This window comes from Chelonia mydas, chromosome 2 (genome assembly GCF_015237465.2).
Source record: "Chelonia mydas isolate rCheMyd1 chromosome 2, rCheMyd1.pri.v2, whole genome shotgun sequence".
Classification (NCBI taxonomy): domain Eukaryota; kingdom Metazoa; phylum Chordata; order Testudines; family Cheloniidae; genus Chelonia; species Chelonia mydas.
This window is the reverse complement of record NC_057850.1, coordinates 66042777-66103724: the sequence shown is the minus strand read 5'-3', so window position 1 is coordinate 66103724 and position 60948 is coordinate 66042777. Positions and strand designations below refer to the sequence as shown.

The window sequence follows — 60948 nt, the reverse complement described above, 5'->3', positions numbered from 1 at the left end:
CTGAAAAGGGTTCAGTTGTCTGGAAAGGTTGAGAGCCACTGCCCTATGATACTTCCTCTCTTTTCATAAGTATTTTGACAAGCAGTGAGATAGTTAGTAACATTGACATTTAAAGCATTATTAGCGACATCTGAGTTAGCACCCATTGAAATGCATGGAGCAGTTCACACTTCAGTGCTATCATTTCAAGGTCTCTGCAAGCTTGGACAGACATCTTTCCTTTGGTTGCACTCCAGATTTTAACAGTTTTCTTTGCAGTACAATAGCTAGAGACTTCATTTCGTTTTAAATGAAAGCACAGACTCTGAAGAACGTTTGAAAGGTCTGTATGAACCCCTCAAAACTAGTGCTTTATTGTCCTCCTTGGACATGTCCCTCACTTTGGGGAAACACTGCCTTAGGTACACAGATACAACATGTCAAATTACTGCCTATGCATGGAAGTGAAATATTCTGCAGAACTAATAAGTAAATGCAGTGGCAATGCAACTTTTTCTGTTCAGCCCCGATTATTGTCCTGGAGGAACTACCTTTCACAAGATGAGATTAGGTCAATCTCTCCATGTCCATTAAATCTCACAATCTCTTAGCCATGAGAGCCCATAAAGGTAACAGCTATGATAATTTGTGACCTCGGTACTGAGACAGATCACTACATTAACTTTTATTTGCTTTAATGAATTACGTACATATGTTGAGTGGAGAATATGCCTGTACTGATGGAAAGAAGAGAGAACAGTTGAGGATAAAAAATACTGATTAACAGACAGCTATCAGAACAAGTATGACATCTTTAAACACCTAAAGTATCATATAGAAGAGAATTGATCTAAGGAAGAAATAAACCTGAAGAAATAACCCATTATGTCCATTAACTGTTACACATGAATTTTGATTAGCTGGTATCTGACATCTTCAGAGCAGTGTAGTTTTGGTCCCTTCTCTTCCGGTCTCTGACACCGTCCAGATTGTTGAAAATACCAGCATACTCTACAGCAAGGAGTAGCACTTTCTTAGGTACAAAGCTGAGGAGACAAACAGCATTTCTAGTTAGTCTTGATGGTATTTTTTAACTATCCACCCACTAATTCTAACTAACAAGGAAATAATAAATTAATACTACATATAAACATAAAATCAAATATCTGTCAGGGATGGTCTAGGTATACTTGATCCTGCCTCAGCATGGGTGGATGGTATAGGTGACCTCTTGAGGTCCCTTCCAGCCCTATGTTTCCAGGATATAATACTTTACATCTCCAACATTAGTCTTCACACCACATTTAACAATCCAAGTTTACAGATGAGGAAACAGAAGAGAGAGATTAAGCCATTTGACCAAGAGCACAGAGCTAGTCAGAAGCAATTTTAGAACTTGGGCGTTCCGGACTTATGGCCCTCAAGTGCCTTCTTGCAGATCACACTGTCTTATAACTTGTGAAAATCCTTGAAATAACTTTTACTTGTGTATACATTTATCTGAGAAGCGTGTTGGAGGCAGTAGTTTAAACCACCCTTTCTTCATAGTTCTGTAGGTAACTAGTCTGAAAATTGATAGCCCAGCATCATATCTTATTGCACATTTTTACTAGCTTTGCATTCTGTTTAGATACCAGGTATTTGGTGGTGGGGGGAGGGGAAAGAAGTCCCATTCTTACTTTTTCAAAGAAGAAAGGCAATTGGTCAGAGGCATGAACACATAAAACTTCTCCTCTCGAATTGCATCCACGATCTTCCTGCCTGCATACTCTACATCCAAAATAGGAAGTAAAAGTGGCCTCCTGGTAAAATAGAACATGTAGTTATTACAAAACTGTAAAACTTTACTCCTGGAATCACTTACTTCAAAACTGATAATTTCCCTTCTTCCTCCCACTTCAAATGGAAAGTTTTGCTTCTTGCAAAAAAGTAAAGATCCTCCATTCTTAGGCCAGGTTTTCACTTAACATTTTTGACCTAGTTACATCACTCAGGAGTGCGAAAGATTCACACCCCTGAGCAACATAGGTAAGCTGGCCTAACCCCCAGTGTAGATGATGCTATACGGACCTTCCACAGGTCTTGCATTGACCTAGTTACTGCTTCTCAGAGAGGTGGATTAACTAGTGATGGAAAACCCCTTTCCATTGCTGTAGGAAGCACCTACACTAAGGAGCTAACGCCGCACGCCTGCAGCACCATAGCTGTGCTGCTGTAGCACCTGTAGTGCAGATGTAGCTTTAGAGTCCCCCTGTAAGTAAAATAATTAGTAAAAACTGTTGATAACTGTGAAATTTTACCTAATAAATAGCATTCATACAGGGCCCGTGCTGGAGCCCACTGAAGTCAATGGGAGTCTTGCCCATCGTTTACATGTTCAATGTTTACCAAATAATGCTCTTTTGTGGCTAAGTTGTCAGATCTCTGTATGTGCAAATGCACCCATAAACTCTGGGCAACTGTGTGGGCAATTTATGCACTCACATGCACACAAAGAGGTGACAGAATTTGGCCCCTGCATCAGACTGGTTGCCTTTTATGATCTGATTTTCATTTGGTCTTATCTAAGTACTATCTGTAGCATAACTTCCTCAGCACCTCATCTGCCAACAATGCTTCTTGCCTGCCTGAGTGAGGGCAGTTTGTAATGCCAGCAGGTGTCCACTACAGGCTGATTCAAGAGGAAAATTATATTTCAAGTAGGCCACTGAGTTGATGTGGGTCACTTTGAGATGGAATCTGAAATAGTGACCTGTAAGGCAAGGCTCCCTATCTTGCTACCAAATCCAAGCTAGTCATCCGTGTCTGAGTGCACACAGTGCATGGAGTCCACACACAGGATTACAGGGTTTGTGAATTGTACCTACCCCATAGTGTCTGGTATTATTAGACTATGTCTACATTATGGATCGTATGCCAGCATAGCTATGTTGGCATAGCCCTCTAGCATAGACACAGCCAACACCGAGAGAAGGAGTTTTTCAGTCAGTGTAGGAACACCACCTCCGAAAACAACAGTAGCTACATTGACAGAAGCACTCTGCTGTTGACATAGCTGCATCTACTCTGGTGGTTTTGTTGGCCTAGCTGTGTCAGTCCAGAGTGTATTTTTTCCCCCCACAGCTGTGACTGATGTAGCTACGCTGATATAGTTTAAGTGTAGACCAAGCCTTAGGCACATACATAATTATATCTATCTATTGCATATACCATACATTCGGACCTGTACATTTTTCATTTGTTCCAGTGGATGATTTCAAGTTATCTGCTTCATCAGAGGCAGGGACTAAACCCTGCTGAGCCGTCACTCTTGCAAATATGATGGGGAAGCTCCCCAGCTAGGCTCTTGCTGGAATGTTTGTGTGTCTGACATGGCAGGGCTTTCCCCTAGTTTCCAAGCATACACTGCCATGCCCGGTCTCCTTGAAGTAGGTATATTGTCCAAACGTAAGCAAGTAAAACAAACAAAAACAAGTCAATCCGCTCACCTTATGCTCTACAGTTTCATGGGCTCCCCTCCCAGGGTCTTTGGTAATCCTCCTCCTTGCAGCTTCCCAGTCCCAGCCAGCTCCCTTCTCAGCCACTCCTTGTTCACTAGCTTTGCTCTCAGCCAGCTCTTCTATTCTTCTGGAACAGCAGCTCAGCTCCAGGGCATCCTTTCTGGGCAGCTGGCCGCTACCACAGGAGTTAGCTTCACTCCACTGTGGTTCCTCTCTCCTAGTTACTCCCCCTCCTCCTGTCCTCTGACAGGCCTTTAGATGCCCAGGTGTAGCCGCACCCTTTTTTTTTGGCTTTACTGGCCACAGTTGCTCTGACACAGGGAAGCTGGACCAACTTAGCCTGAAGGGGTCAGTTACCCTGTGACAGCATCCTTCTTTACTCTGGGGGCTGGGGAGAGTGCCCTGGAGGGGAAACTGGGCAGAGCCCCAGACCTGCCAAGTACTACTTCAGCTGCTTAGGTCTGCATGCAGACAGCACACTGAACTGTCAGAATGGTTACTGACTGATGAGCAGAGCCATTGTGGTAGTGCACAGAAAAACCAAGAACAATTGCATTGCTTGAAGCTGCTAGACCAGTGCTTTTGTCTACATTGGCACTGCAATGGTGCAGTGCCATTAGGGTGGATGACATAGTTGTCAGTCTTGCTCAGAGGAAGAACAATCACAATGATAGTGTGAGCACCTGTGCACCATTGGTAGCGATTGTATGTGGCCATATGATGTGTTACAGGTGGCTGGGGGGCTGGAAAAGTGATTGCAAGGCCAATATTCTCTAGTGTAGGAACATCATAAACCAGTACATGTTTAGACTTCAGTGACCATTACAGATGTTTTAAGGGGTGAGTCAAATAAATTTGACTAAGTTCTGTGTTTCGCCGTCCAGAGAAGCAGCACTAAGGCATAGCTCAGGAGGACGGGAGGCAAAGCTGGCTTTAAACCACCTGTGTATTTCTCACATTTTGAGCTGCTCTGAGGGCTGGAATGGCCTCTGATGTAAATTAGAACAGCTCCAGGGCTGCTCTGACTTATGGCAGTCTTCCCAGAGCCATCTATGGGTTACTCCATATCCTAGAACAGACTCAGCTTCCCCTTCTATATGCAACATTCCCCTTCGTCTTCCTGCATACTCCTATATAAGTTTGGGCATGAGTTCAGGCACTAAGGCTTTGTTTATGCTAAAGAGCCTATGCCAGCATAACCCCCTAGTGTAGACACAACGTACATTGACAGGAATTTTTCTACCAGCATTGGAAAACTTCCTCCCTGAACGTCATTAGCTTTGTCAACAGAAGCACTCTTCTGTTGGCATAGCTGTGTTTACACTGTGGGTTTTATTGGCAGAGCTACGTTGCCAGTGTGAAAAAGACACCTCTCACTAACATGGCTAGGCCAGTACCAGTTTTAAGTGTAGACCGAGGTTTAGTGTTCTGCATTTCTCAGGCAGATGCAAAAGTGAAATAAGCTGAAATGAACTCAGGCCACTTTACTTCTTAATTAGAGCATCCACATAGGGCTATAATTCACTTTAACTAATGCACTTTAAATTCAGCTTAACTTCTTGTGTAGACAAGCCTTCGGTTATCAACACACTACCATGCCTAATTTTCACCTGCCTGAAAGAAGTGTCCAGTTCAGGCATTATCCAAAGCCAGTTTAAGTCACTGGGCTTTGGTTCAGGCACTTAGTGCTGCACCTCAATGCACCTTACAGGTAAGTCAGCTGGACCACATACATGCTGAAGAAATGCATTTCTGAGTAAGAGTCCACAGCCAGTAAGACTTTTGTGCCGTCTGTGCTCGTGTCAGTTACTGGTCATGTGTGCTTAAGTGGATTCATTAATCATGGCTTTGTGCACTTTTAAGCCATACAAATGGTATTAAAAAACAAAGCCAACTTTAAAATGGCTGGAGACTGAAAAAATGATTTCTACTGTTTACTAATTATATTTTCATGCACGCTGTGACAGACTGACAATTTCCTGCAATGTCCTGAATGAATTTCATTGAATTAAGTTAAATCATATTGAATTACGTTAATACCTTTGGGGTCCATTATATTAAAAATGCAATTGTGTATGTGTTATTGTAGCATTGTATGTATTTCCATAGGAAGAGTAAATAGGAGAACAGCATGGGCTGATAAAGCAAATGCACTCAGGCTATAACATTTTCAGAGAAGCCACTCCCCTTGAGAGGCTCACATATACTAGTTCAAAATGGATTATCCAGGGACCAACAGACAAAGAAAAGGTTTTTGGATAAATAACTTGGTTTTCAACTGGCTCGGGGCCTTCTTCCTGAGCCAACAAATTGACAGAACCTCTGGTCCACGAAGGCCCCCAATATTTAGGGTGGGGTTGGAAGGACTGGGCAAACTGAGGCCCCATAAAACTGTGCTTGTTCTGAACTCAAGCTGTGATGAACTTGTGATCACAAAGGAAACCTCTGGATGTGGTGTTGAAGGACTGCTGCTGCCAGAGCCCATGTTGGGATTGGGGAGCAGGGGGAATTATTTGGTAAGCTTATTAGCATGCGTCTAGGTTCTCTATTGATTTTAATGTGTTTTCTCTGTAATGTTTTTACCTTAAGAATAAAGTAGGCGTGCACAGGAAGTGTTGTGTGGTACCTTATTACTGCAGCAATTATACCTGTTAACTGTCTCTGAAGAGAAAGCAAACAGGTGTCCTCGGGCGACTTGTCTGTGCTGGGAATAACAGAGTGAAGGCAGAGAACTGTGCTGCTTGGAAATACCTTGGTCAGAAGAGAGAGCTATGTGGATCTCCACACAAGAAATACAACAGCTGGGGAGCTGGAAGCATGAGAGTGGGTGCCCTTGGCTGGACCACTGAGGGAGAATTAGACCACTGAGAGGGCAGTTGCCCTGAATGGTGACAAATGCTAGATCTAAAGCCAACCATTTTTAGTATTCCACATGCAATTGCTTAATATGCAAAATAGAAGAAGTTTTACTTACGAGACACGAATACCCGTGGATAATTCTGTATTTACAAAAGAAGGACAGACGATGGTGGTTTTAATGCCTTTCTTTCCTGCAGCCTGCAACTCAAAAGCTAGTGACTCCAGAAAGCCAATTATTGCAAATTTACTTGCACTATAATCTGTAAAGAGAAGAAAAAAGGAATATTCAAAACACATCATTAGCATCATAGCAAGTGTTACTGCCTGAATTTAAATTTTTAGAATAAAATACTTAAACTTTGATAATAATGAGTTATGTTACACTACTTTCTATTTTGTCAAAGGGCCCAATTGTGCAACCCTTACTCATGTTGGTGAGCATTTATTGATGTGAGTTCAATGGAACTATTCATACAAGAAAGAGCTCACTAGCATGAGCAAGGTTTTCACAACTGGATCATTAGTTTTTCACAGCATAAGATTTATAATCTGACAACATACTCTGACAAGAGTCGCTGAGATGTTGAAACATTTCAGTTTGTTACTGGAGCTCAGGTACAGCACTGGTATGCATGGTAAGAGCATCCTGGATATTTACATGCAAATAACAGACCAAACATCCTATTAGTTTCAGAACACTTGGATCCAGTACTACCCCAAGAAGCTTACACTGGAACAGAAACTCTTTCCTTTGCTAAACTCTAAAGGCACTACCTTCTCAATGCTGCCTTTAAAAAAGAGGATTCCCTTCAGACTCTTCATCCAAAAAACCACACTTTTTCTCTTCCAAGTTCTCATTATTGTATTCTTCCCCTAGCTCACCCATTACTCCCTCAGAATCTCCTTTGGTGTCTCTTCATCCTCAATTCTTTCATGTCCAATTCCTTCTCTTCCCTGGATATATCCTCAGCAAACTCATCTGCTCCCAAGACTCCCCTTATCATTAACCTCTGGTAGCAAGAACTCTCAAATCTAACTAACTCTTGTCCAGTCTTGTGGCTCTAGTTGTCTTAGACATCTTCTCTTGGATGTCCTTCTGCATGTCAAACTTGATCTTTCCAAAACTGAAATTCTCATCTTTCCTACTAATCCCTCCCCATGTCATCTTCCTCCATTACCAATGGCAGCTCCATCATCCTTCTATTGCCCAGGCTTGCAATGTGGATGTCATTAAGGTTCCACAAACATCCTTAATACAGGCTTTTCCTAACTTTTGGTGTTTGTCTTTTCAACTTTAACAACATTCTTTTAACAAGTTTTTTTTAATGAATAAAAAGGAGAAATATTATATTATACACAAGTGTAATATTCCTTTCCCTTCACTTGTGCTAGAAGACTAACTTTAATAAATGACAGCGGGTGTAGTCTTATTCTTTGAAACAGTGTGTTACATGTGCAGGAGTAGCCCCATTTTATAGACAGAAAGATTCTGCCAAATCTAACTACTCAGATATGCTGACAGGAAGTGTAATTAAGTGGCTGAGAGTTAGGACTGTCATGTTAAAGACATGATTACATTCTCAGATTCTCAATGGAGTATGTGGTCTTGCCTAATAGAAGTTGGGAAGAATACAGAATTATTAACACCAATCAATAGAAGAAGCAAGACATGCTCCTAATATCCTGGCTGCTAGCACAATGGTATTTTGAGAGGAAATATGAGAAGCTGGATGATCCATTTTGTCTGTGTGGAATGCAGAAGTGAGAGGTTGGGAAGCATACAACATGTGGATGGTGTGTTCAGAAATTTTAATAGCAAGCTCTACTGAGAAAAACACAAAAGGAAAATGGAGAATTTTAACAGCTTATAACTCATTGAATCAGAATGGATTTTCATGGGGATCATAAAAGGCACCTGTATGACACCAGGACCATCCCCCTACTAAAGTTCTAGTTGCAAACCATGGAGGCAACAGAGCTCTTTGCAAAATGTCAGAAAAAATGATAGTGGGAAATATTAGGCAATGTTCCTGAAGGGATCACTGCTGTGTCCCCTGTGATAATTGAATTATCTGTTTGCTATGGTGCATATTGCTCTTTCTAGTCCGTGACACCTGCAGGGGGCTTGTCTATGCTAAACAGGTATAATCATCATAGTTCTCTCCTTCAGTCTGCTCATAATTTTTACAAATACTTGCAGGTTTTTCATGAGTTTATACTATCTTTGCATAATAGATTAAGACAACGTTCCTTTAAAAAGCTGGATGAGATTTCAGAAGTAAAATGGTTAACTCTGAGTATACATTTACATTAATTCAGAATAGCTCTACAGCACACTAACCTGTCAGTTTATTGGCACCAATAAGTCCAGTTCCACTTGAGATACTAACCAAGTGTCCACGGTTACAGGCAATCATAGCTGGAAGGAAGGCTTTGCAAGTCTATGGAACACATAAGAAACCACACAATTAGGTATCAGTTAAAATTAGTTCATTCTATAATTAGGTTTTACAACTTCAATTACTTTTCAAAGCTTCATTTTTGAAACTAGGAGATATAAGATAAGGACTTTTCAAGGAGTAAGCTTTCCCCTAAAATCATGGAGATTTGTCAGCGCAGAGATTATTCTTATTTCATCCGCTTAGTGTTTCCTTCTGGTTTGACTTTGCAAGACTCACTGAGTGTTTTAAATTAGGTTTCTCCAGTCATAGTGATCCACTAGGGGGAGCTAGAAGCCAACTTGTCAGGCAGACGGAGGCAAAAGAATGGTAATTGCAGGCAGAGAAGGCCTGTTAGCCATGCGGCAATTCTCAAAAAGGGCCATATTTTTGGAGTTTAATGTATCTACCCTAAACAGCCCCACATTACACATCATTTGAAAACTTATTTTATGTACTATGGCAAGACACCTTTCACTTCAGCTGGCTTGGTGTTTCTCCCTCTGGCTGTGGGGGCCTGCTGTAAATCAGTGCCACTCTGGCAGGTTTTTAATTCCTCACTTTGTTTTTTTTTTCAGTATTTACAAGGTGGACTTCAGGGTAGGCCAGAGGAGCTCTCCTGAGCAAAACAAAAAACCAAATTCACAATGCAAAAAGAAATACCTTTCCCTGCTCCCTCTACGTGGCATTGCCTTACTACGCTGACTTCTCGTTGATAGCTCTTCCCCAAACAGAAGTTAACTCTTTCACCTATGGGGAGGGGACCAGTCTTCCACCCAGGAGAAGCCTTGCCTACCTGCTGCAACTAGTCCTCCTGCAGCTTGCTTCTCATCCCTCCCTCACATTAGAAGAGGTTTTTTTTAAGGATCACCAGAGGCCCTTAATTGGTTCAGGCATCTCTAGCTAAGCTAAGAACTTCTTTTCAGATCAGAGGGAAAAGGGCCTTCACCATTCTAGGGCTGATATATCTGCCTTCCATCCTCTCTCATGCAGGCGAGCCATGCTCGCCTTATTGCCGAAAAAGCGGGACCTCCGTGACTTATGGAATTGGTGTCCTGTCTCGCTCCTCAGCACGGACTACAAAGGCAGCCATCTCCCTGCGGCTGGGGTCCGTGCTGGCGGACGTGATCCACCCAGACCAGACCTACACTGACCCGGGCTGTACCATCTTTGATAACCTCTATCTGGTCCGGGATCTTCTGGAGCTTGGGTGTAGGGATGGTCTGTTGTTCGCCCTCCTGTCCTTAGAACAGGAGAATGCGTTTGACAGGGTGGATCATGGATATCTCCTGGGCACTCTGTGAGCGTTAGGCTTTGGACCCTGGTTTGTGGGCTTTCTCCAGGTGCTGTATGCCTCCATGGAGTGTCTGGTCAGGCTCAACTGGACCCTGACCGAGCCGGTCAGCTTTGGGCACGGAGTACGGCAGGGGTGCCCCCTCTCTGGCCAGCTGTATGCTCTGGTGATCAACCCCTTCCTTGGTCTCCTCCGTCGGAGACTGACGGGGTTGGTGCTGTGAGAGCCGGAGCTGCGGCTGGTTCTGTCAGCGTACGCCGACGACGTGCTCCTCATGGTCCAAGACCCGGGCAACTTGGTGTGGGTGGAGACTTGCCAGGGCGTCTACTCAGCAGCTTCCTCCGCCTGGGTCAAGTGGGTCAAGAGCTCTGGCCTGGTGGTTGGGGACGGGTGGCAGGCGAGCTCCTTCCCACCCGTGCTTCAGGCCATCTGGTGGAGCGCGGGTCCTCTGCTCTATCTTGGCACTTTCCTTTCTGCCACGCATCCGGCCAGCCGCTGGAGAACTGGCATGGTTTACAAGGCAGGGTGACAGAGCGGCTCTGGAAATGGACAGGACTACTCCGGTGCCTCTCCCTTCAAGGGAGGGCACTGGTGCTCAATCAGTTGGTCCTGTCCATGCTCTGGCACTGGCTCAACACCCTGGCCCCGGCCCCACATTTCCTGGCCAACCACTGGACGGCGATTCTGGAGTTCTTTTGGCCAGGAGTGCACTGGGTCTCTGTAGAGGTCCTCCACCTGCCCCTGGAGGAGGGAGGGCAGGGCCTGAAGTGCCTACGCACTCAGGTCCATGTCTTCTGCCTCCAGGCCCTGCAGAGGCTCCTTTATGGTGCAGGCAGTCCGGTGTGGAGTGTGCTGGTGCACGCCTTCCTGCGCTGCTTCTGAGGGCTCTGATACGACTGACAGCTCCTTTATCTCCATCCTCTCTTGGCTGCTGTTCTTCTACCAGGACCTGCTCCGGACCTGGAAACTGTTCTCGGTGACCAGGTCCATGGCGGCCACCGAGGGGGCAGATCTCCTGGCGGAGCCCCTGCTACACAACTCCCAGCTCCCTGTGCAGGTGGTGGAGTCCCCCTCGGTGCGCCAGAGGTTGGTCTGGCAGAAGTCGCCAGAGTCGGAGACCTCCTGGACCACAACCGGGGAGACTGGCTGGATCCCCTGATGCTTGCTCAGCACATGGGGCTCTCCAGACCTCATACTCCAGGGTGCATACTTCAGGAGGTGAGGGCTGCTTTACCGCCTGCTGCTCGGGTTTACCTCAACTGGGTTCTGCGAGAGGGCACGCACCACCCACCCTCCACCCCGGGCCCTCTGGACCTTTTCATCGGGCCCCTGCCCCATGGACCCAACTGGCCCCTCTGTACCTTCAACGTGAGCTGGCTGCATGATTTGAGGCAGGTTCTTTTCCAGACCACACCAAGGAAACATCTATACATGCTCGCACTCCACACCCTTCACTTCGTCACCCTTGCATCCCACCCTGACACAAAGTGGCGGGACTTCCTGCCACCTCTCGAAGGTGAGGAGCCCTGGTGGGTCAGCCTATATTCCACCCTGGTTCCGAAGCCCGCCGGGGATATCAGTTGGCGGCTCCTTCATGGGGCCGTGAACACAGGTGTGTACTTGGTGCGGTTTACCCCTGTCCTGGACACCTGTCCCTTCTGCGGCGTGAGGGAGACCCTGGCGCACGTTTACTTGAAGTGCGCCAGGTTGCAGCCCCTATTCCGGCTCCTCAAAAATATTTTGTTATGTTTCTGGTTGCACTTTTCTCCTCATCTCCTTATCTATGCACTCCCTATCCGTGGCCCCACAAAGCCACGGGACCTCCTGGTCAGCCTCCTCCTAGCCCTGGCTAAAATGGCCATCTATAAAACCAGAGAGAGAAGGTTGGTCGATGGGGTGTCCTATTACTGTGGGGCCTACTTCCGATCCTCTGTTCTTTCACGCATCTGGGCAGAGTTCCTCTGGGCGGCGTCTGCTGGCTCCCTTGATGCCTTCGAGGAGCAGTGGGTGCTGTGCGAGGTTCTCTGCTCGGTGTCCCCGTCCGGTTCCCTTCGTTTGACCCTTTGACCTCACTCCTGTCCCTGTTTTTTCATTAGTTGTCCCTCAGAATCCTTTGGTTTCCAGGTCCTGTGGAACTTCCCCTTAGGCTGGGGGGAGGTCCTTTAGCAGTGGGCGGGCTTCCGACCGCCCATCTCCTGGATCCCAATAGGACCACTCTTTTATAGCTGTGAGGTCTGACTTTGCCACAGTATGTTTAGATGAGGTATGATCTGAAGCTGTTAGTGGTGCCGTAAGCCTGCAGGCCAGGTGAAACAATGATACCCAGAATGAGAAAGTGTCATTTTTTTGCACTGTTCCAGAAACACTGCAACATGACTACTGTTTAAGTTAATTTCAACACCTTACTGTGGTGTTTATTGGTCAACCCTACTAAATGACAATTTAATAAAAGACTTTTATTGGTTTTGCATGGGCAAATTTTTTTTTCAGAAGTGATGAAGCTGTTTAGCATGTGGCAAAAATGGTGAATATCAACACTTTGCAATTTGCAAACATGAAATACTTTGACAATTAAGAATATGTGATGTGAAAACATTTCACCAGTGATTATAAAGCTTCTGTGCAGTATTTTTGATTAAAATTTGCTGGCCAGGTCATTCTCACATTGAAGATATTGTACCAGTATCAGTAGACTGTGTGTCCATAGCCTGCACTGCATAATGGATAGATAGAAATGTACGCAAATTCCTAATGCTTCACCATTAGTAAGCTTTTGTACATTCAGCGTAGCTCCTAGTCTGCCTCGTAGAAGGTTTTAATTTGTAATTGTCTATGTATGTAGTACTAGCCTTTGAAATATTCTAGAAACTAGCCTTTTAATTGACTTATGCATAGGTCAGTATTAGAGATGACAATACATAGCTTCATATTATGAATATACAAAAACTATGAGAGAAAGAAGTGGCATAACAAAAGTAGTGAAAACAAAGTCCACCAACAAGTCCTTGCTCTGCATTGAAGAGGGGTGAAGAGCATGTTACAGCTTTACCACCTGTCACGGGGTAACTCACCACACTGTCACCTCCTGCTGGGCGTTTCAGGAATTAGCTCAGTCCCAGCGGGTGCATCCCCGGGTGGTGGTGGCTCTCCCATCCTTGCATCCATCTACAGACCCGTTCTCTCCTTTCTCTCAGCGTCTGCTTCGTGGCACAGCCCTCTGGCCATGTCTCCATCCGGTTTCCCCCCTTCCGGGGGCCTCCTCTAATAATAGTCAAGCTGCTCCTCGCAGCGGCTTGGCAGTCCACCGCTGGGCTGCTCCTTCATCATCTAGTGGGGAGGCCCTGGCCCAGGAACCCTACAAACAGCAGCTTCCTGCTGCCTCTTCCTTCCAGCTCACTGTCTCTATTCCCTGGACCATTTCCCCACAGCCCCAGTTCCTTCTGCTCCTGCCTCTGGCTCCAGTTCCTTTGCCCTTTTCCCAGGGTCTCAAGCCTATAAGTCCTGGCAGCCTGCCAGGAGCCCTCTAGGAAGCCAGTTGTCTCCCTAGGGCTCCCTGCAGCAGACTCCCTCACTCTGGGCTGCAGCTTCCTTTCATATGGGCCAGCTGGGCCCTGATTGGCTAGTCCAGCTGTCGCCCTTATTGTCCGCAGTCGCCATCCTAATTAGCTGTTTCCCCTGCAGCCACTCCTTTGGCTGCCTTGCACTCAGCCTCCCTAGGCTGGTTTTAACCCTCCCAGGGCCAGTGCAGGGCAGGCACTCCATCACACCACCATATCCACAACAATATGACAAACCCATTTGACCCTGAATCACATCCAGAGGCCCTTATCAACATACCTAGTGGAGTATATGTAACATCAGATGTATACGACTCTACTGAAAACAGCAGATGTTGGTGAAGAACAATGGAGAGATTTGTGAGAGGGGCACTTGATTCTGATGGGACATGCTGCTTCTTTAGCCCAGTCAAGAAATCTGGCATCAAAACATTTTCTGACATGACCAAGAAAACCAAATTTAAGTCTGGCAAGGGAAGGACAATCACAGCAACTATCAGTCCAGAAATTTTCTGCAGAGCCCTGTCCTTAGCAAGATGCAGAGATGATATTTCAATGGCAACTGTTCTTAGTCCCTCAATGGGACCTGTGCCTACGACCCTCTTGCATGCTGATGGACCACTGAGAATAACATACAAAACTGAATTAGGACATCAGCTGAAAGCTCAGGCTGAAAAAATCCATGACCTAAGATCATGCAACAGAGAAACTACAGTGTACAGAGATGCTATGGCTGTCATACAAAATGATGGCTGGAGACAAATTCCACACATGTGATGAACTGGCTGCTGAGTACTTGAGGCAGATCCTAAAAGGATTTGACAAAGCCAGTTCTGCAATCAAAGTCTGACCAATATGACAACAGTAACCCTGCGAAAATTGCAGAAAAACAGCACCAGGCAGGATCTAAGGTTGGCTGCAAGAAATATCAGGCGATTGGTGGATGCCCTGTACATCCATGGAAAAAGTTTCCAAACATGGCATCCAACAAGCAGTCACTTGTAAAATTCCTCTGTGAATGTATGGTTCAAAATGCAGCTGAGAGTGTAGAGACATATACAACACAAACACTCCTTCTTGCTGGCGGCTTTTCCAATGGTGAAGTAGCAAAGTAGAGGTATCAAAGAAGCCCCAAGGTTTGTACGGTACTCAAGAGGAAGCGGACACAAGGATGCTCTTCATGCTGTATGTGTTAATACAGCTTTTGGATCTCTTAGGGTCAAAGGAACCATAGTAATGATGTCACCTGATACAGATGTTTTGGACCTTTCTGTTCACTACTTTCCAAAAATGGAACACATGGATAATATGTGGATTGAAACAGGCACCATTACCAGCACATCGGACAAATGTAACTTCATACCTGCGCATGCAGTTTGTGATGCACACACTCCTGACTTCTGCAACATACTTCCTGCTTTACATGCATTAACAGGAGGTGACTGTGTCATCCCTAACTGGTATTTGGGGGGGGGGGCGGAATCTGTGTTTAATGTTGTGAAAACAAAGGAAGCTGACTTCTTCAGAGATCATGCCAAATATGGAGAGTGTGATGGACAATTTCTTCATTAAAGAACTTGGTAGCAGTGCTATATGATTGGAGTGAGAAAGGACAGAAGACTCACAGAGACCTGAATTGCTTGCACCTCAATCTAGCCATCAAAAAAGGACAAGTCACAGGCCAAACTCCTCACCATTTGAGGACAGTTTTGAAGAGCATCTCAAAAGAGCATCTTGGCAAAATAAAGATTTGGATGTCTTCACACATAGGTAAATAGAATATCGGATCGACATTGCAACATGGATGGAAAAATGTGGATGATTAAATGTATTCTTCATGGGCTCAAAGGCACCTGAGCTTCTACAAGACCTTATTTGTGCCTGTACCAGTAGGGTTTGGTGCACAATCAACTGTGTCTGTAGTCAGAAAATCTTGCTTGCACAGAACTGTATACTTGCCAAGGCAATGAAAACGGTGGTAACCCACATATTCTTGACAGATATCATGATGATAATGATGACTAGAAATGTCAAATTATATCTGTACAAAGCTAACAGAAATGAATGCAAATATTTCAAACTGGTCAATTTACTGCGTTTATTGTGTCATTGTGTATCCTTGTTGCTATGGTACCAGTACCACTTGACAGAGCCACATCATACTTCATATTTAAGTAGACATAATAAGCTTTTAAATTATGTACAATGTGGATGTGTGTAGATAGGATACATTAAGTTGACCAAATCGGTGGTGCCTGCCACTCACCTATATGAGGCTATAATTTTCCTACCCATGAAGAGCTCAGTCGCAGCAACCTTCTGAGTAAAAGCTTTTAAGTGTAATAAAGCTATTTTCCATTTTGCCCTTAAATATCAATCAAATAGAGGAACCTGGTAGTCACAGATGATTTTCCACAATCACTAATAGATTCAGTTATGCTCTGGCCTGTTTCATTTCTCTATTTTCCAGCAGGTGGAGACAAAGCAGAACACTTTGCATGACTCCTCTCCAGAACTTTGAAACATGAAGGTTGGCTTCCAACACAGGAAGATGCAGGTTGGATTACCTATTACCAAAATAAAAAGTGCTCTGTCAGACCAAGCATGCCAAAGTTAAATAGGTACAGAGTGCTTTGAAACTTGCAATTACTAATTATTACTCATTCTTCTTTGTAAAGTAAGCACTCTTTGGCAAATCCTCTCCTTCAGCTTCTCCAGGGCCATGAAGGTCAGTGACAGCTGCAGAATCAGTGTGGACCCTCTGCATATATTGGGAGAATCAGTAGTATAGGACCCAGCACAGAACATCCACGAGTCCTACATGCTGGGGAGCTGTGCTCTGTTGAGGCTTATTGCAGTCCAGCACAAAGGGGTGGAGGAAAAGAGGCACAGAGTAAGGAGTTTGCATGGTCTGAGGAGGAGGCAACCCTTGATGGTCTCATAGAATCTGTAAAGTAATCTCTGCTTCTTCTATTACTCAGGCTTTGTGCAGTGACCAGGATTTTTCCCTGTGGAAGAAAATCTTGTGAATATTAATCTGCCAAATCCCAGTGCCCCAATTGGCCAAATTCTCCAGGTATTTTCTTCCCCACCAGGTACCTGCAGAAACATTCTGAGAAGGAATTGTTTGCAATAAGGCTCTGTAGAGAACTGGATCTTTCATTACTGGAAACCAAGCACTGAAGGTGGATAAGTGAGTGTTTTGCTTTGTTTCTACAGGCAGAAGAATGCTGTGAGATGAGAGAGTTCTCTACTGAAAACAATATTAGCACATCTGTGAAGTTGCTTGGTGTTTCTTTCCTTTCTATATGCACATAGAGCCACCACAATTACCTTCTCTATCAAAGGCATTCACTGTCCACATTATTTCAGCTACTGCTGTCACAACATTTTATCTCTGGAGGGCTAAAAGCTTGGAACTATACAGCATGCTTTCCCCCAGTGGCAGCTTCTCGCTGAGCTGGAAGTGTAAATTCCACCTTGAGACATACCCATGCTAGCTCTCATTGAGCCAATGTGCTAAAAATAGAGTGTAGCCATGGTGGTGTGAGACGTGGGAGGGGAGAGCTGCCTGGAGCACGTTTAGCATCTCAGACAGGTACATGCGTGAGTCTGCTTGCCCATCCTGCACCTCACACCACCACAGCTATACTCTATTTTTAGGATGCTAGCTTCATCAGAGCTAGCAAGGGTATGTCTCCTCGAGCTGGAATTTACACCTTCCAGCTCTAATGCAGACAAAGTCATAATTGTCATTGGCTTAGAATGAGAGAAAACTCTTGGATGGGAAGTGCAAATGGCTTCAGTTCTAGTGAACTCAGAAGTAAAGTTACTGATAGTACTATCGACCTCATTCATTCCCAGAGGGCTCAGTTAGGGTGTGGATCAGGGCAGGAATGGGTTGCTGTAGGAGCTGTTACACCAATTCTAAGCCATTGGAGGATCCCCTGTGCTGGGGTGATTGGCTTGTGGCCCCAAAGCCACCATAGCAATATATTTTGTGTAGGTTTTCACATTACAATGTGTCTCCAATGTAAGGGAAGATCTGAGCCTGTGTCTTCTAAAGGTGTTTTCTAATTTTAAGGAGGCAGGGATGCACTGGGAATAAGATAGTTAATTAAATCTTACTTGCAAGTGAATTAAATATAGAGAACGGGAAGTTAGAGAAGTAATGGAAAAATATGAATTGCATATTATTACTTTATTATTAATCACTTTTATTACAATAGCACCTACAGGTCCCAGTCAAGACCAAGGCCCATTGTGCTAGGTACTGTTCAAACTCATAGTGAGAGACAGTCCCTGCCCAAAGAACGTGGGACTAGATTTTCAGAGGTGTTTAGGTGTCTAAAGGTGCAAATAGATGACTACTGGAATTTTCAAAAGTGGCTAAGTGCCCACTAGGAGCATATGTAACTTGCTTAGCTATTTTGGAAAATTTCACTAGGCACTTATTGTTCCTAAAATCTTTGAAAATCTGTCTCTTACAATCTAAATAGGTAAGATACAAAAGCAAGGGGGAAATGAAGTATTACTATCCCTATTTTATTATTGGGAACTGATGTATAAAGAAGTTAAGTAACTTCCCATTATAGGGAAAATAGGGTATTATTTTAAGTAATTAAAATATAGGAGGGGCTCAGGAATAACATTTAATTATTTTTACCTCTATATAGGTTACTCTGGATTGAAGCTGTGAGAAATAAACCAGTTTGGTGCACCTTTTATAAATTTATTAAAAGACTAAGCAAGCAGTTGTAGAACAAATATGAATTTAAGCAACGTATGTCACAAGCTAATTTAAGTTAAAGTTTTCCTAACTTAACTTACTATGGTATAATGCAACAGTCAAATTAAGGGTATAATTAAAACATAATCAGTAATTCAATGGTTCAATTTATCTGCTTTGCCAGTGAACAAGTTAAGGAAAACAATTCTGTTAAGATTTAGCAGGACGGTCAATGGGAGAAGCTATTCCCTTTTATTTAAACCCTTTAGCAAAGGGTCCGTTAAAGGCAGAGGCTATTTCTTGCCTTGATTTTGAGGAAGTACAGCTCTTAAAATGATTTTTTAGTGCCTTCTCTCTCTGGTTGCTTTCTCCTGCTTAGCTTCGTGTTCACAGAAATCACATCAAGCATCTGTTCATTTACTCTGTTTCCTCTCCCCACTTGAACACAATACCTGCATTTTTCTGGCAGTCATACACAGATATAGAAAGTTTTCTAGAGACCCATACTTAAACAGTGTCATTCTAAAACTGCCATGACCCAGGATCTCCTTATGTTTAGATAACACTTAGGGGTTTAGTGTCTACATTGAGGGGCAGTTGCGACACACATGTGCGTGTGTGCGTGCACGTGCGCGCGCGCACACACACACACACACACACACGCACTAATGGACATTGGAGCGATTTGAGTGTCCTTGAATTGCTCTACAGAAGGATTTTCATATCTTCTTCTCAAAGTCTTTAGCTCATAAGAGTGGTCTTAGTTTGGAACTATGTAACCTGGAGTTCTTTTGCATGTGATGAGGAAAGTTTGGTCTCATATTTCTTAGCTGTAGATTTCAGGCTTGGCTTAGCTGGCGGTCAGAGTCTTTCACCTCTTCTTCTTTGGATGTCTGGTCCAGGGAACAAAGCATGATACAACTTTGGGTGTTGTGTTGATGTGAGAGAGCCTCTCCCTTCTTTCTGCATGGTTAGCATCTTTTGGATCAGTGACTCCTCTACTCAGCCCTAGGGACACTCTTGTCCAATTAGGGGTTCCAGCATGTCGGCTATAGTTCATTGTGCATCAGTGACTTGGCACCTTGATCTTGAAGTCATCTAGAAGACGCCAGTTCGGTATGTATGTGTCTTGCACCAATTTGTTGATAATCGCAAAGAGATATTCTCGAAAACAAGATGCAAGAAGGTGCCATGTGATAAGGAACTGGTAGGCAAACTTCTGCTTATGACCAAGACGTGTCCTATTTGTTTAAATATAATTAATAGCTATTCAGCATTCACACATCCACTCATTCCCACACATCTTTGTGACCATGAATTAATTATGACAGGGGGAATGTAACTCTGAGAAGTGGGGCAGATCCTAGGGCAAGTGAATGACTGTACCCTAATAACCTGTTGCCTACAAGACAGAACGCTGCTTCAAACATCTCTTAGTAATGCTAACTTTCATTAAGCATTGAACATTAAACTATCATTAAATATTTCACACAGGACATCTGTAAAAGAGCCAGGAATTTAACCCAGACTGCCCGAAGTCTCAGTCCAGTGTCTTAGCCCAAGCTCATCATCCTTGTTCAGAGTTAAGCCACTTATGTTTTCAGTCTTTTTTTTTTTAAAATGGGATGACTACAGCTACAAGACTGTATGGGGTCAATTGTGGCTAATGATTTCCTGTCCAACAAAAGTCAAGTCACTTCAGGCTAACTTGTTCAATTCTGTTTCATTATGTGTGCCTCAGTTTTTGGGTGCTCAGCTTGACACACCTATGGCCTGATTCTGGAAAACTCAGAAACTCCAGCTGAAGTCAATGGAAATTGTGAGCGCTCAGCAACTCAGAAGATCAGGCATTAGGGGTCAGATTTTCAAAAAAGATCAGCTCCCATTCAAACACCAAAATAAGTGGCCAGATTTTAAAAAAATCACTCAGCACAATGGATAACAATCCAACCATAAATGTCACAGTGGGAATTACTGGCTGCTGAGCTGTTTTGCATGTCATGTCCAGAGTTCTAAAATATGCACCAGAGTTAGACGACACTTTTCAAAAGCTGACACTTTACCACTTTGTGCCTTTCTCTGACTTCACAAATCTCTAAAATGGGACAATTCTCTATTAACCATTGAAAAGTGCTTTCAGACCCTAAGAATAAAGGATCTGTACAAATACTGGCTGTTGAGGACAGATGGTACCAGAAAAAAAATACCCCAGAATTTTATTTGAAATCTATGGAAAGCAAAGGAAAAATACCAGTTATAGATGTGCAGTCCTGCATACTGGTATAGGAAGTGTAGTTTAAATATATAACAGCTTGTGTTTTATGAAAGGTGAGAATAGGAAAAGAGACCAAAAAAAAAAAAATAGAATTCTATCATCACTAACTGCAGTCACAGCTATTATAGAGAGATTCTGTTTCTTGACTTAGCAATACAAAGCCTTTAGATGTACACCAAAGAGCACTGTCAGATTTTGCTTTTAACGTCAGTGCTCATAATTTTTTGTGAGGACAGTTTGGGTGCCTGCTCCTAGTCAATTCATACCTCATAGAGGAGCAGAGCTTGCAAGCTAGTACTTTTTCAGCCTGGCATTTGTCACAAGTTGAACCAAAACCAAATATTGCTCCATTTCTAAAGGGAATTTCTGAATACTAGACAACCTAAGTTGAACACATTTTGCTCACTTCTGAAGAAGTTGGGTGCTAGCGCACTTTCACAGTTATCCATGGAAAAAATATATTACCCAGAACTGGGCCATGATGTTCACCCTTATAGTTTTCTCCATATCGGCATCTGGAAGGTCAAGAAACGTCTTCACATTTGCTATGCCTGCATCATTGATTAGGATATTAACATCCCCAACTTCTTTTCTAACCTGAAAGGAAAGAAGGGAAAACCAAGCTATTATATGATATTCATGCTTTATGTTTATAAAAACATATAGTGATCTGTTTTATGTACTTCCTGAATATTTGCCATTATTATTTATTACCAATACTGTGGAAGCAGACCACATTTGATAGGTGTTTTACAAACACGGAGAAAGACAGTCCCTTGTCTTGAAGAGTTTACACTCAGAGGATAACTGTCAGATTCACACATGACTTTTCAATTAGTGTACATGCCTAGAAAGGAGTTAATGGAATTGAGGATATTTTATCAACCAACTTCTAACACTTGAGTATGAAAAAACTCTTCAAGGAACAGATTTCTGCCTGTAGCGTAAGGGTGTGATTTCTAACGTGTTGCACACTAACTGGCCCATGTAAACCCTGCTGGTGAGAACTAAGCACTACGTTAATGTGCAGTAGGGAATATATAATTTGTTTCAGCAGGGTCTACATGGGCCAGTTAGTGCATAACATGTTAGTACACTTTAGAAATTACGCCCCTTTAGCACACATTGTTGCACATGTAGACAAGCCCTGAGTCTGTGCTTTTAAAAATAATCCATACTCATAGGAACACAGAATATTCAAGGTGCTTGATCCCATAATGTTTAGCTGGTAGAGTCAATGTGTTGGAAATTTCATATGGACCTGGAATAATTTCAGTATATTAGTTTACCTGGTAATGTGTACTATGTGCATATGATTATTCTTATATTCCATTTTAAAAAACGACAACAAAACAAACAACATAGTTACTAGCAGTGGATGAAATTTTTCAGATGAGTAGTTTATTCATAAAAAAATGCAGTTTTGGGTGGACCCAAACTATTTCCAAATTTGTGTCAAGTTCACCAAATAGTTTCAACTGAGCTGAAAGAGTCTCAATGTTTTGATAATGTTGAAACAAAATGTTTAGTTTTGACCTGAAAAAAATGCTTTTGATTTTTCGGCATTTTGACAAAAGCAAAGCACGGACAAATTAGCTAGAAAAGGAGGTGCTTCCCTTATAAGCTTTAGCCTAGCAGTTAGGCCACTCACCTAGGATGTGGGAAATCTGGCTGCAATTCCACACCCTGCGTGATGTGTTGAAGGGATCTGCACTTGGGTCTCCCACATTGCATAATCACTGGGTGATGGGGCTTTCTTAATCTCACCTGTTGAAGCTGTTCCACTTTGGCCACGTCTAGACTACAGACCTATATAACTATGTTGCTCAGGGGTCTGAAAAATCCACACCTTTGAGAAATGTTGTTATACTGACCTAACCCCCCATGTAGACAGTACTATATTGATAGGAGTGCTTCTCCCCTTGACATACCTACTGCCTAGGGTGACCAGACAATGTGAAAAATCGGGACAGGGTATGGGGGATAATAGGAGCCTATATAAAAAAAAGACCCAAAAATCGGGACTGTCCCTATAAAATCGGGACATCTGGTCACCCTACTACTGCCTCTCAGGGAGGTGGATTAACTATTCTGACAGGAGTAGCTCTCTTGTCAGTGTAGTAGCATCTCCACTAAAGTGCTACAGTGGTGCAGCTGCACTTGAAGGAAAGCCCTTAGTATCAATAATTAAATAGTCATGGAGCACTGACTTCAACTTGGGTCTCCCACATCTTAGGTGACTGCCCTAAGTACCAGGCTATAGAGTCGTACTCACTCACTTTCCCTGGCCCAATGACTATCCATTGTCATTCACAGTATCGAGTGTAATTCATAGTCATATAAAAGTCTTTGGGCCAGGGAATGAGACTGAGAATGACTCTATAGCATGGTAGTTACGGCACTTACGTAGGATATGGGAGACCCCAATTGAAGTCCTTGCTCAATGACTATTTAGTGGAAAAGTGGAAAAGCTTCAACAGAAGAGACTGAGAAAGCCCCACACCAGAAAAGTCCAGTGGCTAGGCACTCTCCTGTAGTGCTGGAAACCCAAGTTCAAATCTCTTCTCCACATCAGAAGCAGAGAAACAAACAGAGGTCTTCCGTGTGAGTGCTTTAACCACAGGTCTAAAACTTATAAAGGGAGACACCATTATCACCTCCTCATCCAGCTTTGAATACTTTGCTTTTGTCAAAATGCCTGCAAATCATAATGGATTTTTTGGGTCAAAATGAAACAAAACATTTCAATGTGACATTACCAAAACGTGTCAACTCTTTCTAATGTTTTGATTTGCTGAAAAGTGTCATTTGACAAAAACAATTTTTTTCAGAATTGCCAGCAAACCAAAAAATACATTATTCACTCAACTGCACTCACTACATTCAGGAGTCAGTTAGGAAATGCTAATGTTAAGATTGCGTCTACCAGCTTAACTGCCACTTTTGTATATGCTTTCTCAAGAGAAATAGAGTATATGGAAATTCAGACTTTATATCAGTTTTTAAATTGTATTCTTAAATGGTTTGATCTTGATAGGTTTTAAAGTAACTTCAAGATGAAGATTCCAGAAGATAAGTTGTCTGACATACAGCCCAGTTTCAAAATAGAAAGATCACTGTAAATTGTCTTGTTTGCAAGAAGAATGACGCCACTGATCCTTAGTTGTTTAACCTTATTTTTAATTTTGTGAAGGATGAATGTTAAGTGACTGATTGAAATAGATCGTAGCAACAATCAGCTAATTTTATAGGACTTTTGTTGAACTTTTCGTAACCTGGTGATTCCATATCATCATAAGACCTTTTCACCTAAATAAGACCATGTCAGCTTCCTCAAAAGTAGTCTTGTGTTCTGGGTTTTTTTGGAGGAGTGGGGGAAGCATGGGGGAAGGACACAGTCTAACATTATCTGTGGTATGTGAAACACTGAATATTTTTTAAATTGCTGATTTAAGTGGGACTTTCCCCAATATAGATGCTAGCTCAGGCTAACCTAATTTAAACCTGATTGAACCAAGTTTCATGGCTCTAAGGTAGGTCTCGCACTCTATGTATATGACAGCCTTAGAGATAGGCACTGCAAGGCAAAGTAAGCAAAGTTTGCAAATCATAAGAATCAAGGGTAAGGCTGAGAAGCCTTTACCTTTTGGGTCAACAAGCCACCTGAGGGAAGACTGATGTTCCTGAATCCTCAAGACCCAGCCACCTTGGGGAGAAGAAGTCAAGACATCAACGAACAGGCCATGCCAGCCTTTGACCAGTCTCGCTACACCTGAAGAAGGTTTGCTAGCAAGAAGCGCTGTGCCAGTAACATCATCGTCTGGTTCCTTCACGGCATACTCTATGAGAGAGACAGAGTGGATGAGGTAGTGTTTTTAAATGGACCAACGTCTGTGGGTGGAAGAGACAAGCTTTTGAGCTGCACAGAGATCTTCACCAGAAAAAGAGCCTTGTGCAGTTCAAAAGCTTGTCTTTTCCACCAACAGAAGTTGGTCCATTAAAAGACATGATCTTACCCACCTCGTCGCTCTCATATCCTGGGACCAACATGGCTACAACAACGCTGCATACTCTATGAAAGTCCAGAAGACTACAAGGGTTTAAGAGCTCACAACACCTTTGTTATCTTAAGTATCTTAGTTTTCCTTTTTTCCTGTTTTTGTCTTTTGCATTTATTAGCTGGTAGAGATCCCCGCTTTTTTTTTTTTTTTACATTCTTTCATTTTAGAGTGTGAAAGTGTGGCTGCGTGCATGCACCTGGTGTATAAATACCCCAAAAGTCTAAACAGAGACGACACCAGAAAGTAAGTTCTTCAGGTCTAAACAGCCCTAAAAGTTGTCTCATAAAACCATTCATTAAAGTGTGTTCTGTGTTTTAATGTCCTGGCTTACATTGGCTTGAAATTGTATTCTGTAATTTCTGGTAAGCAAGTGTTCTCAAACTTCTGCTTGTGAAGAGTGTTCTGTTAAAGTCTGTACTATAATGTCTCTTTTGGGACGTGGAAGGAGGAAAGCGTTAGCCACCCCATAACAACGGAATTCTAAAAAGAAATCTTTACAATTGGCTTTGAGGATGTGGTTCAGAAAAAATAAAAAATTAGTTTCAGTATTAAGATTCCAACAGGTACCAAGTTGTAAATTTGACTAAAGTTGGTAAAATTCTTTAGTTGGGATTTATAACCAAATAGACAGCCACATTCTTAAAAACTTTCTAGAATTTATAAGGATTGATTATTTGTACTTAGTTAAATCCTCTGATTAATTGATTATTTCATTTTATTCCAAGGATCTTCTTATTGTACGTGGAGCTTGCCAAAACAATTTGCAGCAGCCCTCATCAGTGAAGTGCAGAACTGTCAGACCACCATCAAATCCAGTCATCAGTGATGTGTGACGTTGTCTGTCTTTAGACACAGCCACATGTGGGATCCTCTCATTGGCCTCAGGTGTGAAGGCTGGCTGCACATTGACCCAGGCTTATTCAAAATTGGTTCAGAAGGCCCCATGAGCAGAATGGCAAATCAAAGCCAGATACACACATGGTTAAGTCAGTTGTAAGAGACTGGTTTCGGACATCAATGACAGACCATTCTTCATTCCACATTGACATCACAGAGAAAGTAGTGTGAAGTAGGCCCACAACAGGTGCCTCAACAATATGCACACTCTTGGGAGGTTGAAGAGGTCTGTGTAAAGTGATTGGTTGTGAAGATCAGTGCAAACCCAAGCCTTTCTGTATTTAGCATCCTCACAATGGATGCGAGGAGGAGCGATGTTACTTAACACAGTAAGCCATGGTACTGGGGCTGGTTAAATTGTCCCAGTTACAATGTGCATGGTTGAGAGTAGTTGTGTATCAACCAACTTGATGTGAGACGAATGGAGCCGACTGCGTTTCATGGCATTTTTCGGTCCGAAAGGATGAATCCCGCACTGCTCTCTACTATTGTGATCACTGTTATGAACACACTGTGGATGGTCATGCAGTATATCAGGAACTCCCACTCTGAACAGGAATCAGAGTTGCCTGACCTGCTGTGTGCCATGGAAAGAAACACCAGATTACTTCTGGCATTCACGGAGCAGCAGAACATTGTGGACCGTCGCTTCTGGGCTCGGGAAACAAGCACTGAGTGGTGGGACTGCATCATTATGCATGTCTGGGATGACGAGCAGTGGCTGCAGAACTTTTGGATGTGGAAAGCCACCTTCCAGGAACTGAATGTGGAGCTTGCCCCAGCACTGCGGCGCAAGGACACCAAAATGAGAGCTGCCCTCTTGCTAGAGAAGTGCATGACGATCGTTTTGTGGAAGCTGGCAACTCCAGACTACTACTGGTCAGTCACAAATCAGTTTGGAGTCAGGAAGTCGACCGTTGGGGCTGTGTTAACGTAAATGTGCAGGGCCATTAATTGCATCCGGCTATGAAGGACTGCAACTCTTGGCAATGTGTGTGAAATAGTGGATGGCTTTGCGGCAATGGGATTCCCTAACTGCGGAGGGGCGATAGATGGCACACACATTCCAATTTCAGCCCTGGACCATCTTGCAACGGAATACATCAATAGAAAGGGGTATTTGTCTATGGTGTGGCAGGCAATTGTGGATCACCATTGGCGTTTCACTGACATTAACGCGGGGTGGTCCGAGAAGGAGCATGACGCACGAATCTTCAAGAACACTGGCCTGTACAGAAAGCTCCAAGCAGGGACTTTCTTTCCAGACCAGAAGATTCCAGTGGGAGATGTTGAAAGGACATAGTGATCCCAGGAGACCCAGCGTACCCCTTACTTCCATGGCTCATGAAGCCTTACACAGGAAAACTGGACAGCAGCAAGGAGCACTTCAACAATAGGCTGAACAGGTGCAGAATGACTGTGGAACGTGCCTTTGGCAGATTAAAAATGCGCTGCCGCTGCCTTTATGGCAGGTTAGGGCTAAATGAGGAAAACATTTCTATGGTCATAGCAACCTTCTGCACGCTCCATAATAGTTGTGAGGCTAAGGGTGAAAAGTTCCCCCGGGGGTGGAGCGCATAGGTGGATTGCCTTGCTGCTGAATTGAGCAGCCAAATACCAGGGCTACTAGAAGGGCACAACCGGGGCTATTCAAATCAGGCTGGTGTTGGAGGCAACATTTTGATAAGGTGCCACTCCTTTTCTTTTTGCGAATACAGACTAACACGGCTGTTACTCTGAAACCTGTCATTTTGATAATGAACACCAGTAATGTGTCTTTCTATACAGCACTCTGCCATGCTCTGTTAACTTGCAGCCTTGCATGAAATTGTGATGATTCCTAACTGGGATTTGTAGTCAGCAAACGATCAAACAGCCACTATGTATTACGACCACTAGCAACCACACGTGTAGAAGACAAATAAAGATTGGTTATCTTTCAGAGAGTTTGTTTTTATTAAATACCAATTAACAACACACACAAAAGGCTTGGTTGGAAGGGAGATGACAGTTCAGGGCAGTGTAGGCTCTCATAGCTGTGTGTAAGTCCGCTGTCTCTTTGGAAGCTGTCTGAAGGGGTGGAGTGAATGGGGTACCGAGAAGTTCCGGGAAGTTGCAAACAATATGTGGGAGGAGTTTGGAGAGCATGGGAAGCAGTTCTGTATTGGCTGCAGGTGGGGTGAGCACACATGTGTTTGGCCTGGAGCTTGATTAGGGACTTCTCTGTTTGATCCTCTATCACTTTTATCATCCACTCCTGGCCCTTTATGATGCGCTCCTCACTCTCTTTTCTGTCCTGCCTTTCTATCTTAAATTTTTCCTTCAGGGTCTCTCTCCACTCCCTGCATTCTCCTTTTTCGGCCTCTGAGGATTGGAGCAACTCTTGGAACATGTCCTCCTTGCTCCGTCTTGGTCGCTTCCTTATCTGGCAGAGGTGCTCTGCCAGTGTACAGTGGGTTCCCCTGAAGTCCACATCTGCAGAAGCACAAGAAACAATATACAGAAGCATGACGGTTAGTTCATGCACAGCATTGAATCATTACAGTAAAATACACCTCTTAACATATGAATCACTTTCTCACTATCCCTTGGCAAGCACACATCTTGGCAAACACCCTACACATGGTGAGTTTGGCCTGGGTGGGAGTTGGGCATTCAAGATGGAGCAAAGGGTCTACGTGTTTTTTTAAGGGGATCAGTGCATGCAACTAGGGACAATATTGTAAATTCCGCATGAGAGCAACTTCAGACCCAGGCCCTGTGCTGCTTGCCTGCGTGCCACTTTGGTACCTGCACAAGAGATTGCCGATTGGCGTAGGAAAATTTCCTACAATGGGGGAAGGAACAAAGCAGTTCTGCCAAGGAACCTTCGGCAGAGGATTGTCAAGTGCCTCCAGGAAAGTTTCCTAGAGATCTCTCTGAAAGATTCCCGTGAAATCTCAGTGTGCATTAACACACTGTTCCGCCGCGCTGCTTAGCTGCACAGGGGAATGGGGAGCACACTCAAACACAGCTAGTCTTGTATGTTTCTATCCTTTCGCCCACTTCTAGATTATACAGAGCAAAGGACAGCTCTACCACACATAACTGAGCAGCATCAACTCAAAAACATCACTTACCAGGGCTCTCCTCTCCTGCATCATGCACGCCAGAGATGGACTGCTGGGACTGGCTAGATCCCTCTGGAATGGAAAAGAGGTCCTGACTTGCCATGCCACTGGACGACCCTGTCGTGTTCTCCACATTGTCCTCCAACTCAACCTCCTCATCCACAACTTCATCCTTGGAGTTGAGTCCACTGTCCACTGCCTCCAGCCCATCCTAAGTATCCATGGGACTCTTGGTGGTGGAGGTGTGGTCGCCACCAGGGATAGCATCCAGCTCCTTATAGAAGTGGTAGGTCTTTGGTGCAGCATCAGAGTGATGGTTTGCTTCCCTGGCCTTCTGGTACACCTGCCTCAGCTCCTGTATCTTCGCACAGCACTGCTGCATAGCCCTTATCCAACAAGCCATGAGAAATCTGACTGTAGGTATCGAAGTTCCTATGGCTAGAGTGGAGCTGGCACTGCACAGCCTCCTCTTCCCACAGTGCCAGCAGATCCAACAACTCAGGTGTGGTCCAAGAGTGAGAGCATTTGCTGCATGGAGCTCTCATGGTCAGCTGGGCAGATGCAATGTGAGCTCTCCACACTAACCAAACAGGAAGTGGAATTTCAAAAATTCCTGGGACTTTGAAAGGGGCAGGGCAGAAACCTGTGTACCTGGGTGCAGGGCAGCGGAGTTCAAACTCTGGACCAGAGTGGTCAGGATGGGAATTGTGGGACACCTCCTGGAGGCCATTTACAGTGACATAATCAAGGAGCCCTCTCAATATAACTTTGCCACAGAAAGCTCTACGCCTCTCATCGAGGTAGTTTTATTTTGTTGGCAAAGCAGGAGAGTTACATTGGAAGAAGGAACATTGCAGTGTGTACACCTCCACTGTTTTGTCAACGAAACCTGACTTTTGTCGACAAAACTGTGTAGTGTAGATAAAGCTTTAGTTTACTTAAGATAGGGCAGCAGAGCAGCAAAAGTTAAGTTTGTAGTGAGGTTCTATTATGTCTTATTTTCCAGCTTAGGCTGAGTGAAGAATAAGTCAAACTGTACATCAGAAAAACTAGGATGAGACCCTCCTAGTTGCTTTTTTGAAGTGGTTAGATCCCAAGACATCCTTACTTAACTATAATTCACTGATCACATGGACAAATAGCAGAAAAATCTCTTTACTGTGTTTTACTGTTTCTCAGTAACATTTGCAAATTTTGAGTCTCAGCAATGAACATGTGAAGTCAACTACTATCATATGCTTTACCCATGGTTTTGATCTGAAGCAACTAATTTCCTTTAGACGGAAAACTCACAGTATTTCAGTCTCCACAGTACATTAGATCAAACCCAATTATTTTATTACAAAAAATAGATTAAGCTCCATTTACAAATACCTTCAATTTGTTTGTTAAATTCCAATAAATGGACATAAGTGGTAAGTCCTCTTTATCAAACATTACTGCTTCTAAAACTAATTATATGAAAGAAATATCTTTTAATCAGATACAATATTATACTGGAAACAAAAACAACGTAAAATATTACCTGATCTGCCACTCTGTAGACTTCTTCCCTATTGCTGCAGTCACACCTGTAGGCATAAACTCCTTTGGCTCCATTTTCTTTGGCCAGTTTAGTCGTCTCTTTGTTACCTTCTTCATCAATGTCCCAGAAAACCAGGGTAGCCCCAAGACGAGCAAAATTTAAGGCAATCTGCCTTCCAATCCCATTTGCAGCTCCTGTAATAAGCACTATTTCACCAGCAACATTCTTTTTACATGGAGGACAAATTAACAGAACGAAAGCCTCAAAGTAGTAATATCCTAATAAAATCAGGAATTCAAGGGTCTCCAAGATGCTGTTTAACTTGCACATGATTTTTCAGATACGAAGGATAATTTTTCTGCTTAAAAAGATAAAACAAAAATGCTGCATTGAAATTTCAGAGATATTAGGGTTAAAAAAAAAAAGAATTAGCTTGTACCCTAAGGATCTAGTTAGTTAATAGATCACAATTCTTTTCTGCAAAAATGCATTTTATCGCTAGATATATTTATTGTATTTTCCTAGGGAGCCATGGAATAGTGCCAGCTGCTAAAGACTGCTTAGGCCAGAGGAGCAAGATCCCACAAGTCTCCTATTCACTTCGTTTTAACACTCCATTTTCCATTGGTTGTAATATCATTTTATATATATATGTGGGCTTTTGTATACACACATTTTGTGTAATTGTTCACATTTCTGCCAAATAATAGATTGTTTTCGTAGTAGTTTGTTTAAAAGGAGTAGTTTGTTTAAATGGAGTGAAAACCACCAAAACACTCAGACTGCATTAACCTCAGAAGATAGACTGCTAAAAAAGTTTCCTTCTCCCAAGAGAAAATGTGCATCACAGTTTCAAAGCACAGGAGATAATGATTTGTTCAAACACTGCAAATTTTCCATTGATATTACTATTTGTATTTTCACGGTACCCAGGAGCCCTAGATTTAAAAATCACACCCAGTGTTTTATATTATGGTAAAGTGCACCAATGCTCCTGAGCAGCATAGAATTACAATCGTACAATTTTATTATGACAGCACATCATTCTGTTTTCTTTACATTGTTCTCTACTGTACATATCTATTGTGCCTTTAAATTGTAGGCTCTTAATTCTAGGGACCTGTTATAAATTTGGTACATTTCACTTCTGAAGTTGCTGTATGGAAAAAGCCAGTTCTATGTAGTTAGTTTGTGATAAAACTATCTTGGATTTTTGTAGTTACTTTGAACAAATGGGTGAAATCTCATCCTCTCCAGCATCACTCAAGATGTGATGGAAAATAATGTTTGCCAAGTGGAACAAAGCAGCAAATAAGTTTTTTCCCCCCATAGATAACAAGGCCAGAAAGGATCATCATAATATCATGATCTTCTAATTTGACCTGTATAAGACAAGTCCTATCTTACCCAGCAATTACTGCACCCAGCAGATAATTTCTGTTTGAATGATAGCATATGTTTTTAAAAAAATATCCCATCAAGATTTAAAGACTCAGTGATCAAGAATCCACCCAATCCCTAGGTAAATTATTCCAATAGTTAATTACCCTTACTGTAAAAACCTGTGCATTATTTAATGGGAATTATGAACTAAGAAAAAATTACTTGTCTCTGTCCTTTTAAATCCAGTTAAAAAGCTCAGTATAGCAAGCTATGAGATATTGTGACATTATAAAAAGGAGTACTAACAATACTTTTTTAAAACAATCAAGACCTAACAGTGACAACTTATATAAGAAAAGTACAGTATTGAGTCTCCTCTTTCTTCTATCTGTTGCAGTGGCCGTTAAATATGTACAACAGTTTTTGTGAATAATTTTCAACCCTCCAAGGTTTATGCGGATTTTGTTAACAATGTTGTAATGACAGGCAGAGGATCTATATCAAAAATAGTAGTCCAAAGTTAGATCTAAGGGGACTGCCCGCTATTATACCTAAGGCTAAAAGCATTTTTCAGATTTTGCATTTCTAAGACCTGTACTTTATGGGGTGGGAGAGGGGGACGGAAGATCTCCCTTGTACAAGGCAGCGCTGCACACCATTCTAAGGTACCACTGAAAGGTACACTGTGTTTATTCGTCCCCTGCACACTTTTAACTGTCTTCTGACAGAATCGCACCTGAGGTAGCTATTGTACTTCCCAGAGCCTGCAGCCGATTTTCCTCCCAGCCCAGGAGATTCCACAAAGCACACGTTTGCGGGCACGTGCCCATTGGGCACCAACAGCATGCACAACTGTAAGGCACTGGAAAGATCAAGTTTTCCTGCCCCCTCCTTTAAGATCCGCTGCGGACAGGTCCCCAGAGCCCGCTCCTCCGCCCACCCCCCCGACAGACGGGAGGGGCTGATTTCCCCCCCCCCGCGTTTAGTCTCCCCTCCGCGGGCGCGCTCAGCAGCGGCAGCAGCCTCAGCGGGCGGCTCCCCCCGCCTGTGCCCTGCCCCGCGCGCGCGGCGCCCCGGGCTCCCGCCATCCCGGGAGGCGCAGCGAGCCGGCGCGGCTGCGAGCGGGGGGAGACGCCTGCCCCGAAGCTGCGGCGCAGCGCCACTGGGGGGGAAGCCACCGCCGCCGCCTGGCTCCGGACGGCTCGAGGGGACCCCGGCACCGCCCCGCCCCGCAGGCCGCGTAGCTCCGCTCCCCACTCACCGCGCGGACAGCTCCCTGCGGCGCGCGGGCTCCGTGTGGTGCCGGGCGCCGCGCGCGCCAGCGGGGTAAATAGCTCCCCGGCCCCCGCCACGCCGCCCTCAAGCGGCCGCCCCGCCCGGGCCCGCTGCCCGCCAGCAGCCGTGACCCAGCGGGGCCGCTTGGCCAGGGATTGCAGCCCGCAGCGGCCGGGGGGCACCCAGGGGCCCGCGGCAGAGAGCAGGGGCGGGTGGGGGCTGGAAGGGGGGGCAGTTTCCCCTGTGCTCCCCTTCCCCCAACTGTCTCCCGCAGCGGGGGTGGGGGTGGTTCTAAAGCCAGGCGGGCGAGTCAGTGGCCACTTTGGGTGAGTCTGCACCGCAGTTTAAGCGCAGGGTTAGTGGGACTTGAGTCAGCGCTGACCTGTGTTAGGGAGCCCTGGTCTTAGGGTGACCAAAGATCCCAGTGTTAGAGGCTTTGTCTTATATAGGCAATTATTATTCCCTTCCCCTGCCCTGAGAAAAAAGTCTATACACTTGCTATCTGGTCACCCTACCTGGGCTTAAGCATCTATATTGTATTTTAACCTACCTTAACACTTTTCCAACTTGTGCTCAAACCTAAGGCTCTGGTGTCCATACTGCAATGCCCAGATGTGAGTCAAAGTAAACATATCCCAGTGTCTCTAGCGCCTCCTCCCCCGAATATGGCTGCTCTAGCCCTAGGTGTGCAGTGAACTGTAGAAACATCTCACTGCTTGCCCTGCACATTACCAGGAAGTAGCTTGCTTTGCAAAAGGCTTGTTCGGTTCGTTCGGGCGGGATCACTTTAGATAAGCTGTTGCCAGCGGGGGAGTGAGGTGGGAGGAAGTTTTGTTTCATGGTCTCTGTGTGTATATAATGTCTTCTGCAGTTTCCACGATATGCTATGCATCCGATGAAGTGAGCTGTAGCTCACGAAAGCTCATGCTCAAATAAACTGGTTAGTCTCTAAGGTGCCACAAGTACTCCTTTTCTTTTCTCTGACAGTGAGCTTGCATAGCAGTGATCAGAAGCGACTGGGTTAATGCTGACCTGAGCTGCTGCTGTTTGCAAAGGGGGACGGGGCGGGAGGGGAAAGGTGGCATCTGTTTTAAATAGAGTGGATTGAATATTGTTGGGATAAAGAGGACTAAGAAAGTTGTCCCATGGAATTGTGGGATACTTCTGATTGACTGCTGGGGCCTGAGTCAGGTGGGGCTGCATCTACAGTGCAAAGCAATAAGGTTTGGACCCTGCATCATGGCTTACCTTGAGCTCAGAGCCTCAGCCCTGCAGGGTTCTGGGACCTTGGGTCCCAGTTCTGGGTGAGCGTAATTGCAGCATAGACACAAGAGGGGTTGGCCTTGAGCCCGGAATCAAGCATGGGCTTATGTTGCAGTGTAGACATACTCTGAGGAGGCAGCTGTGTGCCTGGCCATTGTCGCAGGTGGCTGCATAGTGCCTGAAAAGAGTAGCAATGAGAGGGCTCCTCAGCAAGGGGCCGGAGCCCTCGGGTCATCAGCGTCTTGCTGCCATTAGAAAGTTACAGCGGGCTGGACGGTGGCTCTGAGGAGTTGTATTAGCCAACGCTGTGCTACCCCCAGTGGTGCACTTAAGGCAGACAGGACCAAGGCATTGCCCCTACCCTAATCCCACCCTCCACACTGCTCTGCAAAGAGGCATCCCTGAGCTGAGGTGCGGAGTCCTCCTATGCTATCTTGCTGCATCAGGGCTCCCATGGGAGTGGTATGGTGCACAGACATCTCACTGGGGTGGACGAAGCCTCCTGAGGCAATGGATGCACTCTACTAAACTGCCGAGGGGGCTCTGCCCTTAATCCCCGGATGGAGAGGAGGCCTTGGGGTGGGTGGAGTAGGGCTGGAGAACAAGTATGCCTCACACTCACTGCACAGTAAGAGCTCCTGTGCTGTGGGTCTGGGCCAGGCTGTCCTCTTGAGGTGCTGCGACCTGGTGCATGGGGCTGCAGTGCCACTCACATGTGGCTCAGTGATGCTGGAGGGCCTTCTGGGCCAAACCTGAGTGGTGCTGTGACCCTGTGTGCCTGGTCCCAATGCTTAGAGAGGGGAGCCCTGCCCATCCCCGCAGGACAGGAGTCACTGCTGCAGGGTCAACGTGTCACAGGCTTGCTCTCCTGACCATGTTATTGGCAAAGAGTATAGTTTTGTAGTGGGGCATTGAGCAAACCTGACATCCTTTGCCAGTGCACCCAGTTATTACTTTTCCACATGAATCTGCCAACAATGTTGTTATACTCAATCCGATGAGAAGGATGCCATTGTTCATTACATGGAGTGGCTGCCTGCAATAAGTTATGAACCCTGAGTTTGCTTAATTTCTTCAGCATTTGTGATGACCTGTGTCTTGCAGTTGCATTATATAATATTGTCTGGAGACCTCCTATGTCCTTTCAGAGTGAGTCTGGCTGCTGGAGCTACGAGTGAGCACTTTGGAGCCCTCTCTAATGCAGTGTGAGCTTTGGTGTACCGGTTACCGGCCTGTCCATCTTGGTACATGATAGGAGGCCTGACTTTCTGTAACAAGGCTGCGTACTGCCACAATGAGTGAGTACAGTGCACCTACACATCACCCCAGCTCTGAGATCAAGTCGGAATAGAGAGTAGCCATTTGCAAATGTATTTATTTGTTGATTTGTATTACCATAGCACCTAGGGGCCGTAACCATGGTTCAGGATGCCACCGCATTACGCACTGTACAAGCACAGAACAAAAACGTGGTTCCTGTTCCAAGGGGCCTACAATTTAAATATAAAACAAGAAACATAGATACAGAGAGACCAGGGAGAACACGGAAACAATGAGGTGATATTGGTCAGCATATCAGGCAGTGGTATCAGCACACCTGCAGCTTAACCAATGCCAATTTTTTATAGGCATCACAGCAACGGAGAGTTTTCAGGAGGGTTTTGAAGGAGTGTAATGAGTTAGTTTTGTGGATGTTTATGGGCAGCACTTCCCAAGCACGTGGGGCAGCATGGGAGAAAGTATGAAGATGTTGGTTTGAAAATTTAACAAGTAGGCAGTGGAAGCTGGCATCATGTGCTGATTGGAAGTGAGAATCGACAGTCTGGTAGTGAATGAGAGATGATAGGTAAGGTGGAGACTATGAAGGAACCTGAAAGTGGTTATAAGGAGTTTTTATTAGATGTATTAGAGAAGGAGGAGCCAATGGAGGGATTCAAAGGGAAGGTTGATATGGTCAAAGTGATGGGCTAGGAAAATGATCTTTGCAGCAGCATTCTGAATGGATATGAGTAGGGCAAGACTACATTTGTTAAAGCTAGAGAGAAGGATATTGCACTAATTGAGACTAGAGAAGATGAGAGCTTGGATGATAATTTTAGCTGTGTGGATTGATCACAAAGGCTGTATTTTAGAGGGATTATTCAGAAAGAATTAGCAAGTTTTAAAAAGAGCCTGGCTGTGAGGCCATCGAGAGAGGTCCAAGTCAAAGATGACACCCTGGTTGCACCTTGGGGAAGCCAAGACTGAGGTACCCTGGAGAGCTTGGAAAGTACATGTTTGTATTCTGAACACCATAGCAGTGAGAGCAGAGTCTCATTTTTGCATCACAGGAGGACAGAACTTGGAAGAATACCACTATCATCCTCTCCCCCACTTTGACCCCTGTCGTACAGCTTGTCCCCATGCAACAGAACTAAATTGCGTCCCCTGCATTCAGATCTGCAGGGGAGGGGGAACCATATATTTTTAAAAAAGGAGGGAAAATGCCTGTCACAATTGACACAGTGTGGTTCAAGGTCAATCATGGAGAGATCTGTAAAGTAACTATTACAGTTGAACTTGCTAAACACAATAAAGGGTATGTTAATGGTTTCGCAACACTGAAAAATACATCTAAAGCAAAGCAACTAGCTTACCCTTGTTTCAGGTCTTTAAGGAGACACCCATAGCAGTCAGTTTTCCTTCTATCCTAATTAAAACTATTCCTTTTTGCTTAGTAATTATGTGAATGCTTCTATGACATTTAATTTAATCTAGCATTTTACATACCTTGCCTTAGACAGCAGTCCTTTTAAAACTAGTTTCATTCACTTTAATTAATATTTGTATGCAAGAAGATCAAACATATGGTGGATAGACCCACCTAAACGTCTCCCATTTTACTGTGTATAACATTAGTCACTTCTGTCCACACATGTGCTTCCTGCCTATTTACCTCATGATCATTTTAACAGCTTCCATGGTATAAATTAATGTTTACACCTTTTGTGTTTATTTAAAGAGGTAAGGTTATTGTGATGTTGCACTCCATGTGTTTCATGGAGATATGCTTATGAGTGTAAATATGATGTAAATGGAATATGCTTTATGCAGAAGGTCTCTTGTAAGGTATCATAACAAAGGTTATAACCTACTGAATATATTCCTCCTATTTGTATGCATGTATCTTTCTTGTATCTGAAGCTAGAAAGATGAAGTATAACTCTGAGGTCCTATTGTAATTATGCAAAGTGTGGGCCATAAATGGTGGTTTAGAATCTTGATGGCTCCCATTGACTAGGACGAATGGTTGTAAATGGCTCTGTTTACCTGCAAGCCATCCTGTGTACGTGTAGGCCAGCCCGTGGGTCATGAAGAATGAGGTCTGATATGACATGATATACCATGTCACCTGATACTGGAATCCATCTTAAACCTGGTGCTTTTCCATTTAGAAAGAGGGGTGGGGACCCATAGAGACAAAGGATTCCCTCCTTGTGCCAAAGCTATAAAAGGGGGTGGAGCAGGACAAGGGAGGGGTCCCAGTCATGGGAAAACCCCTGCTTAACACCTAAGACATCTGCTGGAACTAACAAGGACTGTACCAGGGGGAAAGGATTGGGCCCAGACTAGGAAGGCATCTAGTCTGTGAAAGAAGCTTATTGGAACATCTCTGAGGGTGAGATATTACCTGTAATGAATTTCTTAATGTATTAGGCTTAGACTTGTGTGTTTTGTTTTATTTTGCTTGGTGGCTTACTTGGTTCTGTCTTTTATTACTTGAAACCACTTAAATCCTACTTTTTATACTTAATAAAATCACTTTTGTTTATTATTAAACCCAGAGTAAGTGATTAATACCTGGGGGAGAAAACAGCTGTGCATATCTCTGTATCAGTGTTATAGAGGGCAGACAATTTATGAGTTTACATTGTATAAGCTTTATACAGAGTAAAACGGATTTATTTGGGGTTTGGATCCCATTGGGAGCTGGGTGTCTGGGTGCTGGAGATAAGTAACTGGTTGAGCTGCTTTCAGTTAAGTCTGCAGCTTCGGGGCATGGACCAGACCCTGGCTCTGGGTTGTACCAGGCTCGGCAAGACAGCGTTCTGGAGTCCCAAGCTGGCAGGGAAAACAGGCTCAGAGGTGGTTTCAGCATGTCAGGTGACAGTCCCAAGGGGATCTCTGTGACCGAACCCGTCACAGTTATTTCGATCTCTAGATTTCCATTTTTGAATAAAAGTGCTCTGGTCCCCTACACAGTCATGAGGAAGGCCAGAGAGGGAGTGGATTTTTTAAAAAGTGCTAAAATTAAGTTGAATTCCATAATATCCTTTTTCTATGCAGTATTATTAGATATTTTTCATTTCAAACATTTAAATAAAATAGGTTTTAATGTAATTGAAGTTTGAAAATGTAAGGGCAAATTCTGCTCTGTAAGCATTGATAGCATATTTGCATAGGGGGTATTTAATTAGATTTATAAGTAACTACTGTACAGTCCACCTACATCCTATCTGCTTGTTGTGGCAGAAGGCAGGCATGTCTTTTGTATTCTAGTCAGGTTCCTATACTTTGCTCACCACAATAGCATCTCAGCACCTTCCAGCGGTGTACTAAGCAATGTTACTGCATATCTATCACATGTTGTGTCATCTCTTAACCTCTCCACAGAGAATGAAGTATGTGAATGTAAATATACCTGTTAAAGTAAATATACCTGTTGCTGTGTATTTATGTAAGAGAAGGCAAGGTCAAAGAAATGCACCTTACATTTGGAGTGGAAAGTGGTGAGGTTTGTGATGGTCCTTAATTCCTGGGGGAGTTTATTCCACAGTCTTGGATCATCTCCGGAGAAAGTCTGTCTCCCACACAGCCATCTTTACTCTTATAGTTGAGAGTTCTGTTAATATTCCTGTGGCAGGAAAAACACCACAGCAGCCCAACGCTGTAGCATTTAATTTCAGAAAGGGGATCTACACAAAAATGAGGAGGTTAGTTAAACAGAAATTAAAGGCTACAGTGCCAAAAGTGAAATGCCTGCAAGCTGCATGGAAACTTTTTAAAGACACCATAATAGAGGCTCAACTTAAATGTATATCCCAAATTAAAAAACATAGTAAGAGAACCAAAAAAGAGTCTAAACAACAAAGTAAAAGAAGCAGTGAGAGGCAAAAAGGCATCCTTTAAAAAGTGGAAGTTAAATCCTAGTGAGAAAAATAGAAAGGAGCATAAACACTGGCAAATGAAATGTAAAATTACAATTAGGAAGGCCAAAAAAGAATTTGAAGAACAGTTAGCCAAAGACTCAAAAAGTAATAGCAATTTTTTTTAAGTACATCAGAAGCAGGAAGCCTGCTAAACAACCAGTGGGGCCACGGGACGATTGAGGTGCTAAAGGAGCACTCAAGGACGATAAGGCCATTGTGGAGAAACTAAATGAATTCTTTGCGTCGGTCTTCATGGCTGAGGATGTGAGGGAGATTCCCAAACCTGAGCCATTCTTTTTAGGTGACAGATCTGAGGAACTGTCCCAGATTGAGGTATCATTAGAGGAGGTTTTGGAACAAATTGATAAATTAAACAGCAACAAGTCACCAGGACCAGATGGTATTCACCCAAGAGTTCTGAAGGAACTCAAATGTGAAATTGCAAAATTACTTAACTGTAGTCTGTAACCTATCATTTAAATCAGCTTCTGTACCAGATGACTGGAGGATAGATAATGTGACGCCAATTTTTAAAAAGGGCTCCAGAGGGGATCCCAGCAATTACAGGCCTGTAAGCTGGACTTCAGTACCAGGCAAACTTGTTGAAACTATAATAAAGAACAATATTGGCAGATGTAGATGAAGATAATTTGTTGAGGAAGAGTCAACATGGTTTTAATAAAGGGAAACCATGTCTCACTAATCTACTAGAATTCTTTGAGTGGGTCAACAAGCATGTGGACCAAGGGGATGCAGTGGATATAGGGTACTTAGATTTTCAGAAAGCCTTTGACAAGGTTCCTCAGCAAGGGCTCTTATGGAAAGTAAGCTGCCACAGGATAAGAGGGAAGGTACTCTCATGGATTGGTAATTGGTTAAAAGATAGGAAACAAAGGGCAGGTATAAATCAGTGGTTCCCAAACTAGGGGTGCTGCTTGTTCAGGGAAAGCCCCTGGCAGGCCTGGCTGGTTTGTTTACCTGCCGAGTCCGCAGGTTCGACCGATCGCGGCTCCCACTGGCCATGGTTCGCTGTTCTTGGCCAATGGGGGCTGCGGAAAGCGGCAGAGGCCTAAGGACATGCTGGCTGCCCTTCCCGCAGCCCCCCTTGGCCTGGAGTAGCGAACCGTGGCCAGTGGGAGCCGCGATCGGTCGAACCTGCAGACACGGCAGGTAAACAAACCAGCCCGGCCTGGCAGGGGCTTTCCCTGAACAAGCGGTGCCCCTAGTTTGGGAACCACTGGTATAAATGGTCAGTTTTCAGAATGGAGAGAGGTAAATAGTGGTGTCCTCCAAGGGTCTGTTCTGGGACCAGTCCTATTCAACATATTCATAAATGATCTGGAAAAAGGGCTAAACAGTGAGGTGGCAAAAATTTGCAGATGATACAAAATTACTAAAGATAATTAAGAGCCAGGCAGACTGCGAAGAGCTACAAAAGGATCTCTCAAAACTGGATGACTGGGCAACAAAATGGCAGATGAAGTTTAATGTTGATAAATGCAAAGTAATGCACATTGGAAAACATAATCCCAACTATACATATAAAATGATGAGGTGTAAATTAGCTGTTACCACTCAAGAAAGAGATCTTGGAGTCGTGGATAATTCTCTGAAAACATCCACCCAATGTGCAGTGGCAGTCAAAAAATCAAACAGAATGCTGGGAATAATTAAGAAAGGGATAGATAATAGGACAGAAAATATCATGTTGCCTATATATAAATCCATGATACGCCCACATCTTCAATATGGTGTGCAGATGTGGTCGCCCCATCTCAAAAAAGATATATTGGAATTGGAAAAGGTTCAGAAAAGGGCAACAAAAATTATTAGGGGTATGGAACGGCTTCCGTATGAGGAGAGATGAATAAGACTGGAACTTTTCAGCTTGGAAGAGAGACAGCTAAGGGAAGATATGATTGAGATCTATAAAATCATGACTGGTGCGGAGAAAGTAGACAAGGAAGTGTTGTTTACTACTTCTCATAACACAAGAACTAGGGGTCACCAAATGAAATTAATAGGCAGCAGGTTTAAAACAAATAAAAGGAAGTACAGTCAACCTGTGGAACTCCTTGCCAGAGGATGTTGTGAAGGCCAAGACCATAACAGGATTTAAAAAAGAACTAGATAAATTCATGGAGAATAGGTCCATCAGTGGCTGTTAGCAAGGATGGGCAGGAATGGTGTCCCTAGCCTCCGTTTGCCAGAAGCTGGGAATGAGCGACAGGGGATGGATAACTTGATGATTACCTGTTCTGTTCATTCCCTCTGGGGCACCTGGCACTGGCCACCATTGGAAGACAGGATACTGGGCTAGATGGACCTTTGGTATGATCCAATAGGGCCGTTCTTATGTTCTTTTGTGCCAGAGGAGCCTAGCTGTCAACCCTGGTTTTTGTCCTGGAGCTTGAGATGTTCTTTTAGTTATCCTGGACCCAAGCCATTGAAAGCTTTGAAGATAAGGACTGAGACCTTGAACTTGAGATTCAATATTCTATTGGAAGCCAGGGTAGGGAGCAGAGGACAGATCTGGTATGTTTTCAGTAGCCTGTGTTGCTGAGGAGACACGCTGCAGCATCCTGAACTAGCTGGAGTTTATTAAGGGCTAAAGGCGTCATGTGCAGGTGATCCAGCCGAGAGGTGACTAAGCATGAATAACCAAGTTTCCTAGTGAAATGGAGATGGCAGAAAGCATCGTAGGAGCTCAATATCAGTGAGTAATCCAGGATTGCTCCTGGACTATAGACTGAATGGACCATTTGTGGCTGTGTATCATCAATGGAGGCTTCACTGTGGCTGAAAGCTCTTCAAAGTACTTTCTTCTGCCCACCAGCATCACCTCTGTGTTGCTTGGGTTCAGCTTAAGTCAGCTGTTCTTCATTCAAGAGCTGATCTCATCTGAGCATTGAGCCAGCTTGGTGGTAGTGGTGTGGTTGTATGTGATGAAAGATAGGTAGAACAGTGTATCATCTGCATATTTCTGGCACTTGAATCCACATAACCTGACCAGATCACCTGGTGGTTGAATGTAGGTGTTGAAAAGGATTGGAGAGAGAATTTATCATTATGTGATTCCACAAGCAAGGGGTCTAGTGGAGGAAGATGCAGTTTCCCATGACCGTATGTTGCATCCTTCCAGAAAGGACTCAAACCATTTTAGCGCATAACCTTGGACCTTTGCCATCTCTCTCAAGTGAGCAGCAGAATATCATGATCCACAGTGTCAAATGTTGCAGAGAGGTCCAGGAGGATGAGTGGATGAAAGTCAGGCCCAATTGAAGTATCTCAGGGTGGGAATCAAAAAATAAAATCAAGGCACCCAAACTCGCTTGTTACTCTTGAAAATCTGGGTTAATGGATATGAAAATGTAAATACTGTGGTGCAGCAGCAGGAGCCAGTGCAATGGTTAGGTAGAAGGAAGCACAGGACATGGCACAAACACATGAGAAAATTAATGCTAAACTCGAATGTAACATGGTACCTTGCAGGAAAGAAAATCATCCGTAAGCACCATGCTCCCTACCCAATGGACTATAGAATCATATTCTCTCTCGCTGTGGCCTAATGACTATTTAAGTATTTATCCATAGTGAAACAGTCATTGTTAGGGAGAGAGATAGAGAACGACTTTGTAATGTAGTGGTTTGGGCACTTATGTGGGAGCTGAGAGACCCAGAGTCCAGTTCCCCTGCTCCAATCACTCTTTCATTACTTATCCAGAGTGCAACAGCTTCAGCAAGTGAGATTGAGGGAGCCCCCACAACAGAATATCCCATAGCTCAGTGGTTAGAGCATGCTCGTGGGAGGCCCCTGTTTAAATCCTTTCTCCTGCTTCTGGCAGAGTGGGGGGAATTAAATGAGGATCTCTGTAACAGGAAGATCTGCCCTTTAATAGCCTGAGGTGGGGGGGAAGAGGGAGCAGTCGACCCTGCCCCAGAGAGAATTGTAGCAGGCAGGTGCTGGGAGTCAGGTGACCCAGCTGATCATATGATTGGGCTACACTCTCAGCTGGACAGTGTAAAGGGTGAAAACCAAGAGAGAGGAGTGGTAACTATAGCAGGCGTCTGCAGGCACTCTGGCCCTCCCTGTGGTGCCCACTGCAAGGTCAGAGAGGGCCCTATCCAGTAGATACTAGAGGACCCCAATGTGAACCCCTAACCAAACTGTTGTTTGTACAAACAACAAACACGCTTTTCTTTCTTGTTTGTGGAGACAATAAGCACAACCCTGAAGAAGGGGACTAACCTGGGTGTGGCTGATTGTCTATTTCCAGCTGGCAGCGGCACCACCACCACCTCCTCCTCCTCTCCCCGGCTCCCATTTTGTGTGGTGTACCTAACTAAGTCCCACAAGATATGCCTTAGGTACTGTGACAGAGCTTCCTCTCCGCCTTCCCTTCCATTTAGCGGCGGGCTGGGTATTCCTCTCTTCCCTCAGGATTTTCCCCATACCCCTGGGTTTACTATCCACACCCAGTCGGAGCAGGGTTCCTCCCGGCCTCCTTACAAGGGTTGGGGATGGGGGGCAGCCTCTCAATCTCTGGTAGCCCCTCTGGGTGTGGTGGCAACAGACCACACACCCAGTTCAGTCTCTCCTCTCTGGCAGGGTCTCTTCCCTCAGACATCCGGGGCCTGGAAGGGCCATCCTCCCTTTGCCTTCTGTACCTGTGTGGCTTCTCTCCTAATGTTTGTCAGTGTCTGCACTACCCAGCTCTCCAGTAGCTCGCCTTCCTCCCTCAGCTCCTATCGCGCACCCCTATCTGGCTGGAGGGGAGGCTTTTAACAGGTTCTGGCAGGCCCTTTTGGATAGCCTCCAGCTTATTTAGTTGGGGCTTTACTACACCTCTTCCTATGATGTATCCAAGGTATTTAGCCTCTGCTAGCCCTATGGCGCACTTGGCTGGATTGGCTGTGAGGCTGGCCCACCTTAGGTTGTTCAGCACCGCTTCCACCTTTCCCAGGTGGGTCTCCCAGTCTGGGGTATGGATAATCACATCGTCCAGATATGCAGCAGCATAACTGGCATGGGGGGCAACAGCTTGTCCATGAGGCACTGGAAGGTGGCTGGGGCCACATGCAGTCCGAAGGGGAGAACAGTATACTGAAATAGCCCCTCTAGTGTGGAGAAAGCAGTCTTTTCTTTTGCTTCTTTGGCTAGGGGGATATGCTGATACCGCTTTGTCAAATCCAGGGGGGTCAGGAACCGCGTGTTGCCCAGTCGGTCAATGAACTCGTCTATGTGGGCTATAGGGTATGTGTTATACCAATAAAATAAAAACCAGCAGGATCTTATTAAAGGGAATAAGGCAAAATGCCACATTTATTGTGAATCCAGAAAGAATCATAGTAAGCAGTTAGTTATAGCTATAACATTCCATTCAATTTCATATTTATTTGCACATTCATTCACACACACAAGTTCTGCAAGGTTGTTATCATAGTTACCAGCCTTAGTGTTGCTTGTGCCAAGGCACTGGCCAGGTGGCCTGGACATGAGGAGAGAGCAGGGCCTTGTCAGATGCTCATCTGATGCTCCTGGAAGTTGGTTTGCAGTATCAGACCCCAAAGTTCTCACTTTCTAGAGTCCATTTTTATAGGAATTTCTTCCTATGCCAGTCTATGGGAATTGCTTCATCATGCTGTTGCTGAATCAATCAGCAGATGGCACATTCCTGAAGGCTCCGTGCTACCAGATGTTATCTTGTTCTTTGGTTCTCCCATCCTTGAGGCTGTTGGGTGGATTCCAGTCTGCCTTCCGGGGGTCCTCTGGTTGTTTCCAGTTGACGCCTTCTTCGGCCGATGGACACTGGATTCTTAGGCTGGCACCTCCCTGATCATTCATTTATTATCCACACCAAGCATCCATCCACATACATCCTCTATCTCTATTTTAATCACAATTGTTAACAAAGCGAGATAAATACAACAAAAGGGCGGGGAGTCTCTGTGTGCTGTTTCTGTCGTTACAAAGTGTCGCTCTGAGTCTCTCTCTGTGTGAGTAGTTGTTGTTACAAAGTATTGCTTTGAGAATAGACTCTGTTTTAGAATGTACTAACACAATTAGCAGCTTGCAAGTTTCACATAGAGAGGGAGAGAAACAGTAAAAATAAGAGACCAAAAACCAAGAGACCTCTTAATTAGTAATACCCTGGAATTTAAACTATGGGGAATCAAACTCATTTGTGATTTTAATACAGAACTTCTTTAATATGATCCAACATATGCATCAAACTGGGATACCTCATTCAGTCAGTGAAAGTCATTGCAGATCTTGTAGTGCCATCAGGTTTGGGCACCAGCATGATCGGGCTGGACCACTGATTATGGGATTCCTTGATGACCCCTAATTCCAACATTCTCTTCACTTCCGCCTTGATTTCCTCCCTTTTGGCCCCTGGGACCACCGTAGGGCCTTAGCATCACCTTGGCCCTGGGGTTCATGAAGATGTGGTGATATGCCTCAGTCGTCCAGCCCGGTCTCATTGAGAACACATCCTGGTTCCGACTGACCATCTTGGACACCTCGGTCTTTTGATCTGATGTCAAGTTGGGGGATAGTCTCACCTGCTTGGGCCGGTTGCTTTCCCAGGGCAGGGCCTTTTGGGTGACTACACATGCCTCTTGATTGTGCCAAGACTTCAGGAGGTTGACATGGTAGATCTGCTCTTGCTTCCGGCATCCCGGCTCTCAGACCTTGTAGTTCACCTTTACAATGGGTTCGACCACTTTGTAGGGCCCTTGCCACTGGGCCAAGAGCTTACTCTCTGCCATGGGTACCAATACCATCTCCCGGTCTCCAGGTTGGAACCGCTGAACCTTTGCTTGGTGGTTGTAGTGAGCTCGTTGGGTCTCCTGCGCTGTGTCCAAGTGCTCCCGTACAATGGGGGTGACTCAGGTTATCCAAACTCTCATCTGTAGCATGTGCTCAGTTATGTTTCTCCCCACATTGGGTTCTTCCTCCCAGATTTCCTTGGCTATGTCTAATATGCCACGGGGGTGGTGCCTGTATAATAGCTCAAAGGGGGAAAACCTGGTGGAAGCCTGAGGAACCTCCTGAATGGCGAACATGAGGTAAGGCAGTAGTTTGTCCCAGTCTTCCTGTCCTGACTTACCACTTTCCTTATCATGGCTTTGAGGGTCCTGTTGAACCTTTCCTGCAGATCAGTGGTCTTGTGGTGGTAGACAGAAGTCCACAGGGCCTGTACATGGAGTAGAGTGCATAGGTCCTTCATCAGTTTTGACATGAAAGGGGTCCCTTGGTTGGTCAGTATGTCCTTTGGTAGCCCTACATGGGCAAAGATCTCCACTAGCTCCTTGGCTATTGACTTGGAGGCTGTGTTCCTCAGGGGAATGGCTTCTAGGTACTGGGTGGCATAGTCCAGGATGATGAGCACATGCTGGTGGCCTCGGGTTGTCTTCTCCAGGGGGCCCATCAGGTCCATGGCTATCCACTCAAACAGGATCTCTACGGTTGGCAGAGACACTAAAGGTACCCTCAAGTGGGAATGGGGACTATGTAGCTGACACTCAGGGCAGGAGGCGCAATACCGCCAGAAGAACCTTTGTAGGATCCGTGCCAGGTCTTCTCCACCCCTAGGTGCCCTCCAAAAAGGTGACTGTGGGTAAGGTGTAACACCCCCTCTGATGCTTTCGTGGCACCAGGAGTTGTTGTACCTCCTGTCCCTGCATCTGTACGACTCAGTACAGGAGATCCTTCTTGATCATGAAGTAGGACCCTGGTCCCTGAGCTTTTCCATCTATAGATACCTCATCTATCTCAGCCACCTTCTTCCTGATGTTATCATATCTCGGTTCTTCCGCATGGTCCTGCCTGAAATTCTCCCTCCCGGGATTAACCTGCCTGAGCTCTAGGGGGCCTGGCTCTGCCCCCTCTGCCAGTTAGGTGGCATCATGTTTGGGACCTGCCTTGGGTCCCTCTCCCGCTGTAGCAGCCTCCCTATCCACTGCCCATGTCTGCATGCCTACAAGGGCAGCCTTCTGGCCCTGAGTCAGGATCTAGGTTCCCAAGGCCTTAGCTGCCCTTTCCCGCTTGATGTTCCTGACCCTCCCAGGAATGGGGAACAGATCCTGAGATATCTCAGAGAAAATCGGGGGGTGGCATTCTGCTGTGGAAGACTCATTAACTTCAGGATCCTCTCCTTCCTCCAAATCCTCTGGTGGGAGCAAGCTTCCAGACCCTGGGAAATCTCTCCCTATGAGTATGGGGTACGGGAGTTTAGGGACCACTCTCACTGTTACTCTGATGATGTTCCCCTGGATCTCAATCTTTACCGGGATGGTGGGGTAATAACTAACCACCCCATGGACGCATGTTACCACCTGCATTAGTTGGCTATGTTTCACAAGCTTCCCTGAGATGAGTGTGATAACACTCCTGGAGTCCACAAGCACCATGGTCTGTCCCATTCAGTCTCACCGGCCTTGTATATTTATGTGGGGTTACTGCGATCCCCACGAGGTAGATTAGGATGCATGGGTCTGTCCAATTCCCCAGGTTACACTGCATGGGCTCCTCAGTGTTGGGCCACTGGGCCACTATGTGCCCCCACTCCCCACACACATAACACCTATATATGACCCTAGCTCTCCCCCCCCGCCCGTCCTTTGGGCTAGGGGTACAGGTCCCACAGTCCTCTTTGCCCAGGTCGCTCCATCCCTTCGTGGCCCCCGGCTGGTCTTTGGCTCCCCTCTTCTCCCACGTAGACCTTCCCAGGTGCTTGGTCATCCAGACTCCCGGGGTCGGAGCTGATCGTATGATTTGGAGTGAATCTTCCTTGGGTGGTTGGGAAAGTTCCCTGGCCATCATCCGTCTCTCCACCTGGTCTACCCATTCGCGGAGGTCTGGCAACAGTCCCCTCATGTATCAGTCTATGACCAGAATTTCCTCTGGACTATGGGCCTCAGGTCTCCGCCACTTCCGTGTGAGGTGGATGAGGTCAAATAATTGGGAGCTTGGAGGCTTGCTCTGTTGGTACCTCCACTCATGATTTGATTTAGTTGGGGATTGGTCCTGCTTTGAGCAGGGGGTTGGACTAGATGACCTCCTGAGGTCCCTTCCAACCCTGACATTCTATGATTCTGTGATACCTCTGGGCCCGCACCACTGCCATCACCCCTGATTGGGCAAGGATCTCCACTTTCAAGTGGGGGTAGTTGACTGCAGCTTCTGCAGGCATGTCATGGTAAGCCTTTTGGGGTAAGTCTTTTCCCCAAACAAAAAGTGGGTGAGGATGCTGGCCCACTGGTCCTGAGGCCAGGCCTCGCACAATATGGTCCTTTCAAAAGGACCTCCACATCGTGCCCCCACATCGTCTTCCGCAGTCATCTTTGGTAGATAACTGGTGGCCCTCATGGCTCGGTCCCTTTGGGCCCATGGGCTAGGGTGGTCAGGGTTTTCAGCTGGTCCATCACTTCTTGTAGGAGGGCTCAGTCTTGGGTCACCTGACTCATCAGTAATTGGTTGGTCTTGTGCTGCAACCGAATCGATTCCTGCTGGGCTGTCATCTGAGCCTGGGTGACCTCCTGCTGGGCCGCCGTGGACTTTACTAGTGCCCTCACCATGACAAGAAAATCCCTCTCTCTCCCCATTCACCGTATAAGAATCCTAGATGCCTAACTTGGCTTTGTGGGTTGCAGTGTTCCTGTGATTTTCTAGGTGCTTAAAAGTTACTGTTGAAACACTTAGCATCACAGCACCTAAGAGTCTTCGTGGATCTCACCCTTATTTTTTGGCCTCCTGAAAATTGCACCCACTAACTTTTAGACTTGACATGAATGGAGAATCTGTGTTGATTTTGGGGGAGGGGAGAGTCAAAAATGGGGGGCAGGGTCTGGAATTGCATCCCTGGAAAATTTTGAAATACCTATAGCAAATCCTTGCATTTTGCAAGATGAAAACATTTCAAAAGACAGACTGGGGTGGGAACACACAACAGTAACGGTGCATTCCCTGGTTTCTAATGTTTGTGTTTTGTGTGGGCCAGTGTTTCCTGGTCCTCAGTGGCTGCTGTTTCTGGCTGTCCACTTTCATGTTCTGGAGGGGTATGAGGCAGTGCTAAGCAACCTTAGCGCTCACTGAACAAAGCTTTGTTAGTGATTTTTCTTGTCTTTTGAGAAACTGGTCGTAAGAAGTGGATCATATTGAGAAGCACCTGCGGGAAGGGGCATCCTGAGCACATTTTGTTGCCCCTCAACTGTCATCTCCCTTCTCCTCCTAGCCTCTACACCTTCAGCAGGGAGGGTCCTTATGGATGAGGAAAGCAAGTAGTCAATGGGCTGCAAACAGTGCAGTGGGAGGCAGCCAGTCCTTACTCCATATCAAAGTTCAGTGCAGAGACAAGGGACTTTACATATCATTTGCCCCCAGAAGCAGGAGATGAAGAATCCCAGAGTCACTTTCCCGCAAGGAAGGATCTCAGGGCTACACTTTCCCACAGAAACTGGGGCAAGGGCAACTCCACAATGCCTTACCTTCCTCAGACATTGTTCTTCACTAGGAAGATGGTATCCTGGTAACTTTGAGACTGAATAGTTGGAGACTTGCAAGTAGGAGGGGCAGAGCTTTTTTGGCAGCTGACCCGTGACTGTAGAGCTCACACCCTAAATATGTTAAAATCATCATGACTCACTGCCCTCAGAACAAAACGAATATATCTGAATTACTTTCCCATGATGATGGTAATAAAAATTCCTGTGTGGTGGGAGGGAACAAGAGAAAAGCAAACTCTAAGACATTTGTAAAACTTGTTAAACATCTTGTTAGCTTTCTAAGGTTTGAAGATGCAGTGGCAGAAAGTGCAATGTGAAAACCTAGATATCGATTTTATAGAACAGTTCTGCAACATGTGAGGGGTGAGGAAACAGTATCATCATCACTGAAGATCCCAGTGTAAACTGAGATGGAGCCACTCTCTGAACATAGTTTCTTTAGTTAAGAAATCGAGAATGTGGGAATAATCAGACTGTCAGTGGTTGGCAATAATCAGAGTTTCTCATCCTTTTCCACACCAGGACCCCCTTACCGGAATCTTAGCCTCTTCAAAACTTCCAATTTAGCAACGCGGGAAGGGCAAGATGGTCACAGCCCCCTCGCAACTCTTCATGATCCCCTGGCAGCTCTAAAGCAAACACACCACAGAGTGAGATAGGAAAGAGCTGTCCTTAACCAAAAAGAATCAAATAAAGGTCCATACCACAAACTGAGTATAGCCTCAAGGTCAATTCCAGAGGGAGAAAAGACCCTTTCCTACTCCACTTGTAGGCCTTTCCTTTCCCATTCACCAGGTCTGAAAATAGTTTGCCCACTCCAGACAGAAGAGATAAATCCCAATCAGTTGATTCCCAGGTTTTCCTTGTCTCTGGGAGGCCAAGCATGTCTTCCCACACATTAGGTGTATTTACCATCTGTAGCCTGAGGTTCTGTTTCTCTTCGTGAAATCCTGTTGTTTTTCTCTCTCTTCTAGGCATATTTTAGTTGTCAGGCCTGTGGGATTTAGTTTCTTCCAAGTCTAGTAAAGAGGGGTTCTCCTTGTCCTCCCAACAGTTTAAAAACAGAAAAAAAGAAAGAAAAAAGGAAAGAAAGAAAAAATAAAAAAATCACTGTCCACAGACTTTGTTAATGCAGCGTTAAGATTAACAGGCAGTGGCTTGTACCCTTCTGGAATGTCAAGTGCATTTATATTTAATCCTCTGAAAACCGGGAAATAAATAAAATCTCCTTCCTCCCACATTAAGTTAGTCCCCGCGCAGTTGTCAACAGGTATTGGACAAAAGCAAGCCTGACTGATCCCTAACAAAATCTGGTATTTTCTGTGTTGTGTTCTAACACAATGCTATACCAACATTCTTCTTTGCACACTTCCATTGACACCAACTATGCTAGGTTTGGTGTACTGAGCCAAGGAGTAGTTGCAGCTAGTTGACAAAATTTATATTGCTATCTGATTCCTCCGGCTGCAATTGCACCTCTCAGGGATCCCTTTTTTTCTGAGCTGTGATATCCAGGAGGTCCAAGTATATAATACAATGGCCCCTCTTGGCTCTAAAATCTAAGAGTCTGAAAGAGTTTTTAAATGTCTAAAGTTTCAGGACTGCTAGAACAGCTGTCAGTCTCACTTCCAGAAGGTGACATTTCAGTAGCTAAAACTGGTAGGATAACACTATGTTTCAGAATTCAGAGTAAAGATCTTTTTTTGATGGATAATCACCAGAAGAGGCCCTAAATCAGGGGTCTCAAACTCAAATGGCCATGAGGGCCACATGAGGACTAGTGCACTGGCCCGAGGGCCACATCACTGAACCCCCACCCCTCGCTGCCCCTGGCCCTGCAGCCACTCCACCCCTTCCATGAGGCTCTGCCCCTGCCCCGCCTCTTCCCACCCCTTTCCCGCCCCCATTCCAACCCGTTCCCTGAAGTCCCCACCCCAACTCTGCCTCCTCCCTGCCCCCAGGGGGAGCAGGAGGGGTGCGGGGTGTGGCGGGGGCTCAGGGCAGGGAGTTGGAGTGTGGGGTGCAGGAGGGGTGAGGGGTATGGTAGGGGGTCGGGGTGCAGGGTGCAGCAGGGGGCTCAGGGCAGGGAGTGCAGGAAGTGTGCAGGGTGCGGCAGGGGGCTCAGGGCAGGGAGTTGGGGTGTGGGGTGCAGGAGGGATGAAGGGTGCAGCAGGGGGTCAGGGTATGGCAGGGGGCTCAGAGCATGGGTTTGGGGTGCAGGGAGGAGTGCGGCAGGGGGCTCAGGGCAAGGCGTTGGGGTGCAGGAGGGGTCTGGGGTGCGGCAGGGGGATCAGGGCAGGGCGTTAGGGTGTGGGGTGCAGGAGGGGTTCAGGATGCAGGCTCCGGCCCGGTGCTGCTTACCGAGAGCGCCTCTGGGGTGGTAGTGGCAAGCACTGGGGCCAGGGTAGGCTCCCTGCCTGCCTGCCCTGGCCCTGGCCCCAGCCACGCTCCGCTCCGGGAAGCAGCTGGAACCACGTCCCTATGGCCCCGGGGGTGGGGACGGGAGAGAGAGCTCCGTGCGCTGCTCTTGCTGTGCCTCCAGGTACCTACCCCGAAGCTCCCATTGGCCGCGGTTCCCGGTTCCTGGCCAATGGGAGCTGCGGTCCCTGAAGCCTATCTCTTTTGTGGTGTGAGGGACACCCTGGCACATGTGTACCTTCAGTGCGCCAGGCTGCAGCCCCTTTTCCGTCTCCTCCAGAACCTCTTATTGAGGTTCTGGCTGCACTTCTCCCCGCACTTGTTTATTTATGCACACCCAATCCGAGGCCCCACGAAGTCGTGGGACCACCTCGTCAACCTCCTCCTGGCCATGGCCAAGGTGGCCATTCGTAACATCAGGGAGAGGAGGTTGGCGGGGGGCGGGGGGTCCTGCGACTGTGGGGCTGGTTTTCGTTCCTTTATCCATTCATGTATCTGGGCAGAGTTCCTCTGGGCTGCGCCTGCCGGCTCTCTCGATGTCTTTGAGGAGCAATGGGCGCTGTCCAGGGTTCTCTGCTCGGTGTCCCCTTCTGTTTCCCTAGTTTTGGCCCTTTAACCCCTATGCCTGTTCCCGTTATTTCATTTGTTGTCCCCCGAACTTGGTTGGGTTCTGGGTTTAGTAGCCCCTCCCTAGGCTGGAGGAGGGGCTTTTAGGTGTGGGCGAGCTCTCCCGCATCCCGGTGCTCAAAAGGACCACTCTCTTGTAGCCATCTCTAACCTAAATCTTCCTTGCTGCAGAATAAGCCCATTACTTTTTGTCCTACCTTCAGTGGAAAAGAAGAACAATTGATCACTGTTCTCTTTATAAGAGCCCTTAATATATTTGAGAGTCCCCCCATAGTTTTCTTTTCTCAAGACTAAACATGCTAATTTTTTTAACCTTTCCTTAAAGGTCAGATTTTCTAAATCTTTTATAATTTTTGTTGCCTTCCTCTGGATTCTCTCCAATTTGTCTAAATTTTTGCTAAAGTGTGGTGCTCAGAATTGGACACAGTACTCCATCTGAGGACTCATAGATATTAAGGTTAGAAGGGACCATTATGATCATCTAGTCTGACCTCCTGCACAATGCAGGCCACAGAACCTCACCCACCGACCCACTCCTGCAATAAACCTCTCACCTATGTCTGAGCTATTGAAGTCCCCAAATCATGGTTTAAAGACTTCAAGGTGCAGAGAATCCTCCAGCAAGTGACCTGTGCCCCATGCTACAGAGGAAGGTGAAAAACCCCCAGGGCCTCTTCCAACCTGCCCTGGAGGAAAATTCCTTCCCAACCCCAAATATGGTGATCAGCTGAACCGTGAGCACGTGGGCAAGATTCACCAGCCAGATACCCAGGAAAGAATTCTCTGTAGTAACTCAGATCCCACACCATCTAACATCCCATCACAGGCCATTGGGCCTATTTACCATGAATAGTTAACATGATTTTGGCAATTAATTGATCTTTATCCCATCATACCATCTCCTCCATAAACTCATCGAGTTTAATCTTGAAGCCAGATAGGTCTTTTGCGCCCCCTGCTTCCCTTGGAAGGCTATTCCAGAACTTCGCTCCTCTGATGGTTTGAAACCTTCATCTAATTTCAAGTCTAAACTTCCTGATGGCTAGTTTATATCCATTTGTTCTTGTGTCCACGTTGGTACTGAGTTTAAATAATTCCTCTCCCTCTACGGTATTTATCCGTCTGATATAGTTATAGAGAGCAATCATATCTCCCCTCAATCTTCTTTTTGTTAGGCTAACAAGCCAAGCTCCTTGAGTCTCCTTTCATAAGACAGGTTTTCCATTCCTTGGATCATCCTAGTAGCCCTTCTCTGTACCTGTTCCAGTTTGAATTCATCCTTCTTAAACATGGGAGACCAGAACTGCACACAATATTCCAGATGAGGTCTCACCAGTGCTTTGTATAACGGTACTAAAACCTTCTTATCTCTACTGGAAATACCTCGCCTGATGCATTTCAAGACCGCATTAGCTTTTTTTCACAGCCATATCACATTGGCAGCTCATAGTCATCCTCTGGTCAACCAATACTCCAAGGTCCTTCTCCTCCTCCGTTACTTCTAATTGATGCGTCCTCAGCTTATAACTAAAATTCTTGTTATTAATCCCTAAATGCATGACCTTACACTTCTCACTATTAAATTTCATCCTATTACTATTACTCCAGTTTACAAGGTCATCCAGATCCTCCTGTATGATATCCTAGTCATTCTCTGTATTGGCAATACCTCCCAGCTTTGTATCATCCACAAACTTTATTAGCACACTCCCACTTTTTGTGCCGAGGTCAGTAATAAAAAGATTAAATAAGATTGGTCTCAAAACCGATTCCTGAGGAACTCCACTGGTAACCTCCCTCCAGTCTGACAGTTCACCTTTCAGTATGACCCGCTGTTGTCTCCCCTTTAACCAATTCCTTATCCACCTTTCAATTTTCATATTGATCCCCATCTTTTCCAATTTAACTAATAATTCCCCATGAGGCACTGTATCAAACGCCTTACTGAAATATAGGTAAATTAGATCCACTGTGTTTCCTTTGTCTAAAAAATCTGTTACATTCTCAAAGAAGGAGATCAGGTTGGTTTGGCACGATCTATCTTTTGTAAAACCATGTTGTATTTTGTCCCATTTACCATTGACCTCAATGTCCTTAACTACTTTCTCCTTCAAAATTTTTTTCAAAACCTTGCATACTAGAGATGTCAAATAAACAGGCCTGTAGTTACCCGGATCACTTTTTTTCCCTCTCTTAAAAATAGGAACTATGTTAGCAATTCTCCAGCCATACAGTACAACCCCTGAGTTTACAGATTCATTAAAAATTCTTGCTAATGGGCTTGCAATTTCATGTGCCAATTCCTTTAATATTCTTGGATGAAGATTATCTGGGCCCCCCGATTTAGTCCCATTAAGCTGTTCCAGTTTCGCTTCTACCTCAGATATGGTAATATCTACCTCCATATCCTCATTCCCATTTGTCATGCTACCATTATCCCTAAGCTCCTCATTAGCCTCATTAAAGACTGAAGCAAAGTATTTGTTTAGATATTGGGCCATGCCTAGATTATCCTTAACCTCCACTCCATCCTCAGTTTTTAGCGGTCCCACTTCTTCTTTCTTTGTTTTCTTCTTATTTATATGGCTATAGAACCTTTTACTGTTGGTTTTAATTCCCTTTGCAAGGTCCTTCTCACTTTATCCCTGCATGTTCTGGCCTCCATAAAGTAGCTTTCCTTGCTGATTCCTCCCATCTTCCACTCCCTGTATGCTTTCTGCTTTTTCTTAATCACCTTTCTGAGATGCTTGCTCATCCAGCTTGGTCTACAACTCCTGCCTATGAATTTTTCCCCCTTTCTTGGGATGCAGGCTTCTGATAGCTTCTGCAGTTTTGACTTGAAGTAATCCCAGGCCTCCTCCACCTTTAGATCCATAAATTCTTCAGTCCAATCCACTTCCCTAACTAATTTCCTTAATTTTTGAAAGTCAGCCCTTTTGAAATCAAAAACCCTAGTCGCAGATTTATTTTTGTTTATCCTTCCATTCAGTTTGAACTGAATTAGCTCATGATCACTTGAACCAAGGTTGTCCCCTACAACCATTTCTTCTATGAGGTCCTCACTACTCACCAAAACCAAATCTAAAATGGAATCCTGTCTAGTCGGTTCAGCAGCTACTTGATGAAGGAATCCATCAGCTATCGCATCTAGGAAAATCTGAGCCCTATTCTTATTGCTAGCACTCATCCTCCAGTCTATATCTGGGAAGTTAAAGTCTCCCATGATCATGCAATTTCCAATTAGTATTTACTTCATTAAAAATGTTAAAGAGGGCTCTATCCATATTCAAATTAGATCCCGGCGGTCTATAGCACACCCCAAGTACTATCACAGGGAGGCTCTAGTAGTTTTCTTCCCCAATGTGATTTTTGCCCAGACGGACTCTGTCTTATCCATTCCATCGCTTCTTATTTCTTTACATTCTACCTCATCCTTGATATACAATGCTACTCCACCACCTTTACCTATATTTCTGTCTTTCCTAAACAGCATATACCCTTCAATACCTGTAGTCCAGTCATGACTACTGTTCCACCATGTTTCTGTTATCCCTATAATATCTGGTTTCACTTCCTGCACCAGTAGCTCTAGTTCCTCAATTTGTTACCTAGGCTCCTCGCATTGGTGTACAAACATCTTAATTTTTGCTGTTTGGTCTCGCTCTTTACCCGATTAGGCATGGACATTCTACAGCCAGTATGACCTATTAGACTGGTATCCACACTGCCCTTCCTCCTTATGTCCATTCTCCTACCCACGGCTGTATCCTTTCTTACTTTGTTTCCTTCCCTCTCAATGCTAAAATCCGGTGTGGAGATTACCCCCAAATTTCTAGTTTAAAGCTCTCTTAATCTGTTGTGCCAGCTTCCATCCTAGAAGTCTATTTCCTTCCCTACTCAGATGAAGTCCATCCCGAGAGAACTGTCCTCTGTCCATGAATGCCTCCCAGTGGCCATATATCCCAAAGCCCTCCTTATAGCACCACTGCCTGAGCCATCTGTTGATAGTCATAATCTTGTCACACCTTTGTTGCCCTTCTCTAGGAACAGGCAGAATCCCACTGAAGATCACCTGAGCCTTGATTTCCTTAAGCGTCTTCCCCAGCCTGGCATAGTCTCCCTTGATACGTTCCGGTGAGAATCTGCCGGTATCATTTGTTCCCACATGAAGGACAATCAGTGGATTCTTTTCCACTCCCTTTAGGATCCTTTTCAACCTCAGGTCCACATCCTGTATCTTAGCACCTGGAAGACAGCACACCCTTCTATTCTCTGGATCAGCTCTGGTTACAGGCCTGTCTATTCTTCTCGGTAAGGAGTCCCCGATCAGGAGTCCCCTTTTCCTAGTGACTGTGCGATTCTCCTGTCTATCCCCTGTTCACTCTGGCTGCAAGTTCTTTCCATTCCTTTTCTCTCTTGTAATACTCTTCAACCCATCCTGTATCCTCCTGGGGCTCATATTTGGTGTAGTCTCCATTGACTCTTCCCCTTTTCCTATAGGACTATAGGAGTAGCCGCTCTTCTCTTCTTCCTTGCCCTTCCACCTTCAGTGACCGCCTTCTGAGCCCCTTCTTCATTTTCCAACTCTGCAAACCTATTCTTGAGCTCTATTTCTCCGTCACTAGCCCTTCATTAGCCCGTCTTTTCCTCTGCCTGGTTCTCACAGTCACCTGCTTCCACTGTCCATTTTCTTCACCCAGCAGTCTCCCCTCAGAATTCTTCAGTCCTGCTTCCATCTGCAAGTCTGAGCTTTTCCCTTCAGCTGCCTCATGCCTTTGCTCTATAATCTGCTCGAACCCCTTCTAAACTCAACCAGACTTTCCACCTGCATCTCCAAACCCTGGGATCTTCTCTTCCATCAGCTCTATCAGACGGCATTTCATGCAGACAAAACTCTTTCCAGGTACCCCCTCCAGGATCATGTACACACCACAGCTTCTACATCCAGTCATCTTCATTGTGTCTTCCACTACATGGGTCACTCCCACTATTGCCTCTATATCTGTCATAGCCTTCCCACCTAAATCCTGTTAATCTGGGAAACAAACACCACCACCCACAGCAAAAACAAACCCCAAACAAGCACCACAATACAAACTCCCACTGAAACTCCCCTGTTTACAGCTCTGTTTGCTGGCTCCTGTGACAAGTACAGTGGGACAATTACCGCCTATATCTTACACACAACACTCCTGTTAATACACCGCAGAATTATATTAGCCTTTTTTTGCAACTGCATCATATTGCTGATTCATATTCAGTTTGTGATCCACCAGATCCTGTTCAGCAGTACTATCACCTAGCCAATTACTCCCCATTTTGTAGTTGTACATTTGATTTTTAATTCCGAAGTGCTGTACTTTGCACATCTCAATGTTTCTGTCATTACTTTTGGGTGAATAGGCTGAATTCCTGGGAAGGTGGCATTGTGTTTCTGGCACTGGATTTGATTTGCTGCTTTTGGAGTTTTGCTCGATCATCTTAGATAATTCCTTAGTGTGGGAGATGCTAGGTTCAGGTGTTGAATGGAGGCAAAGACTTATCTGCCACTATGGCAGATGAGATGCAAGCTCTTGTAGCATCTAGCACTGTGGTGGTGTAGTTTTAGAGGAAGTCTGTGTGCCGGTTTTTGGTTCAGCAAAACCGGTGGGGGTTTTGCTGAAACCAAAGCTCTTGGTAACTTTACTTTTTGCAAGGTGGTGGCAGGAAACAAATCAATGGGGACACAGCCATCCAGCCAATAGATAGTTGATGCAAGCAGGCAAACAAAAGTGCTTTCACTTAAAGCTTCTACTTCATTTAGTCTCCAGCACTTACACATGTCCACAACAGGTTAGTAGAGTACCCCAAATTACCTCCAGATTCATATTTACCCAAGGTCTTAAGGAGATCTCAAGTGGATAACAGTAGCCATCCAATGGCCAGCCTTCCATCTGCAGGGGAACTTGAGAAGTATCCAAGTGTCCACTGAGCTCAGATTTCTTCCTCTATGTGTAATCAGTTTGTTAGTAATACATAACTTGTTCATCAACAAAACTACTAGGAGGGAGGGATAGCTCAGTGGTTTGAGCATTGGCCTGCTAAACCCAGGGTTGTGAGTTCAATCCTTGAGGGGGCCATTTAGGGAGCGGGGCAAAAATTGGGGATTGGTCCTGCTTTGAGCAGGGGGTTGGACTAGATGACCTCCTGAGGTCCCTTCCAACCCTGATATTCTATGGTTCTACTGAGTAGAAGCTATGTTTGGAATTTTCCAACCAGTAGTTTTCCGTCAGTTAACCAGTTGTATTTCACATAGCAACAGTAAACTATTGCCAGACTTTCCATCTTGCTCCGTAAAAAAGCTCAAGTCTGAAGGGCATATGGTATGTTTACTCCTTATGGTCACTCATTTCCCCTTCCCCTCCTGGTCTGTTAATTGGGCTAAGGCTGTTACAAAGGCCTTACAGCTGCTTTCAGCAATAAACATAACAATTGATATTCCAGCTGCAGGCCGTGGTTTAGGCATGTTACTGGGTTAATAAAATTTCCTCTTTACACCAGAACATATTTTATTCCAACACTGTTTGAGCTGAGCTTGTTTTCTGTTACATATTACCTGAATCTCAAGGGGTTCTATGTGGGTGGTCTGGAGTGAAGGATCACTTCTGTACTAGAATGTACTGTTTTGCACATCAGGAAGCAGCTTTAATGGAGCACTAATTCTTCTATACCCCTGTTTCTTGATTGACTGTATGAGTGAGTTTTGGAATTTGTCAGGCCTTAGGAATTTTGGGGTTTACCATGATAGTGCATCATCTGATCACTACGTAAAGGAGAAAGTGGCCTATTGCCTCAGTGAAAAAGATTTTACACTTCTCATAGCTACATTCAGGCTGAGGATGCAGCCCGGAGTATGTCCAGAGATCACCCATATGAAATATTTTTGGCGCAGAATTTCTAATTTTTTAGCGCAGAATGCCCTTAGGAGTAATTGCTACCAGTGACTTGCCTTTAAGTTCCTGCTCTAGCAGGGGGATTCAAACCGGTGTCTCCCCAAATCCCAGGCAAGTGCCCTAACCACTGGGCTAAAGGTTATAAAAGGGGAAAAGCACCCACAAACTTTTTTCCCCCACCAGAAACTATCAAGTCAAATTCATGAATAGTTTTGGGTCAACCAAATTACATTTTTTGGCAAATAAATTATTTGTCCAAAATTGTGATGATCTCGATTCATGGGGCTAGTATATGGAGTGCATATTTTCCTTGCTGTACACATCTGCTCAACTATAGCCTCTGCAGCACACCAGTGTGCAAGCTAATCATTATTAAACTTCTGTCATTAAAGTCAATTAAAAGCTTGGAGGAGATGTGTTTGCAACACACATGCCCCACCTTGATCACCAAGATGGATCATTGTCTAAATAATTTTGCTTGTCAGAGAATGTCTCTATTCTCCTAGTTTCAAGCACTATGGCTATGACGTGCTCAGGGCTAACACTTGTCACGTGTTGTAACCTATGTTTCATACGTCATAGTGACTCTTGTAATTACATAATTCAGTAGAGGAAGGGAAGGAAATAATAGCTCTATTACCTGGTTTTCTGACATTTCATTGCACCCCCTGAATGAGCCGGTACTTATTCTTGCAGATCCAGCATTACACTCATGCGCAATCACAAGTACAGTTTCTTTCATCTATCTATAGGGGAGCCAGGAACACCAGCACAACATCAACAAGCAGCCAATGCACGTATAGCCTCCTCAGTCACTCACGGGAAACCTTCACTATCACTAGACATGCTGCTGCATATTAAATACATGACTTAAATCTGAAGAACTAGATATGGAAGGGGATCAGTTACCAATTGATGAGGCTGTCTCATCCTAACAACTCATCCCAAAGTGCCTGAACAACAGGTATATGGTGTATTGAGGACTCGGTTGGAATTGCATGCTGTCACTTCAAGAATGTGTGTGTGGGTAGTGGGGATGTTCCTTGTGCTACTTGCAGGCTAGAGGCCTCTGTAGGGAAGCATGTGAGCAGCAGTCATTTTGCAGCCAGACAGCTTATAGTAAGT

General features: G+C 45.0%; 1 protein-coding gene across 2 annotated transcripts; it reads right to left on the bottom strand.

Annotated features, from left to right (window-relative positions):
- Window positions 1-493: 493 nt before the first annotated feature.
- Window positions 494-31057, bottom strand: LOC102934983 (epidermal retinol dehydrogenase 2). Of its 2 annotated transcripts, XM_027834612.3 has the most exons (6): window positions 30225-31057; window positions 21097-21228; window positions 8680-8779; window positions 6454-6598; window positions 1659-1781; window positions 494-1025 (listed from the first exon to the last, which is right to left on the bottom strand). In XM_027834612.3, the coding sequence occupies exons 1-6, from the start codon at window positions 30552-30554 to the stop codon at window positions 896-898; spliced, it is 960 nt and encodes a 319-aa protein (XP_027690413.1). In that variant the 5' UTR covers window positions 30555-31057; the 3' UTR covers window positions 494-895. The 2 variants fall into 2 exon arrangements, with proteins under 2 accessions (XP_027690413.1, XP_043395532.1); XM_043539597.1 differs by lacking the exon at window positions 21097-21228.
- Between the last annotated feature and the right edge of the window lie 29891 nt (window positions 31058-60948).

What these genes read in the sequence shown, in the direction of transcription:
- LOC102934983 (XM_027834612.3), bottom strand. Translation starts at nt 30,554, where the DNA reads ATGTGCAAGTTAAACAGCATCTTGGAGACCCTTGAATTCCTGATTTTA. An exon ending in TGGTGCCAATAAACTGACAG is followed by an intron (nt 6,599 to 8,679) that starts GTTAGTGTGCTG and finishes TTCTCTTTACAG; the next exon opens with ATTATAGTGCAAGTAAATTT. An exon ending in TCCACGGGTATTCGTGTCTC is followed by an intron (nt 1,782 to 6,453) that starts GTAAGTAAAACT and finishes CTATTTTACCAG; the next exon opens with GAGGCCACTTTTACTTCCTA.